Source organism: Lathyrus oleraceus, chromosome 3 (genome assembly GCF_024323335.1).
Source record: "Lathyrus oleraceus cultivar Zhongwan6 chromosome 3, CAAS_Psat_ZW6_1.0, whole genome shotgun sequence".
Lineage (NCBI taxonomy): Eukaryota > Viridiplantae > Streptophyta > Magnoliopsida > Fabales > Fabaceae > Lathyrus > Lathyrus oleraceus.
Genome location: NC_066581.1, coordinates 369,725,839 through 369,797,927, shown reverse-complemented (window position 1 = coordinate 369,797,927; position 72,089 = coordinate 369,725,839). Strand labels below are relative to the sequence as shown.

The window sequence follows — 72,089 nt, the reverse complement described above, 5'->3', positions numbered from 1 at the left end:
CATGCATCATTCCGAATAGAGTCAAATCAATGGTCTATCACTACCCACTACATGTTATCCCATAATACCCATTAATCGACGATAAACCCCCCTTACCTGAGTTAATCCGGCGAATCTTTAAGCTTCAAGCTTTTCCTTCTTCAACCTTCTTCTCTGGCTCTTTGCCTCTTTTCCACTTTTCGGCCGCTTCTCTGCTTTTCACGTAAAACCCTTTCTTTACCAAAAATGGACTTTTTCTTATTTCCAACTTATATATTTTCCAATAATTATTATTCCAATAATAATAATAATAATAATCCAATAATTCCAATTATTTAATTAAATTAATAAATATAATATTAACTTAAATTAAATAATTATCTTATTTTTATCGGGGTGTTACAGTGTGCATTTCCTTAGTGAAATCGTCGTTTTCCTACTTAGCTCGAGTATTTCAGCTTTGTTCTGATCTACTCGCTTCCCCCCGCAGGTGTCCTTATTTCCCCGGCTGAGTCTTTCCATTGATTTATTTTCATGGAATCCCTCTAGTCCTCCATCATTTTTAAGTCGTAGCTTAGCCTACGCACAACCCTTTTTATCCCCCTAGAGTCTATGTCTCCCCAATGATTTTTCCTTATGGAATGCATTATACTCCTATGGATTTTCGGTCGCTCCAAATTCTTTTCCTTTGTGGAAACAGTTCCCCATAAAGATTATTTTAACATTCATATCATATGCATCATGAGGTCTCTTAGGGACAAAAATTTGTTTCTATATGTTGTTATTTAAGCCCATTCTACTGAGTCGATGCAAAGATTTTAACCTTCATCTCCTCAGTTAGAACGTCTTTAAATGGGGGCAGCTGTAAGACCCCAATTTTGACCTTAAGATCCCTCATGCTATCTCATCATATGCATTGGCAATGGGATCACAACTTGGCATCCTCCTTACCCCTCATTCATTGGGTTTGCATTGGGAGAGATCATCAAGCATCATGTGATTGTATCATACTTTGTATTTTATCATTTTTACTGACCAAAATACCAAAAATGTGTCTTTGCATTTTGTCTAACTCTTTTGTAGGTGGTGCACATGCTCGCCTTTGATCTATCAAGCTCATATATAGGGTTTAAGACCCTCATTGCAAGGAGCTCAATCAAGAATTGGTCTATTATGGCTCTAGGCATCATATATGAATCCCCATGAGCTTCACATGTTAGTTTGATCAAAGTAATCATCAAGAGTTTGGAGTTGGTTTACCTTGGAAACCCTAATTCATCTTGGTATCTTGTGTAACTTCTTCAATAAGCTTCTTCAAAAATTGATCAAATATTTCAAGGGATACTTCAAATATCATTATCTTATGCATATATGATCCTCCATGGGTCCCAAAAGTCAAGAGAATTGTAAGTTAGCAAGTTGGTTGATGATGTTTGACCAGAGGAATTCATCTGATCAAAACTGGGTTCCCTAGACCCTATATCCTATAATATTTGTCATATGAAAATGCTTATAAGATAAATGTTACTCTAAATGACATTCCAAACAACTTTTATGTTGATTTCTAGAGCTAGTTTTGCTTGTAAAGTCATTTTTTATGGTGAAAGATTATAGGTCATTTTGTCTAAACCCTAATTTGGAGGTCAACTTCCGAAGGCCATAACTTGTTAAATTTATATGATATGAAATATTTCTAAGTTTCACAATCAAATTCAGTATGTCTACTTAAATTTTTATGTTTGGAGGAAGAGATGATTCAACTTTTATGTGCATGTGATATGAGGATACATTATAGGTCATTTTGGACTAATGCCATTGAACAAGTGATTTTCCTCAACTTCAAAAATGCATAACTCCTTCATATTAAATCCAAATGAGGTCAAATTTATGACCATTTTGAAGGACTTTGAGAGAGATACAACTTTGACGAAGGAACCTTTCTCATTTGAAGCTCACATGAAAAGTTAGCCAAGGTGGAATAAGTGAACATATGGCTTGACACTTAGAAAATTTGTTGACATGTTTGATTTTTCCAACTTCCACCTTAAAATTCATCATGATCCAAGCTTCAAATGAAAACGTGTCCAACATGAAAGTTGTTCCTCTTGATCTAAACTTTCCAAAAAGTCTAGTTTCATCCATTTTGGACAAGATTTGAATGGGTTGCGCATGGCTTGAACATTGGATCACCATTTGGCAAGATTGAACTTGAAACTTCCATACACCATTGCCTAGCATTCTAACATGATCTCAGCATTGCTTGTACTCAATTATGGATCAGAAGAAGTGATTTTACGGCCCTGTACACACCCATGCACCCATGCAATGTACATTGCTATTTTTGGATTTCATTTCAAGTGTGCAAATATCAATCCATTTGGCTATAAATAGAGCCCTTTATGCTCAAAAACAAGAACCCTGTGTGCCAGCTTTGAATCCATACCTTCAAACCCTCCCATTTCAAAGGATAACCTTGATAATTTCCATTCGAAATTGAGTTTGAATCTCACTGTTTTGAGATTCGAAACTCCAAGAGTCCTGAGCTTTTCATCCATTCAACCCTACTCCTTCAAGTGTCCTGAACAAGATCAAGAGCAAGCAAGAGAAAGATCAATCAAGCACAGACCTGCATTGAAGGTATTTTCCAGAAATTTTCATCTCTTCTATTCTCACTCAATTCTCCATAATTCTCTTGGATCCTTGGTTGTCTGAAGTCCTACCAATGTAGGCAACAAGATTGAGTTGCTTAGAGGTCAAATCGAAGTAACTCAGATCGTGCATCTCAAATTTCAACTCCTTGTATCTCTCAATATACTTGGTGATGGTTGTGGATGAACCAGTCTGGTGAAGCTCATCGGAGAAGGAAACCAGAGCTTTGGCTCCGGTGGTGAGTTGCCATTCATTTGAGCCACTTGATCCATTTGAAATGATCTAATCTCGCGCGTTGAAACTGATTACCCCTTGTGTTACGCTTTGACTCGTGACTATGGTGGAATGCACGCTAGCAACCACTTGATTTGCCACCTCAATTAATGAGGGAGATCAAGTGGTCCACATTTTTTCTCATTTTCTGATTTTTATTTTATTTGGTTTATTTTCATTAATTCATATTAATTTTAATATTGATCCAAAAAATATGAGAGTTTCACCAAAAAAAAATTAACTAAATTCCTCTTTCATTTTCTGAATTAAAATTATTTTTTGGATTATTAATATTTTTCATGATTTAATTGATTTCTTGAATATTTTTAATTGTTTAAAAATACTTTTAAGTTTCCAAAAATGATGAATTTTTTTCTCCAAGGTCCTTTGATCTTGTTTGACCTATGATATATCTCATGGCCATTTCTTTAGTGTTTTGATGAGATTTTAGGAATTTGACAAACCATAATTTAATTTAATGCATTATTTAATTAATTTTAATTGTTAAATTGCAAAATAAATTGTGTAGAGCTTTTGATATTGACTTGTTGAGTTTGACTTGTGTTGTTAGGCCTTGGTAAAGGTTGATTTGACTTTGTTGAGTTATAATCATTGGATTTAGGGGATTGATGAAATGTACATTTCATCTTCCAAAATGAATGAATGATTTTAATTTGATAAAATTCCTCCTTTGACCAATTTGTGTTGATTCCATTTCCCCTCCCTCTTTATCTCAATCCCATTCTCTTCTCATTCATTTCATGGACCTATGATATCTCTATATCCTAAGGCTAGTTGATTGTAAAATCAACATAAGTGTGGATGAGATTAGGTTCACCCCTTTTGCATATTCTTTTTAAGTGTGGTATGTTTTAGGAGCATGGTTCATAATACCATGTCTCTAACATGCACTAACACTAAAATTGTTATTGCCCGACCTCAAATAGTTGTGACTTCTACATAAGTCCAATTACGATTGCTTAACATATCGCTAAATTTGTAACACAAAAGGCATAGCATTCTAATAAGTGAGATTGTAAGTCTCCCCTATTTCATGGTATTGTGTGGAAACTTGGCCTTTTTTCCTTCCTTTGGAAGATGTCTTGGTTCAAGGATCCATGTTTGTGACAAGTGGGTTGAGTGTTCTCCAAAGAATGACTTAAACAAAACAAAAGCAAAAGCAATACTAACTTCTAATCAATTAACAACTAACATTTAATTTCAAGCCATTTATTTTTATGCACTTTAATTTTGAGCTCTTATTCATTTGCCATTATTCATACCATTTAACTTGTTTACTTTAATGCCATTTTAACTTTGCTCATTTGAGCCATATCTTGTGATTATTCTGTGATTTTATATACTTGTTTGTGTTCTTTTGACCTTAATGTGCATAATAACAACAAAAACCCTAAAAGACATTTTGTGTGGACTGTTGGTTTGCTCTGAGACATTGGACTTAGAATTAGGCAACATTCCCTATACAAAAAGACTTGGCCAATGCCAACTTTCATGAAACCAAGTGCTTGTAAAGTGAACTTTCATCTAATGCAAGTATTATGATCCCATTTGAGTTCATCTGCAACATGATCTTTTGGAGCTGTTACTTTGAACTTATGTCTAATGCTTATCTTTGAAGTCATCTGATACATGGAAGATTATGAAGAAAATCATGAAGTTGCTAAGCTTGGATGTGGCTATCTTTATTTTATGCATTGCTCTTCATCTTTCTATTTGTGTATTGATATTGCTTGATTCTAAATTCTAAGGGAAATTTGGGTTTCTATATGACATTCTTGTCTATTGGATTGCAGCCCATTAGTCAGATCTTTTCAACTCTTAACTTTTAATTCTTGCTTAGGATTAGTCTCTTCATCTCTTCCCCATTTCTTTAATTTCAAATCTCTCCCTCCTTTTAAAATCTTCTTTGATTGTGTTTGTTTTCTAAACTTAGACCATTTTACAAATTAGAAACTTTGGCCTTATGCCATTGCATTTTAAAAAAAAAATCTTAAACAAACTTGTAAATGAACTTAACTATACTTGACTTAAAATTTCAAAAGTCAAAAAGAACTAACACTCATTCAAACCTTTTTAGGCCTTTTGTGCCTTTGTTAAACTTAAATATTTTTTGTTAAAAGCAATGCACTCATTTTGAAATTGTTACCACGAACTACGAGGTTTTGATCCCTCATTTTTATGTTGGTACGTAGGAACAAGTCTGAAGGTCTTGTCAAACACAAAAATATAATTAATGAATTCTTTTCGCATATCTCCATTCTATTTATTGCAAACATCTTTTGTACAAAAACACATATGCACACAAAAAAGGGCTCCCTATGAGTACCTAGGACACTTTGGGTGCCTAACACCTTCCCTCTGTGTAACCAACCCCCTTACCTGTAATCTCTGGCATTTTATTAGTTTTAATTTGAAAACTTCTTACTTTTTGGGTTTTCTTCGTACTTTTCCCTTTTCCCTTGGAAACAATAAAAGCGGGATGGCGACTCTGGTTTTATTGACGTCTAGCTTATCCATAGCTTAATGGTCACGAATTTACCGCTACACATACCTAGTTAACCTACACGAAACATAGATCAATAAAACAGACAGTTGCAAACCCGAACTTGAAATTTTTCGCTCGCTAATTTACACGTGATTCAAAATTGCTTCAACCGGTCTGTCTGTAAAAATAAAATTTTATTCTGATTTACTTTTAGGAATTAGGCCTAAAGAAATGCATGTCATAATATAAAGATGATGTGGATGTCCTGTGAATGAATCAATTTATTTATCTAGAAGCAAAATTAGGGTATGAGATACACAAGTAGGTGATATCAAACTTAAGAAAAATACCTCAATTAAATATTAAGTTAATTGCTTTCAAAATTTAGCACTCATTAAGACTAGTATCGAATAATGTAGGTTTCGCCTAATGTAGGTGCATATTTTATATTAGTAAGGTGTGATGGGATAAACGTAATATCCAATTGCTAAATTTTTGGGTTTTACTTAACTAACTAATTATAATAAGATTATATATGTTTAGAAGTAAGAGTTGGGAAGACTCCATATGATGGATTAGAATAAGGAGGTAATCACACAACTGATCAAATTACAGAGTTCTATTAGATACAATTGGAAAAAATGTCTACTTAAATAATGAAGTTTTGTGTAATCCGCCTATGCATACTTAAAGAAAAGTGAAATACAGATCTCGACCCACTAGAAAATATTCCAACGGGGTTTTATGAATCAAATGTTAAGGGTTATTTGGTTTTAGTAAAAATAGTGGGAGGATTTTAATAAAAGTCCTTGTTAAAGTGATTTAATTTGATGTAATCGTTTTGCACGTTTTGTAGTTAGAATTTCTTTTGCATTTTATTTTATAAATTACTGTGAAATGTCCTTATGAATGACGTAAGGATTAGAAAACAGGTTTCTGAGTTGGCACAAAAATTGAGAATTATTCTCAAGCATGAGAAAAATTGTATATTCTCAAGCAACTAATTCTTAACAACCGAATACAATTAGATTCGAAGAATGATGCTTATGAGAAGAATAAAGTTGAATGTCTAGATATAACATGTCTCATAATTTTAGTCATTATAGAGAATGAATTCATCATTAATCTCATGAGTTTTCTTTTAATAAGAACTACATGATATGAGAAATGTAAAACTCTCCAAGGTCTTTTTTATACAAGTTATAAATCCAAATGGATCTGAAATAGTTTTGAGATTTAAAAGTTTAGATTATCTTATAGACCAAATAGTTGGTTACAAGTTCTATTTGAGACCGTTTCGGATAGGTCGATTAGGTTCATTATGAATAAATTTTAAATGTATATACAACATCTTATTGAAAAGAAAATGAAGTAGTTTGTGACGCTAAATAGATTATTTGTAAAAGGAATTAGATTCATTTTATATTCCTTTGAATTTGAGAAGACAACCATGGTTTTAAAGGAATGAAATAATTTCATGTGTTGAAAGAAGAATATTGCTAATAGTTATCGAAAGAGTTAAAGTAGAAGAAGGAAGTAAGACTTATTCTTCATAAGTTTTGTTATAGAAAGTCAACTTGTTTACTTCTACATCATGGGTATGTGATACCAGATGTAGACATCACATTTATATGAATTGAAGACTCTTTAATTAAGTAGGACATTGACTATAATTGAATTCAATTTGTGTCTATAATGAAATAATGTGTTTCATTTACTATGCTTAGACCTATATTAGAGCTTGGAATGGAGCCAAATAATTTTTATTAAGCTACATTTAGTAAAATAAACATTACCTTTTAATGTCAACATCCTTACGACTTTCATCTTTGTCCAAGTTTCCATTAGTGGACATTGGAGTGTTGATTAACTTTGCATCTACCATTCCAAAGCGTTTAAGAAACTCTTTAAAGTATTTTGTTTGACACACAAACGTCCCTTCTTTGAGCTGCTTGATTTAAAGTTCGAGAAAGTAAGTCAACTCTCCCATTAGACTCATCTCAAATTCACCCTGCATTACCTTTGAGAACTCTTTAACCAATTGCGTGTTAGTAGAACCAAATATGATATCATGAACATAAATTTGAATGAGGAGAATATGTTTTCCTTGACGTTTGATGAAAATTATTGTATCAACCTTCCCTTAAGAGTATCCTTGATCAAGTAGAAACTTACTTAGTCGCTCATACAAAGCCCTAGGGGCTTGTTTGAAATCATACAAGCTCGTTTTAGTTTTAAAACAAGGTTAGGATACTCATGATTTTCAAAACTAGGAGGTTGTAAAACATACATTTCTTCACTTATATAACCATTAAGGAAAGTACTTTTCATGTCCATCTGAAATCTTTAGAGCATGCAAAATCTATTAAAAGAAATATAGCCTCAAGGCGGGCAACTGGAGCATACGTTTCCTCATAATCTACGCCCTTCTCTTGGTTAAATCCTTGAGCCACTAGTCAGGCCTTGTTCCTTGTTATCACTCTTTTTTCGTCCAATTTATTTCTAAAAACCCACTTAGTTCCTATAACTTGATGATCTCATGGAGGTGGGACGAGGTTCCACACATTATTTCTTTTAACTTGATTTAACTCATCTTGCATGGCCACAAGCCAATGCTCATCAATTAAGGCTTCTTTTGCGGTTTTAGGTTCAATTTGAGACACGAATGCCAAGTGATAATAGAGATCACTTATCTTATAGCGTGTAGTTATGCCTTTGGTGATGTCTTCTAGAATTTTGTCGAATGGATGGTCATTGGAAGTCCTCCAAGCTAAGGGAAAATCATCCACTTTAGTTGGACTTTCCTCATTCTCTTTTTCAAATTCATCATTTTCCTCCTTCTCAGGTTTCACCGCCTCAGGATGATCAATTCCTTCTTTCGTGCCTTTGAGTATGACTTATGAAGATACACCTACATCATGAAAAGAAATACCTTTCTCGACATTTCTCAAATAAGATTCATCAAAAGTGACATGCACTGACTCTTCAACAATAAGTAATCTCTTATTATACACTTTATAGGCTTTGCTTGACTGGGAGTATCCAAGAAAGATACCTTCGTCAGCTTTCGAATCAAACTTTCCAAGGTTATTCTTACCATTATTCAATATAAAACACATACATTTGAACACATGAAGATGTGATAAAATTGGTTTTCAATCTTTGAGACGTTCATAAGGTATTTTATTTAAAATAAGATGTATAAGTATCCTATTTAAAACATGACATGTCGTGCTTATCGCATCGGCCCAAAAATATTTAGTTAGACTACTCTCATTGATCATAGTTCTTGCAAACTCTTTTAAAATTCGATTTTTATGCTCTACAACATTATTTTGTTGTAGAGTCCTTGGAGCGGAAAAATTATGTCCAATACCGTATTTATCATAATAATGTTCAAAGAGGTGGTTTTCAAATTCACCTCCATGATCGCTTCGTATTGAAACTATGTTTAAGCTCATTTTATTTTGGGACAACTTTACAAGCTTTGCGAAAGTTGAAAAAGTCTCGTCTTTACTACGCAAAAAGATGGTCCAACAAAATCTAGAATAATCGTCTAGAATAACATAACCATAGTAATTACCACCTAAGATTTTTGTCCTTGAAGGACCAAAAAGATTCATATGGAGAAGCTCAAGAGGTCTAGAAGTTGAAACAATATTTTTATATTTAAAAGAGACTCTTGTTTTCTTTCCCATTTGGCATGCATCACATAGGTGGTCTTTTGAAAATTTAATTTTAGGTAGACCAATAACTAGATACTTTGAGACCACTTTGTTTAGTAAATCAAAGTTGACATGGGATAAGCGTCTATGCCATAACCAAGAGTATTCACTAATGGTTACTAAACATTTAGTATTTTCCAATGATACATCATTCAAGTTAAGCATATATATACTATTTACCCTCAAGCCCTTAAACGAGTAATCTTTCTTTTCATTATGTTCAATCATGCAACAACTATTTGTGAAAGTTATTTTATAGTCTTTGTCGCATAGTTGACTAATGCTAAGTATATTATGTTTAAGACCTTCAACAAGTATAACATCAAATATAGTAGTAGAAAAGGGATTACCGATACTACCTTTACCAAGTATATCACCCTTATTGTTGTCTTCGTAGGTCACATAACCCTTCTTCTTTGGCATGAAGTCAATGAATAGGGAAATGTCACCTATCATATGCCTTGATCATCCACTATCAAGAAACCACATTCTTTCCTTGGAGCCAAGACATTCAACCTAAAAGATTAAACAAGAGTGATAAGTATACAATTTTCATTGGGTTCTTGAGAGTGAGTGGAAGCATTGTTTCACTTGGGCAACCATTGAAATACACCTTTAGGAACCAAGTATATCCAAAATTTTCATTTTGCAATGATATGATCTTTCTTGAAACAATAGTGACAATTCAATTGATGATGAGAGTGTCTTTCACTATTTGATTCCCTTACAACAAATTTGTACTTTTTGTACGGTACACTCAAAGATCTTTTAAATTTTGTTGAATCAGTGAATGTAACTTTTAGTTCTAAAGCCTTGGTCAATTTGGATTTTAGATTAATAACCTTTTTTTCTCCAAATGTGACAAGTTTCACAACTAAACCAAGAAGACTTATCATCCTCAATTTTAACTTTTGGAGCCTCTAACATGGTTTTCTTAAGAGCTTCCATTCGCTTTCCGTTTCTAAAACTTTGCTTCTAATATGAAAATATTCTTTTATTTGAAGCTAACCTTTTAAAAGATTTAATGGCTTTACCATGTAGATTTTCAAAAGAAATTTGTAAATCAGAATAAGACATTTTATCAACAGGTTCATATTTGGAAGGACTTACATTCTTCTTCTTGTGATTTCACATGAAGCAAACATTTTGGAAAGTATATTCTCTTTTGCATATCGATAATGGTTTCACCATGCTTCATATGAAAGAGTTCAAAATATTGGTTCAAAGTATTGATTCTAGCTTGTTTAACTTCATTTGTGCCCTCATGGTCAACTTGCAATGAGTCCAACATAGCTTTAGCGATAGTACAATGAGAAACATGATAATATTCATCAACTCCTAAAGTGGATATGATAATATTCCTTGCTTTCCAATCACATAACCATTTTTTCTCATCATATGCGTTCCATTGTGCTTCCGATTTAGGTACTAGAGCACCATCTGCATTGGTCATAGTAATTTCAAAAGGACCGTTTTGGATGGCGTTCCACACATTTCTATCAAAAGAACTGATATGGACTACAATCCTTCTAATAACTATATTTTCTCCATTTAAAACAAACGATCTATTATACGCCCTCTTAGGTTCAAGAGCCATAATCTAATAAGCAATTTCGAAGCACAAGATAAATCGGTGCTCGTGATACCACTTGTTAGACAAGGGCAACGATCTAGAGGGGGGGGTGTCAATAGACCGCAAATAAAATTTTGATTAAAAAATTATTTTAAAAATATTTTCTATGACAAGTGAAAGCGATTCTGGATTAACACTCGTCTATTCCAGTCTGTTATCAAAAGAATCAGGTATGTGTATTAAACCGTAAGAATATGAAATTAACGTATCAAAATAATGAGAAAACAAATCAATATGTTTTACAAAATAATGTTTGAACAATTTTACACTTTGTTAATCAATTTCCAATGAAATAAGAAACAAAAATGGACTAAGACAATTTGTCAAACACTTTGTGTGCAATAGACACCAAACTAATTTTTCCTTTGTATTGTTGATATGAAAATCCAATTGCAAGTTTATGGATTGCAATTATATTAACAAAAATAGTTTGTAATATTTCAACACTAAGGAATTATCAATATATGAAATTGCACACTAAATGAGTTCACAAATTTTATATATATATATATATATATATATATATATATATATATATATATAAAGAGAGAGAGAGAGAGAGAGAATTTGTTTAGAAAGTTTCCCGATTGTCCTTACTATGGGTACGTCTGCCCCTAATTCCAAATGGAATTAAGATATTCAATAAGCTTTGCAAATGTTATATACAAGAGAGAAATAAAAATACAAACCCCCAAATCCCAAATTTGATGTTGATTCTATCTTCTTCTCTTCCCCTAATCTTAAGCAAGATCAAGTGTCCCAAAAATTCCAATTGATCCTCCGGTTCTGCTACTTCTTTGATAGAAACTCCTTTCTTTAAAGCTTTCACTCAGCTGAATCAAAATTGAAAAATCTTGTGCCAAAAACTCTTAAATCACCCTTGATCTTGGAGAGAAAACCCCAATTGGTTTTATCAATGAAACCCCTAAAGAAATCTCAACCCAATTTGATTTTACAAATCCTAAATTGGACCTTATCAAGCTTGTATATAGATGGCACCCAACAAAAATGATTATGTGTAGTTGTTGTGTGTATGCGTAGAAAAAAGTTGAAGATGATGAGAAAATTATTTGTATATTCTTGGCTTTAATAATTCGAAAAGGATGCATGAATTCATATATATATATATATATATATATATATATATATATATATATATATATATATATATATATATATATATATATATATATTTGTGTGTGTATGTGTATGTATGTGTGTGTGTATGTGTATGTATCTGTGTGTGTACGTGTGTGTGTGTGTGTGTGTGTGTGTGTGTGTGTGTGTGTGCGTGTGTGTGTGTGTATGTGTGTGTGTGTGTGAGACAGAGAGAGAGAGAGAGAGAGAAATAAAAGAAAAACAGAACTTAGAAAAATTACAAGTTTGGAATTTTCAAAACAGTATGTGTCGACCTAAGATATGAGTGTGTCAACCCATATAAGCATTTTAGCTTATATATGTCGACTGAAGACAACCTAGGCATTGACCTCGAGCAGGAAAAGACTTTGGCTTTGCCAAAGGCTCATCATGCATCGACCTCAAGTGGGCACGTACCTACCTAAACATGTTATGTGTCGACACATATAAGGCAACAACTTTGGTTTAGTAAAAGCTTTAGTATGTGTCGACCTATGGCTTGGATGTGTCGACCTCTAACATAGTTTTTCATATAAACACTTAATTTTAACTTGTAAAAATATTTCTAACCTGATTTTAAGTATCCTAAGATGAAATTGCACATCTATACATAGAGGATAATGTTCAATATACACAAATACTAAGTGTCCTAGTCTTTGACATCATTCAAAACATTTCTAAAAGGATAGTGCCCTCACAAGATATGACTAGCAGGAAAAATCGTGTGATTATTGATGCTCTTGAGGCAATGGCTTATATGATGGTACAAACAAATGAAATAGTGCATGCTAACCAGAAGTAGAATGGTGGAGTTGATGAGTTATGTGGGTTGGGAAAGATCCAAAAGTACAGGGAAGGTACAATCCTAAAGGTTATTAGGCTTGGCTTCAAGAGATTGAGAATATTTTCATAGTTATGACATGCACTGATGTGTAGAAGGTGTTGTTCGGAACGCATATGTTGTTTGAAGAAGTTGAGTATTGGTGGAAGAATACTAGTTAGAGGATGAAAGCTGCTAATGTGAAACCTACTTAGGCTAATTTTAAGAATGAGTTTTTGGACAAGTATTTTCCAGTTGATGTTCGTAGCCATAAAGAGATTGCGTTCTTGGTACTGAAGTAGAGGAATATGATTGTGGCTGATTATGCAGCTAAGTTTGAGGAGATATTAATACTTTGTCATCACTATAATGGTGTGAAATCTAAGGGTTCAAAGTGCATGAAGTTTGAGAGTGGCTTATGTCAGGAGATCAAGCGGTTCATAGGCTATCAGGAGATTATTCGTTTCTCAGTGTTGGTGAACAGAGGAAGAATTTATTATGAGGATAATAAAGTTAGATATGCTCACTAAAAGAGTGTGAGTGAGAAGAAGAGTGGGAGTCAGAATCGTGGTAAGCCATGTGTGACTCCAGTTGCTAAAGGGAATAAGAAGTCCCAGCAGAAGGCTGCAAGTAGAAGTGGAACGATGGGAGAGAAGTTTCTACTTCTCTGAGTTGTTTCGAGTGTGAAGAGTTAGGTCATCATGCTGCTGAGTGCAAGATCACGGGCCTGACATGTTTCAAGTGTGGGAAGCAGGGACATTGCGCCACTGATTGCAAAGGTGCAACTTTTATTTGTTTCAATTATGGATAACCAGGTCATATTAGTACCTAGTTTCATAAGTCGAAGGAAGCGCCAAACGTCGTGTAAGATAGTGGGAAGGTGTTTGCTCTTGGTGGCGAGGAGGTCTCGAGATCAAATAATTTGATTCGAGGGACGTTTTTTATTAATGGTATCTCTTTGGTTGCTATCATTGATACATGTGTGACACATTAGTTCATATTGCATGACAGTATGGTCAAGTTGAATATGGAAGTGTCTCCTACGAATAGAAGTATGGTTATTGATACATCTACCAGTGGTTCGATGACTACTCCGTTGGTTTGTTTGAATTGTCCTTTGACCTTTTAGGGTAAAGACTTTGGAGTTGACTCAATTTTTTTACCTCTGAGTCAAATCGATGTTATTCTAGGAATGAATTGGTTAGAGTTCAACCATGTTCATATCAATTGTTTTGATAAGATCGTGTTGTTTCCCGATCCCAAAGAGAGTGCGAATTTGAGATTCATATCCTCCAATGAAGTAAAGATGTGCTTGAAGTAGGATAATCAAGTGCTCGTGATGTTCGTTTCCTTGAGAGTGGAGAGCCAAGCGGTGCTTGTAGATATTTCTGTTGTGTGTAAGTTCCCTGATGTTTTTCTTGTGGATACTAATGATTTATTATCGGAGCGTGAAGTGGAGTTATCCATAGATTTAGTACCTGATACTAGGCATGTGTCGATGGCACCATATAGAACGTATGTGTCAGAGTTGAGTGAGTTGAAGAAACAGTTAGAAGATCTATTAGAGAATAAGTTTATCAGACATAGTGTATCGTTATGGGGAGCACAAGTGTTATTGGTTAAGAAGAAAGATAGGAGCATGAGGTTATGTGTGGATTATCGATAATTGAACAAGGTTACTATTAATAAAGAATATCCTTTTCCTAGAATTGATGACCTTATGGATCAGTTGGTTGGAGCTTATGTGTTTATACAGATTGATCTACAATCAGATTATTATCAGATTTGAGTAAAGTCAGAAGATATATCGAAGACTGCATTTAGAACTCGTTATAGACATTATGAGTATTCAATTATGTCTTTAGGTTTGTATTCATGGAGTACATGAATAATATTTTTCATCCTTACTTGGATCAGTTTGTTGCGGTGTTCATAGATGATATTTTGGTGTATTCCAAGTCAGATGAAGAGCATGCAGGACACTTGAGGGTTGTGTTTACGACCTTGAAAGAGAAGAATTTGTATTCTAAGTTGTCCAAGTGTGAATTATGATTAAGATAAGAGATTTTAATTTATCATGTGATCTCTAGTGGTGGAATATCAGTTGATCCGTCAAAGGTATACGCAATGTTATAGTGGGAGACTCCTAAGTTGGTTACAGAGATCATAAGTTTTCTGGGTTTTGCTGGTTACTATAAAAGGTTTATAAAAGGCTTTTAAAAGTTGGGTTTTCCTTTTACTCAGTTAACCCGGAAAGGGAAAGCTTATGTGTGGGATGTTCAGTGTGAAAAAATTTTCCAAGAGCTGAAGAAGAGTATTCATCCCAGGGGTCACAAAGATGTATCAAGATCTTAAGAAACTGTTTTGGTAGCCAAGTATGAAGAAGGATATTGCCAAGTTTATGTATTCTTGTTTGACTTGTCAGAAGTCAAAGGTCGAGCATCATAAGCCGTCTGGATTGATGCAACCTTTGAGTATTCCTGAGTAGAAGTGGGATAATATCTCTATTGATTTTGTGGTGGGTTTGCCAAAGACCTCCAAAGGAAATTATTCAATATGGGTTGTTATGGGTAGATTGACTAAGTTGACTCATTTTATTCCAATAAAGACTAGTTACCCATTGCAGAAGCTAGCAGAGATCTACATCAGTGAGATTGTGAAGTTGCATGGTATTCTTTCGAGCATTATTTCATACAGAGATACGAGGTTCATGTCAAGGTTTTAGGAGAGTTTGCAAGAAGCATTGGGAACCAAGTTGAGGATGAGTTATGATAAAAGTGTTGAGTTATGCTTGGATGTTTGGTTCAAAGGGGAACCATTATTGTGGCCTTGTATTGGCGACGTTCATGCTAAGTTTAAGTTTAGTGAGGAACTAGTGAGGAGTATTAAAGTTGGAGGTTTGATACGAGTATTGCATTTGTTTGTTGCATTCATGCATCATGTATATCAGAGATAGGTAGTGAAATTCTAGTTATCAGACTTTGGATGTCACACTGGTTGTTATGACATCCAATTCTGCACAGACAGGGATTATGCAGAACTTAACAGTAAGTGCAGTAAATAACACAAGTAATTGTTCACCCAGTTCAGTCCAACATGACCTACATCTGGGGGCTACCAAGCCAGGGAGGAAATCCACTATTAGTAGTATCAATTCAAAGCTAAACTCACCCGTTTACAACTTATCACTTAATCCCTACCCAATGCAATTTCAATCTTAACCTAAGATCAGAGTTCCTACTCACTCCCCCTCAATCACCTCAGTGATTACTATCTTTAAACAATATTAAAGACAAGTTGAAGTCACACTTCAAACAACTCTTGATTGTGCTTCACAGCTTTAATCAAGATACACAGCACTCACGCTTAAAAGCTTTGAGCGACACAACACTTACAACTCAATGAACACCCTATGCCACAGCAATCATCTACTTGATAATGGCTTGGCTTACAAGATACGTCTAATACAAGACTCACAAAAATACAGCAGTGAAGTATGATGGACACACAAAATCTTCACGCCTCAAAATCCCTGAAACTGAATGAAGGAACGCCTTCCTTTTATATTGCAGTATCCTGGGCTTTTGCACCTGTATTCTCCTGAATTTAAGGTCACGCGAGTTCCCATAAATTCAACATTTAGGTTACTAACAAATAGGCTATTTGTTAGGTTCATTGAATGTAGCTTGGTTGTTGATTTCCTGGATTTTCTCTCAGTAGTTGAATCCCTGAAGAATAGCCTGAGAAAAAGCTGAAACAGAAAACTGAACAACCTACAATATAGCATATGTTGTCAGGCATGAATGTCACGACATTCAGCTTGACATCAAGGTCCATATGCTGAGTCTGTTTTTCCAGAAAACAGAATGTACAATCTGCTGACCTGTACATGATCAAAATGACCATACTACAGTAACAGCTTACATTAATAAATGTCAAAGTGTCCAACTTAACATTTACACATTTGGCCTTAAGTTAGTTCTGTTATTCTCTTGAAGAACAAAACTAAGTTACATGCTGAATTATAACAGAACACCACTCTGTCTAATGTTCAGTAGCTGTTGTTAATGATGAATGTCATAACATCCAGTTTGACATTCAGTCAGTAGGCCTTATGCCAGGTCTGGTCTTTCCTTGATAACCAGACTGGAAATAAATACTAAGTTCTAACAGAACACCTGCTGTTCTATTCCTTAGTATCTGTTGACAGGTATGAATGTCACAGCATCCAGTTTGACATTCAATAAATCCTGTGTTAGCTAGTCCTGCAGTAACTACCATGTAGTCACACATACATGTCATGACATCAGTCAAGACATTAGTACCCATCTAGTGTTTTACCATATAATGCAGCCAATTAAACACCTACAAACTCCCCCTTTGGCAAATTTTTGGCTAAAACACTTTGATCCCCATAACAGAGTTCATAGCAGCGGAATTACACACCTAGCAGGAATTAGTACTAGCTCATACACTCAGAGTGGCAGCACACTCACACACATACAGAAGTTAAATAAAAACTTCACACACAATTGCTGCAGGGGAGGAATCTGTCGTCCTGAGAGTCTGTTGTAGAGACCCTGAGTGTCTGTTGTAGAGACACCCACTCTGTTTGTTCAGGGGTTACTCCCCTTTTTTGTCAAAAATGTTGCCAAAGCCAACAACATAACCAGAGAATAACAACAGAGTTACAGACTTGGTTTTACTTCACAGTTTTAACCAAGTTACCATCCACTTGATCTTGCTTCACAGCTTTGATCAAGTAATCACCCACTTTTGCTTTACAGTAGGTACCACCATATCAGATGCCATGATGTTGTTTCTGACATCCAGAACCACTCCTGCATGAACAGCATCCTTGAACTCCTGCAGATACATTGGCCTTCTCACAGTAGGGTGTCTCCTTACCCTCTTGTATCCACCCTTGTTGCAAGTGGCATAGCTATGATCTGTTGACCAATCATAGCCTAGTACAAATTGTTTAATAGGCAGAGATATTAAACAATTTATCCCAACCATCAGTGGTTGCTATAAGGTCTCAGAGAGACATATTCCCAGTTTGCTCCTTAAGTTTTCAAACTGAGTAGCATCCAGAGCCTTTGTAAATATGTCAGCCAGTTGAAGATCCATGGCTACATGTTCCAAAGTGATCACCTTGTCTTCCACCAGATCTCTGATGAAGTGGTGCCTAATGTCAATATGTTTGGTCCTGCTGTGTTGGATGGGATTCTTGGAGATATTGATGGCACTGAGATTATCACAGAACAATGTCATGACATTTTGAGTGACATTGTACTCAGTGAGCATCTGTTTCATCCAAACCAGTTGGGAACAACTGCTTCCAGCTGCTATGTATTCAGCCTCTGCAGTGGACAGAGAGACACAGTTCTGCTTCTTGCTGAACCAAGATATGAGGTTGTCTCCTAAGAAGAAGCATCCACCTGATGTGCTTTTTCTGTCATCAGCACTCCCAGCCCAGTCTGCATCACAATACCCAGATAGGACAGGCTCAGACCCATGTGAGTACAGCATCCCATAGTCACATGTCCCATTGATGTACTTGAGAATCCGTTTGACTTGATTCAAGTGACTCACCTTAGGCTCTGCTTGATATCTGGCACACACTCCAACTGTATAAGAAATGTCAGGTCTACTTGCAGTTAGGTACAACAGACTACCTATCATGCTTTTATACAGGCATTGATCAACACTAGGCCCTCCATCATCTTTGGTCAACTTCAAATGAGTGGGAGCAGGAGTCCTCTTGTGCCTAGCATTATCCATACCAAACTTCTTAACTATGTTCTTGGCATACTTGCTTTGGGAGAGAAACATAGAGTCCTTCATTTGGTTTACTTGCATTCCAAGGAAATAGGTCAGTTCTCCCACTAGACTCATTTCAAACTCAGACTGCATCTGGTGAACAAATTTTTGAACCATTTGTTCTGACATTCCACCAAAGACTATATCATCAACATAAATTTGAGCTATCATGATTTTGCCTTCTTCATCCTTCACAAACAGGGTTTTATCTATGCCACCCTTTCTGTATCCATTTGAGGTCAGAAATTCGGTTAACCTTTCATACCATGCTTTAGGTGCTTGTTTCAACCCATACAAGGCTTTCCTCAACTTGTATACATGCTCAGGTTGGTTAGGATCACAGAACCCTTTAGGTTGTTCCACATAGACTTCCTCATTCAGGTAGCCATTCAAGAATGCACTCTTCACATCCATTTGGAATAGCTTAAACTTCAGGATGCATGCTACCCCCAACAGCAATCTGATGGACTCAAGCCTAGCCACAGGAGCAAATGTCTCATCAAAATCTACCCCTTCAACTTGAGTATATCCTTGAGCTACTAGTCTTGCTTTATTCCTAGTAATTACTCCTTTCTCATCAGATTTGTTTTTGTAGATCCACTTGGTACCAATGATGTTGGTCCCTTCAGGTCTTGGAACTAGCTCCCAGACTTCATTCCTTTTGAACTGCTCAAGTTCCTCTTGCATGGCAGTGATCCAGTATTCATCAGTCAGGGCTTCCTTCACATTCTTTGGTTCAACCTTGGATACAAAGCAGGAATTTGAGTTTATTCCTCTTGACCTGGTAGTTACACCACTGGTGGGATCCCCTATGATAAGATCCTTAGGGTGGTCTTTCTGAATTCTGATAGATGGCACTTTGGTGGTTGCATCTACTTCACATTCAGGAGGAGGTTCCTGTACTTCTTCAGACTTGACTGGACTGTCAGTTGAACTGTCAAGGAATGTTTCAACATCCTCCATGACATCGGTTCCTTCCTCTTTATCGTCCACAATGACATTTATGGATTCCATCAGGACATTGGTCCTGTAGTTGAACACTCTGTAGGCTCTGCTGTTCGTGGAGTATCCCAGAAATATACCTTCATCACTTTTGGGATCTAGCTTCCTTCTCTGTTCACGATCTGTGAGAATGTAGCATTTATTTCCAAAGATATGAAAGTACTTCACAGTGGGTTTTCTGCCTTTCCATATTTCATATAGAGTGGAGGAGGTTCCTTTTCTCAAGGTGACTCTGTTGTGAACATAGCATGCGGTATTCATTGCTTCAGACCAGAAGTGCATGGGGAGCTTCTTTGCATGAATCATTGCTCTGGAAGATTCTTGAATAGTTCTATTTTTTCTTTCAACTATTCCATTCTGCTGAGGAGTTATAGGGGAGGAGAACTCATGACTTATTCCTTCAGACGAGCAAAACTCATCAAACTTGGAATTCTTGAACTCCGTACCATGATCACTTCTAATCCGGACCACACAACTGTCCTTTTCCCTTTGAAGTCTTATGCACAGGTCTTTGAAGACATCAAATGTATCTGACTTCTCTCTGATGAAGCTTATCCACGTGTATCTGGAATGGTCATCCACCACCACGTATGCATATTTCTTCCCACCAAGACTTTCAACCTGCATAGATCCCATTAGGTCCATGTGCAACAGTTCCAGAACTCTGGAGGTTGTGGGATGTCCCAGCTTCGGATGTGACATCTTGGTTTGCTTGCCCACCTGACATTCTCCACAGACTCTTCCTTCATCAATCAGGAGCCTGTGGTACAAATACCCAGGTAGATGAGCCTTAGTTGATGTTGTATTTTGGAGGATGATGTAGTGGTCTTCTTCGTCATTTATCACTTTTGAATTTATTTTAGTTTCTGCGTGTCGCTCTGATAGTGTAACACCGGGATAGGTTACCTTTATGTTTTGCATTCTGAGAGTTATTGAACTATTTCTTTTATGATTTGAAATGAAATTGATTTTTATTTACGAGATAATTAAAGTTGAGAGTCATGTGTTCTGAGTGGGAGATCATGTATTCTTGAGAGTCACTCTGGTGACTGGTGTTAATCGTGTGTTCGACAACATCACTTAAGGCTTCCCCTGACTCTTTTAGTGTTCGACAAAACCTTGGATTGTGATACAACTGTTCTGTATCGGTCAAATGCTCAAATGACTATGGTCTAATTCATCTCAAATCCACTCCACTTGACTCAAAATATATAATCAACTCACATATAAAGAGTAAAATATATTCTCTAATCTCCATTTTCACTACGCTTATCTTGAATCTTAAAGTGATTTGGGAGTTGGAATACTAATCATGTTCATCCCATGTCGTCGTAAAAAAAAATCAGAATCACTATTTAAGATCATCAATTATTCAACTGCTTCCATTTTAGTACCTAAACGAAACAGTACAAATCAATATATTTTATTTAATATTTATAAATTTTAGGATAATAGTGAATCCATTAATATTTAATAAAAATAATTTTATAAAAAAATTATTATATTTTATTTATACACATTTTTTATTTTGTATAAACTAATCAAATCAATCACCCTTTTTTTAAAACGTATGATATTTATAACTCAAAAACAATCTTTGACTTTTTATTGAAAAATATTCTAGACAACAAACTGTAACTTCTTATATTGTGAATATAAGTATTACAGTATTATGAAAAAACTGTATTATCTAAGTATAATATGAAAAAAAAATTGTTTATACCTCGTTTGCTGTGAATCATTTTACATTCTCAAACATTTATAATACATGTGACTTTTAAAATAAATTACTTATAATTTAATTTAATATATATTTTATTAAACATTTTACAATTCAATTTGTTATCAAAATTTATAAAATAAATTATACTAGTACAGTATTTACTAAAAAGTCCTTAAATAAGATTCAAACTCACTACAATTTTACTAAGGGAACAAACTTGCTTTGTTTACAATTTTATTAAAACACCTCATTTTTATCATAATCACGGTAAAAATGCCCGGATAATTAATTATGGTACTGATAATAATAATAAAAAATTACATAGTTGATAAATTAATGTTAAACTCTTTAATTTGAAATAAATATTTTGTTAGATAGAAATTAAATATTTTCTGCCCGCATAAACACAATTATAAAGATAAATTCTTCAAACTATAAAACACCACAATATACATGTCAAAATTCTCTTTAATTTGCAGAGGTGAGTTCTAATCCGGAAGTTCGGGTTAAGTAAAAAAAAAATTGTAGATTTTATTCTATTGGTAATGTATAAAGAGATTAATTGAAATACACTGTCACTATAAAAGGGTTTTAGATGTTGGATATTAAAAGAAGTTTGACTTTTATTTAAAAAATCTATAAAGTAATACAAACGGATTAATCTCATATATAAAATATTTAGTTATACCACCATTTGGTTCCTAGTATTATAAAACAGAGAAAAAATATTTATTATTTTAATATTTATTTATTGAGATATAAAAGTGGAGAGGTAAAGGGTGGTTTTTCCCTGTTGGCGTATAATTTGCAGCACATATGCATCTCATGCAGTAGCAGCAAAAACACTCGAGTTTTCTCCGTAACAACAGTTATTATTTCTGATCATCACCGCATCTTTCTCTGCACTAGATATGAATTATAACAACAAAGACAAGTATTTTTCTCTACCTTTTCTCTATTTTAATTTTTCATTTTTATTATTATTATTTTTTGGGTCTTGCATTCGTCAAACACACAACGCTCTTTAGGCGGAACTTTTATTGTTTTTCGTACTTTCTCCTTTCCGTTAATTTTGCTTTGATTTTTCTTTCAACTGGTTTTTTTTAAGTTAATTGGTTGATCTTCGGCTTCTGTAGTTTGTTTGTGTGTATTGCTTGGATTTTTATTTTTATTTTCTATAATTCTGCTCTTGAAATTGTTCAATTTACGTCAAATTTTATGGATTTCTGGATAGATAAATGACAGTGATTGTGTTGGCGGTTTTTGTTTTTTCATCCCTTTTTATTTTGTTGTTGATTTTAAGAAATTTCTTTTATTTGTTTTATTAATCGAGTAGTTTTTGTTTTTGTCATTGACTATGAGAGAACACGTCCCTAAAAATATTCTAGAATCTGATGGTTATGTTCTTTTTCTATTTTATGGCTGTTTGTTTGGTAACTAGTGTTGTGGTTTAGCCTATCTAGCACCGACATGATACCGACACTTGTGATTACGTTTAATTTATTCATTTTTCTTTAAATTATTATCGGTGTCGACGTGTCAGTGTGAGTGTCGCGTGCTTAGTAGGTTTAGCTTATGCTCTTTTTCTGATTATGGTGTGTTCTGCAATTCTTGATTTGGGAGTAACTTCATGTTACCTCTTTTGATTCATTCACATTGGTTATAGCTTCGGCTTTTAGGCAATTTTCTTTGTTGCATGACATGAATTTCCTTTTCAATCCATTTTAAATGTATTAGCCTATTAGGGATTAGGAGCGGATCCCCGACTATTGTGAGAAGCGAGAACACATAGTTAGAATCGTCGGATTAAAATTAACGGCTACGATTATTATATTTTTAATTAAAACTTAAAAGAGGCAGGTGACCGAACTCAATCTGTTCCTCTCCTCTAAATTGTCTGCGCGCTGCTCTCCCTCGCACTTGTTGCAACAGGGAGCAGCATTTGAAGGCTACCGTTGAAGACTTTTGATTGAGAGGTAGGTTTCCAGATAGGGTAATCGACAATAAAGATGTCTAGGCAAATCAGCCACATAATCCGCGGCTTTTGACTTCCTGTATACTGATAAGATATAGTAAAGATGCAGACAAAATTCTGACAAAAACATTTGAAATTTGCCAGCTATTTCCCCGCAAAAAACTGGACGGTTGTTACTTGATGCATTGGGTTCCAGCCTACTTGATGCATTGGGTTCCAGCCTCATGCATTGGGTTACAGCCTCGTAAAAGGACACATATCGAAGGGATTTTTAGGAATAGCCTATTTGATGACAGATACTGTGGCGGTGGAGAGGAAGAAAAATACGCTTCTTAGGGGAAGAAGAAGTTGAATTCACATGCCTTTTTTTATTTAAAAATGTAATCTAAGGAATTAATTTTAATCTGATGGTGTTAATTATGTTTGCTCGATTCTCATGACAACTTGTTATTCTCACCTGAGTCGTTCTATATATCATTTGACTACTTTCCTCATTACGTAAAATTTCTTAATGTCTTAATGTTAGGGCTCCTTGGAATTGGCATAAGGAGGATGATTACGGTCTCCAGAGGTCGTCAAATTTTGGTAAGTTCTACTTATGATTGTAAGCTTAGTGTTAATAAATGATGCTTGACAAACCCTACTTGTTTCATAAGACATTTCGCAAGAGCTGTGGAATCAAGTTCCTCGAAATGAAGATCTTCCTATCGTGCTTGATGATGAAACAACCCCTGTGAAGGCTTGCGGGGATTTTGCATACAATATCAATAATGGTGGTAAGTTTTCTTTGGAAGTAAATTTTCTCGACCTTGTCTAATTATTATTGATACGTGCCACTTGACTATATTGCTGTTATTATTATTATTATTATTACCCTTTTATTTTTCGATACAATGTCATCGTTTTTAATTTGAACAAAATGTGGATTTCAGAATCAAATGATATTCAAAAGGAAGAGGTGGAAAGTTCGGAGACTTGTTCACAAGCCAAGAGACGGAGGATGCTGCAGTTCAACAATCAGAACGGGAATCATTCCCTTACTGATGTACAAATGTCTTCGGCATATTTGGAATTAAATGTCAGTGCTTGTAGCTTTCATCTATTTTGACACTTTCATGATACCTCCAAATGTTCATGATTTGCAGTTAGTCACACTTAACGATAATGCGAGTTCTTTTAACATTTGTCTGTCAAGTGTTTGTAGTAGTAATTTGTTGATTTGATTGTGATGTTTGAATTAATAATCGTTCTGGAGGTTTTTGTGTCAATGTATGACTGTGTTTATGCATATAGGGGACGGGCAACTCCAATGCGGATATTTTCCCGGAAGTGTCACAATGGCTATCTGACGTTTCAGGTTTTCCTTATACAAGATTCTGCTTGGATTTTTCTTAATGACTTTTGATAAATTATTTGGACGCTTATTTCGATTCTTTGCAAAATGTAATATGCAATAGATAGTGCTTCTGCTCCCAATTACGAGGACTTACAGTCAGCTGAAAGGTGGCTTGCAGACTGCTTCAAGGATACTGATATGCAAATATGTCCTGTGAATCCGTATGCTTCTAAAAACCACTGCAAATTTACGCCATATATTATTTACTTCATATATTATTTACCTATATAAAATAATCTTATGATTATGTTCTTTCAGGAATTTTTCTGTGGCAAATAATGTTCATGCTGATGTTACTGGTACTGCTTTTCACTGTTCATGCTGATGTTACTAGTAATGAGACATTGTCTGCTTTTCACTAATGTCTTCTAATGTTCGTTTCGTCCTTTGTTTTATACTGCTGGGACGCATCGAACTTAATTGAAAACATCGTATGCTATTGTAGGGCTCTCCAACTTAACACCACCACCAGTTGAGCAGATTGTGGTTCAGCATCAAACTCCAAGAAAAATTGTTTTCAAAGGTTTGATGTTTTTAATCTTCATATCTTTTTTTTTTAACTTGATATCGAATAAGGCGGAGACAAGCCTCCAAATACATATCTTCCGCCTAACTTCTGGCACACATGATTAAGCAATGTAAAATGCAAGGTTCTTATGCCAGAAGTTTTAGTAGATAGCAGTTAATGGTACGAAAACATTTGATATGAAAACTCTGACTTGCATTTACATATGTAGGTCGAAAATCTATGATGCAAACACCGACAAAGTTAGCTTCTACTGTGGCCTATCCATTTGCCTTCATCAAACCCTGCGGTGTCCATGGAGATGTCACTCTGAATGAAATAAATAAGCGCATTCAGGCTCCACCTCCTTCAAAATCAAAGCAAATGAAAGAAGATCCCATAGTTTACCCGAAATCGGCTTTTTCTGGTAAACCTGTAGTTGGAAAGACAAAGATTCGCACCGAAGGGGGAAAAGGTAGCATCACAATTATGAGAACTAGAGGCTAGGTACGTGGCTTAGTACTAGCTTCTGTTTTTCCCCATTTCCTTATGGGGCTGACTTTATTTTATGTAAACTACCAGATTTCAGATCCTTCATACCTTTTTAAGGTTGTTTTCACTGCCATCGGAACTATTTGGTGTTCCGAGGCCATTTTTGTTGAATTTACTTTATTGCTGCTATTACTTGACGCGGTTTAAATGCTCCGTTTTTTGGACATAAATTTAAAGTCAAACGACACTTTAAATTTTGAAAGTACAGTTAAGAACTATATGGTTTATATCCCTTTCATTTTGTTTCTTTGAGCTTCATATCAAACCAAAGTTATTGTTTATGGAAAAAAGAATGAAAGTTCACAAAGGAAAAAAATTGTATTTCTTATAATGACTTATGTTGATGATTAAAGTACATAAATTCACATCGCGGACTTCTTGCTACAGTTAAGAACTTCATTGATCAGTTATCACGGTTCTTGGTCATTTCTGTCAACTTTCCTAGGCCACCTTCTCTTCACTCTAGTATCAGTCTTATTTCTTGTCCTTCTACTCTTAGGAAAGAAGAATTGATTTGTCATCATTCTGATTTAGGTATCGCAACCTTCAAAAATGCTTATAATTTCATTTCACCTCTAGGCAAACCCTCCCTTGGCAAAGCTGGTATGGAATCAGTGCATTCCACATCCTTTTAGCTTTGGAGAATCTTGCATGATAAATGCCAATAGAGAAGAAGCTTAGGGTTAGATGTTGCATGGTGGTTTACATTTTCTCCTCTACGATCACGAAGCTGAGTCTAATCTAACTGTATTTATTGGTTTCTCTTTTGTCCAATCTCTTTGGCTTGGTTAGATGATATCTTCGATATGGTCGATTGCACTAGATACTCTTCCATCTGAGGTTTGTAGTTTATGTTAGGTGCTCAACTTCATGATATGCAATTGTGATCATTGTTTTCTAGATCGTTTGGTTTGGTTTGGTTGGTTTTGTAGAAATATAGGTGTTGGAAAATATATTATTTCCGATTTTATTATTGTCTTTAATACTATCTTTATTTTGCTTTATTTTCCATTAAGGAGAAAATCAATTGTAATAATTGTATCTTCACTATATAAATTAGCCTTAGGCTGACGAATAAAATATTACAATTTTTATCTCTTTTTTCCAATATGGTATCAATAGCGCTGAGTTAGGGGTTACCGTAAAGCTTTCATCAACCTATTGTTGTTGGGTTAGGGGTTACCATAAAGCTTTCCTCAACATATTTTTGTTGGGTTAGGGGTTACTATAAAATTTTCCTCAACATATTTTTGTTCGACCCGATTCACATACCCGCTTAGCCTCCTATGGCGAATAACAACAACAGGTGGTCTTCCTCATTATAGGCCTACACTAGATCCAACCATGGCGACCAACCACGATATGAATCTGAATGCTCAGTTCTGCCTACTAGGAACCTTGACGAGGGAAGAATGTCAGACAAAGTTCCTTGGTGTGATCACTGCAAGCGCGAATGGCATACACGTGAAACTTGTTGGAAGCTCAAAGACAAACCTCCTAACTAGAAGAAGAAAAGTGGTTGTGCATTTCAGGCTAGTAATTCTGATCAAGGGCAGCAACCTCCTCCGTCTCAGTTTCCACTCACTACGGAGCAACTAGACGGACTGTACAAACTCCTCGAGTCTCCAACCCCTTCTTGCTCTATAGCAACAAAAGGTAATTCTGCATTTCTTAGTGTAAGTCCCAGTCATACTTGGATAGTAGATTCAGGAGCATCCGATCACATGACAGGTGAATCTACTATGTTCTCTTCATATGGTCCAGGTGCAGGTAATCAAAAAATAAAAATCGCAAATGGCTCTTTTTCAGCCATTGCAGGTAAAGGGTCAGTTGTGTTGTCTCCAATGTTAACTCTTAAAAATGTCCTTCATGTTCCAAATTTATCTTGTAATTTAATATCCGTCAGTAAATTAGTCCAAGATATACATTGTCAAACTAATTTTTTTCGATCTCACTGTGTCTTTCAGGATTTGAACTCAGGGAAGATAATTGGCAGTGCTAAGGAGAGTGGAGGACTCTACTACCTTGACATTGGATCTGCATCACAACTACCTTCAAAAACAATAAGTTCCTGCTTTGAGTCTTTTTCAGTTTTGAATAACAAAGATGACAACATTATGGTATGGCATTTAAGGTTAGGTCATCCTAGTTTTCGTTTCTTAAAACACTTGTTTCCTAAGATATTTCACAATAAGAAGTTCTTCGTTTAAATGTGAAGCATGTGAATTTGCAAAGCATCATCGTTCCCAATTTTTAATACAGCCTTATAAACCATCAAAACCTTTTTCTATTATACACAGTGATGTTTGGGGCCCTAACCGTACAAGTACACTCTCTCTCAAAAAATGGTTTATCACATTTATAGATGACCATACAAGAGTACGTTGGGTGTACTTGTTAAAAGGGAAATCAGATGTTTGTCGGACTGTAAAGAATTTTGTTTTAATGGTGCAGAACCAATTTCAAACAAATATTCAAGTCTTTAGAAGTGATAATGACAAAAAAAAATTTAACACTATCCTCGGTGATTTTTTAAAAAAAAATGGGATTGTACATCAAAGTTCATGTCCTAATACTTCTCAACAAAATGGAGTGACCGAAAGGAAAAATAGACATTTACTAGAGGTTGCTAGAGCTCTACTTTTTTCAAATAAAGTACCTAATTATTTATGGGGCAAAACAGTTTTAACAGCTGCGTATTTAATTAACAGAATGCCTTCCAAAATTATCAATTTTCAAACTCCTATTAGTCTTCAAAGAATGTTTTCCTAGTACTCGTGTTTTAATTGATTTGATTTTAAAAATCTTTGGTTGCACAGCCTTTGTTCATGAACATAAAAATGTTGGGAAACTTGAGCCACGTGCTATAAAATGTGCCTTTGTTGATACTCCCCAACCCAAAAAGGATATAAATATTTTGATCCAAAAAATAAGAAAATGTTTGTCACTATGGATGTTACATTCTTTGAAAATAAATCTTTTTTTGATGACACTCATCTTCAAGGGGGGAGATAAACGAAGACTCGTTTCAAATTGAGGACATGAGTTTTTTAAATAACTTATCTTTGTCAATATCACAAAATTCTAAGATTTTTACACCTGCACCAATAGAAAATGACCATGTTTCTTTATCTGATCCTACTCCTGTCATGAGTAACGAACCTTGTGAATCCGAGCCTACATTTTCTCTTATAGAAAACAATGAGAATCCTAAAAACAATGATAGTGATGATCTAATTGAAATGCCACAAAATAATGAGTCACTTCAACAAAATAAATTTGAATTAGGAAATGGAACTTGGAAAGGAAAGGTTTTTGTGAAAAAGCACCATAAAGGAAAGGACAAGTCCACATCTCAACACTGCCAGGAATTTGAACTGGGGAATGATCAATTTCCTAACAAAAGAAAAGGTAAGTTTATCTCTGTTTCTGAGAGTCGTATTTTTGCCATTAGAAAACCTGACAGATCTTGCACTAAACATTCCATGTCCAATTTTATATCATATTCAAATTTGTCTTCATCTATGTCTGCCTTCACTTCAAAATTGTCTAGTGTAGAAATTCCAAAAAGTGTACAGGTTGCTCTAAAAATTTCAAAGTGGATGGAAATTGTACTTGAGGAGATGAAAGCTCTTGAAAAGAACAAAACTTGGAGTGTTACGTCACTACCAGATGGCAAGAAGACAATTGGATGCAAATGGGTGTTTACTGTGAAGTATAATTCATATGTGTCAATTGAAAGGTACAAGGCTCGCTTGGTGGCTAAAGGCTTTACTCAGACCTATGGTATAGATTACTCAGAGACATTTGCTCCTGTTGCAAAAATGAACATTGTCAGAATTCTTTTGTCTCTTGCTGCTAACATGGATTGGCCTTTGCATCAGTTAGATGTTAATAACGTCTTTCTTAATGGCGATCTAGAAGAAGAAGTATATATGGACATTCCTCCTGGCTTTGAAAACAAATTTAAGTCTTTGTATGGTTTAAAGCAGTCTCCTAGAGCTTGGTTTGAAAAATTCACCCAGTCCATGAAGAAACAAGGATACATCCAAGGACAGGCTGACCACACCTTGTTCACAAAATTCTCCCACAATGGGAAAGTTGTTGTCCTGATTGTTTATGTTGATGATATTGTCCTTACTAGAGACGATACAGTGGAAATGGCAAGAGTAAAAGAGAAATTGACAGTAGACTTTGAAATCAAGGACTTGGGATTCATGAGATATTTTCTAGGTATGGAGGTTGCTCGGTCAAAAAATGGTATTGTGGTTTCACAGCAGAAATACATTATAGACTTGTTGAAAGAAACAGGAGTGAGTGGATGTCGTCCTGCATATACCCCTATGGATCCTAATGCTAAACTTTGGGGAGAAGGTAATGTTTCTGTTGATACTGGGAGATATCAGAGATTGGTTGGGAAACTGATTTATTTGTCACACACCCGACCTGATATTGCTTTCTCAGTTAGTGTAGTGAGTCAATTTATACATTCTCCTTTTGAGGAACATCTTGAGGCAGTCTATAGGATACTGAGATATTTGAAGGGAAATCCTGAAAAAGGATTATTTTTTAAGAAAACTAGTGAAAAAAATGTGTCTATCTTCACCGATGCCGATTGAGCAGGTTCAGTCACAGATAGAAGATCAACCTCAGGATATTGTACCTATGTTTGGGGTAATCTTGTGACATGGAGGAGCAAGAAACAAGGAGTTGTAGCAAGGAGTAGTGCAGAGGCCGAGTTTAGAGCTATGTCTCAAGGTATTTGTGAAGGACTATGGATCCTTAGAGTCCTAGAAGAACTTAAGATGAAAATTGAGCTTCAATTGAAATTGTACTCTGACAGTAAAGCTGCTATTAGCATAGCTCATAATCCAGTTCAACATGACAGAACCAAGCATATCGAGATTGATCGACACTTCATAAAGGAGAAGTTAGATGCAGGAATCATATGTCTACCCTTCGTGACTTCAAGTCAACAAACTACGGATATCCTGACCAAAAGTTTGGCAAGGCCTACTTTTGAGTATTTGATAGACAAGTTGGGCATGATAAGCATTTATGCACCAATTTGAGGGGGGATGTTGGGAAATATATTATTTTCGGTTTTATTATTGTCTTTAATACTATCTTTATTTTTCTTTATTCTCCATTAAGGAGAAAATCAATTGTAATAATTGTATCTTCACTATATAAACTGGCCTTATGCTGACGAATAAAATATTACAGTTTTTGTCTCTTTTTTCCAATAATAGGTTTTGTAGAAATATAGTTCGCGTTGTTAAAAAAAACATCAACCTCTAGATGACTATTAATACGATCACTTCAAGTTTAAGGTTAGTTAGATGATGTAAAAAGTCATCTCTCAATAATCATGAAAGACCTTTAGCTCAGAAGGAATTTATTTGTTTGAAATTCATGCAAATGCATCAAAAATAATTTTTAGGCAATTTTAGATCAATGATTTGAATCAGGGTTGTTGTGATTTGAATCAGGGTTATTGTGATTCAAATCATAAGTATATGAACCATGTGATTCAAATCAACCTATAAGGTGATTTGAATCATCTTGTTTCAAATCATGCATATAATGATCATAATAACCTAATAAATCTTGGTTATTGAATGTGCTTTTTAATGGTGTAATTCGAATCAACCTTTAGGCAACTCAAATAAATTTGGTAAAAATGTTGATTCAGAAGTTTTAATTGATCTGAACTGACTTTTTTCAAAACCTCTTTTGTATGCTTGTGAGGTTAAGTTGAAAACTGTTCTGCATCCATAATATAGAGTGATTGTAAAAGAGAGGTTTAGATATGTTCATATGTTCTTGAATGTTTCATTAGTATAGATTGAGAAGTGTTCAATCATACTTGGGGGTGAAAGAAAAGAAGAATATGTTTTCAATTAGATAAGGAATTCTAGGGTTTTAGGTGGAGATTTTTCATGTTGTGAGGAAGCTAGTTCAATAAAAGGTTTGAGAATCGTGTGGTGGATGCTTCAAGATTGAGATTGACTAGATTTAAAGAGATGATTAAGATCAATTTATGGAGGTAATTTTAGAAATCAGAGGTTTCTCAAATGCAACAAAAGTTGAAGGTATTTGTTGGTTGCAACGGTCATAAAAAATCTTACAAATGGAAAGAAACTTTATTACATATAGTAAGGATAATGGAGTCACACTATGAGGTCGACAATGAATGAAGTAGGTTACATCGTGTAATAGTGTGGGCGTACGCAATTCAACTCAAATATATCATAGATCACTTATTAAGAAAGGGGGGATTACTCTCCACCACCAATTTTGAAAATGTCACTCCTCTGAGCAACACATTATTTTTATCATAATTTGATCCCGAGATGCATCTCTAAGTTAACCTTATATGCATATTGATTCATAACTGGATCACACTCTCATTTTGTCATGATTTAAATCGGAGATGCATCTCCATAAAAAATTTAGATATGCACTTTCTAAATCACCCTTTATTAGTAATTTTATATTTTTTTAGAAATGCACTGATGTAATTGATCATGTATTATAATTATACTATCATAATAATCTTTTTATAAATTAAACCATACACTGATCAAGGGCGAGTAACTCAGTTTCCATGGCTTGTTTCCAACAATCATACTGAGAGGCTTGTTTATATGTCTTTGGTTCAATGTTAGTGGATATGTAGCAACAAAAGACTTGATAAGGTGTGCAAAGTTGATATGAGATGACATATGATCAGGGATATGCAAAATGATTATGTGCAATATGATTATTATGAAATATAGAATTACAATGAAAATCTTGCAAGTAAGAAGGTTGTCTTAGGTTCTGGTTGATTTTCTCAAAAGTAAGGAAGAGGTAGGAATGTCAGTGGTAGAAGTGTCTAAAGGGGAAAAAGTAGGCATGACAGAAGGAGTGTTATGTGTAGTAGGGTGATTGTGCGGTCAAGGTCGGGAGAGATGGTTGGTCAAGTGAATGGTCAATTGTATGTGCAGAAGGAGGAGCCAGAGGTCCAAGTTCAGGGTTATCATCCAATAAATGAGGGATTTCATAGGAATCTTGTTCAGGAGTAAAAGATGAAATGGTATTTTGAGGTGTCTTAAAAGGAAAACGTGTCTCATAAAAGATTATATGTCTAGAGACAAAAATGTTATGAGAGTTTAAGTCATATATGATGTAGCCCTTTGTGCCATCTTTAAAGTCAAAGAAGATAACTTTTCTAGCTCTAGTATCAAATTTAGTTATATAAGCTTGAAGGGAATAGGCATAGCAGAGGCAACAAAAGACTTCGAGGTGAATAATGAAAGGTGGTTCCGGATAGAACATTTCAAAGAGACTTTTGTATTTAAGGAGAGGGTAGGAAGTTTATTGATAATATGAATGAGATGTGTGTTAAAGGTCCATATGTTAAGAGGAAGATTGGTTTGGAAGGAAAAGGATATGGTCATGTTCAAGATGTGTTGGTGTGTTCTCTCCACCACACGATTTTTGCTGTAGAGTTCTAACACAAGATTTTTGGTGAAGTATACCTTTAGATTGAAAGAAGGAATGCATTAAAAATTCAGAACCATTGTTTGTTCTAAAACGCTTTAAAGTGGCGTGAAAATGATATTCTATGTAGGAAACAAAGTTAAGGATGGTGTTTCTGGTTTCATCCTTAGTTTTTAAGAAAATAATCTAGGTAAATCTACTAAAATCATTTACCAAAGTGAGAAAATATCGATGACCTAAGATGGATACGGTTGAAAAGGGACCCTAAAGATCACCATGCAATAGTTCAAAAGGAGCATGAGAAGTAGAAGTGCTTAAAGGAAAATATAATCTCTTTTGTTTAGCATAATAACAAGAATCACATGGAGATCAAGTATTTTTAGTAGATACAAAGGATTTTTTTTTTGAAAATGACATGCAAGTCAATTTTAGAGGTGTGGCCTAGCCTACAATACCATTCAAGAGAATTTGTAGTAGCAATGAATTACAAGTGAATGCTTTAAACCTAACATGTGTAGAGTCTATGACATATAATCCCTTAATCATTTTAGCTATACCAACCATTACCTTGGTAATGTTCTGCAAAATATGGAAAGAGTCAGAGGTAAATTGCTCAAAACAATTATTAGACAATGCAAGTTTAGGGATGTATATGAGATTGGCCTGAAATGAAGGATATATAAAACACGACGCAATGTGAGTTGAAGAAAGATTAACAGAGCCAGAAATATAAGTTATGACATATGTATCATTAGGCAACAAAACATATATGAGAGTTATGGTATGATAAGACACAAATAAAGTTAGGGTAAAAGTTATGTGATCAGTGACACCAGTGTCCAAAATCCAAAGGTTAGGATGCTTACCATCAGGGGGAGATGACTTGGATGTCAAGGAAAAGGGTGTGTTAGTGATATTATTGGTTGCATAGTTAGGATTGCTTTGAGATTGTAGCAACAAACCAATGAGACTGTGATATTGTTCTTAAGTGAAACCAAAGGACTTGGAATTTGAAGATCATGTAACAAAAGAGTCATTGTTAGCCTCAGATTCATAAAAAATATTGGGTTTAAGTGCTTTGCCTTTTTTCTTGAATTCTTGAGGGTAGTTATGCTTGATAAAGCAAGTATCAATCGTGTGGTTGATTCATCCACAATGTGTGCAGACAAGGTTTGTGCCTCGATGGGGACTAGTCTATTTCCATTTAGGCTTTCCTTGAGAGGCATTAGCCATAAACGATGCAAATGCTAAAGAATTATCAGTTGTTTTAGTAGGAGGCAAATCAAGGATATGAAGAAAAAAATGTTCTTTCTTGTTGAATGATCATAGAGAAAATCGTGTTTATGGTAGGTAAAGAAGTCATGAGCATGATTTGAGACTTTGTGGAATTGAACTTTTCATTGAGCCTTTAAGATAACTGATAAATGATGGACAATTTACTAGTGTTGTCATCGAAGTAATACAAATAAATTCGTCTCCACAAGGATTGCGAATTTAAAACAAGATATCTAGTGCAACATAAATAAAGATAGTAAACGGTGGATTTTAAGATTGTTTTGGTCGAAAACGCAAGAAAAGAGTTTTATTACGATGATGAGATAAGTGGTCAGGTCATATTATAAAAATTCCCTATTTCTAATTGATTGATGAAACACGCATTAACAGACATACACTGACTACATAGTCACACGTCATACTAACTCTACCACTCCATCTAATCCTTTGGTGTGTAGCTCACTAATCTAGGCGTTAACTCCCCGACCCCTCAGGCCAATTGTCCCGTCATATTAGAAAACATAGCACGTTAACCCCTAAGTTACAATTTCTAATCATACTATCCCTAGTCAATTACTGAATTCAACAGTTAAAGTAGTTCATATATATAGCCCTAGGGTCAGTAGTCACTATTTATCAAGATCGATTCAAATGTCGTAACAATAAAAAACAATAGCACGATCAATAATTAAATAATAACAATAAGTCAAAAGAATAACATTAACACGTTTAATCATATATCTCAATCAAGTAAAAACGAGTTCATCTTTAAATTTGACCTAACCTAGAGGAATCTAGCTAGTAATGTTGAAACTAATTAATAACAATAGTTTAGATTCGAAGAGCATAAATAATCACTGAAGAAGAAGCTTTTTAATCGCTTCAATGGCCTCCAAAGGCTCCAAAATCGCTCTTAAATGTTACTTTCATGTCTTGGTAATCGAACCCATTATTTTTGCTCTTTCTTCCCTTTTAAAGTAGTCATAAGATGTCTCAATAAAAAGCTGCAATGCAGGCACGCTTCTTTTTAAAGCTGACGTGTTAGAGGAAACGTGGGTGCATTATGGGCACATAAAATCCAAGGGCTTCAGTGTGTTTTTGTTCCTTTTTCACCAGTTTTTTCACTAGGTCATTTTCTTCATCCAAAAGCGCTTTTTCCAGCTTTTTTCACTTAAATGTTTCTAACTTGCTCAATTCTTGTCATAATTCACCAATTTTTCTTGCTAAATGACGTACACTAATAGTCCATCATCACAACTCTAAACTTGAACTATTGCTTGACCTGAAGTAACCTGTCTGCACACTGAAACCTTGTCATAAATAAATTACAAACCTTACCAAATGAATGTCATTTGCTTTTGCTGATTGAGATGTTCGTTCCCTGCCTTACTTTAACTAATTCAGATTAGTTCTTACATCACCAGTACTCAATATATCTCTCTACTCACCATTATGAACTCAATTTCAAGAGTGTTCACTCAATCACATACAAGAGTAAAAATCAGTGAACTTGTAAGTTATCTTGAAAATCAGTCAGATCATATTTAAACACACATATTTGAGGATGTTTTGGTTGTAACGTGACTTATGCCAGGGTAGGATAATTTTTTAATAATCGGCTTAAACCTTAGATTTAGGTACCTCTTTGTCCTTCCTTGTATTTCCACTTTCATATCACTCTTTCTTTCATATTAGGTACCAGAGATTTTCAATTTTTTGGTCCTTTTCTTTTCTTTTCATCATTTTTTTTTTGAAAATGCCATGTTTTGACATCTTATTTTTATTTCTTTTTCTTTTTCTTAGACTAAATTCTTTAGTATCCATAACCCCAAACTTAAAGGTTGCTAACTTTCAAGAGCAACCCCAAACTTAGTGATTAGTTTATACTGAAAATACAATTTATCCACCTAACTCCAAGGAGGGTGTAAAGATTTTTTATCTTTCAAGTCAAAGGCATACAATAGGCTAAGTCACCGAAGGAAAGACTAAGGCTCAAATTGGTTAACAAAGGATATTAATTATAATGCAAGGGTGTTTACAAGGCCACACATTTTTCACAAACAACTACCTCTATGTGTGTTTATCATATCAACTAATTATAGCATATAAAATGCAAATTCTAGATATTACAAATGCATGGATATGCTCATAAAAAGAAATAAGTACACACTAGACATATTTAGCTCAACCCTCACTTGTTTAGATATCTGAAGGTTGAGTATCAGTGTGTCCCTTCTCTTTATCAATCATCACTCAACTTGGTCACTTCAATCTCGATCACTTTATTTATTTTTCATTGTGAATGATTTTCTATTCAATGGTAAGGAAGTAACTTAACTGAAAAAGAAACAGGCACACACATAATTTAATAATCAAAGAGAGCTAAGCATTACAAAATTTGGGGTAGAGCAATTTTAGTAGCTTCCCATCTTCACTGATTGGTACAAAAGGACATAAACAAAAGGAAATAAAAATAAAAGTAGCATGTTGAATTAGAAACTATCATCTGGGCGGAAGAAGTCACAAATCCTAGTTGTGTCAACTTGGTGCTGCTGATCTTGCCTCGTCCAAGTGGTCCTCATCTTTGTTCGGCGGTTGGCCAAGGCTTGATCCTGCTCAGAAAAGTAGGTCTCCATGACAACTGAAGTAGAAAACTAGTCCCTTAGGTTTTGGACCGACATATAACCTTTGTGATCATCATAAGAACTTAATAACCAGCTCCAAACCTATGTGGGTCAATGTAAAAATTAGGTGAAGCTTGGTTGTCCAAGTCATCGTGCTCAAGGCAAACTCTTCCCACTGTTGCATTTGCTCTAACTTCTGCTGATAATGATGGACACCTTCAGGTGTTTGCTGCATCTCAGGACGGTCGATATCATTCTCTCCCTGCTCCTTTTGGTCGCTGACTAGATGAGGTAGGTGGAGGGTCTTATGAATGGAACTTGCTATGATTGGAATCATAAAGCTGATCATCACATCTTCTAGTGCGTCTGGACTCATGCCAACATGTATAATTCGTTAATAACACAAAAGTTCCCCTACTTCTTTGGGCGGCATCAACCATAAATTTGATATTCCGAGCAATTAACATCCCCGCATTAATAGGCTCCTCATGCCAGATTTCCATGAGAGATTTTCATCTTCTCACTATTAACTCGAATTAGGTTGGAACTGCTTCCAAGGTTTGGATTAAAAATGAAGCCTAAGCTTTTGGTATCGGGAAAATCTCTCTAATGTTAAACTTAATGTACCTATCCTAAGGCATTACCCACTCAAATCCTAGACGATAAAACTCTTCCAACATCTTCTGACTCATCTCATCAGACATACGTGACTTCCTACTATCTTGAACTCTACAACTTGTAGATGCTTGAAGATGAAAAAGTGCATTAATAGGTTGTGGAGAATATTCAATAATTTTACATCGAACATATGATATATACTCATAAAACTCTCGGTTAGAGGCGTTCACGTAAAAATCGAACCCAATGGTTTCATTTGTCTCATTAATCAACTTATTCGGGTAAGTCCATCCTCTTGTCTCCAACATTTTTCTCAACACTTCAAAATTAGTGAGATGCTCCAGATCAAAAGCACGTTCCCTCACAACTGTGTATTTCTGTATCTTCATGAATTTGTCTGTGCTTGCTTCCATTGCGAACAAATAAGTGGGGTATGCTGGAGCAATTTGAGATGGTCGTGGGGAAGATGATGGTGATGGACCAAAGATACGACTTCTCTTGGATGGTGCCATAATTTTTGTAAAAAGAGTGAAAACAAAAAGAGTTTGCAAGAAAAATAGAGAATAATTAGTGAGAAGAAGAGAGTTTTCAAGTTGGAATGAGAAAATAATGGCTGAAAAGCTACTTTTATAGGCCTGCCTCGCGCCTAACGCGTTTGTGTTAGCCAACGGTAGGGCCAACAATCATTAATCCAACAGCCAAAATCAAACGGTCAAAAAGCCCAACAATCAAAAATTTCAACGCGCCTGCATGAACAGGTAGCACGCCCACGTTTTTTCCAAGGGTAAATTCTATTTTTTCTACATAGAATTTTGCTTCCTCTCACTTTCTTCTTGCTACTTGCTACATCCAACGCCCTTTTAGTATTCTAGATATTCAACAAACAATTAACAACACCAATACAAAAACATTGCAAAACACGCAGAAATTTAAAATTAACGAAAATGAAATTTAATTGAACTGAATTTAAAATAATTTACTGAATCGTGGGTTTCCTCTCACGCGTCACTTGTTTAAGGTCACATGTCGGACTATAGAGCCTAAGGCTCCGTGAGCACCAGAGACACAATCTTCGATGTTTGTCATTAACTGGCAAGGCCTTGAGCTACTTTCATTTAACATTGGAGTCCATCGAGTTTCCAGGATCTTTCACTGTAACACTTCCATTTTCATAGATTTTCTGAATTATGTTAGGTCCGACTACTTTACTCATAAACACGCCTAACAACCTTTTTAGTCTAGACTTCTGCCATCGGACCCTCTGTCCCACTTTTAATTTTTCTTTTGTCGGTATCTGCTTCTTAAGTGATTGTAGTAATTTTCTCACCTTGTAGCATTGAGTCTGCTTTGTGGCTTTGAACAAATTTAAAACCACTTGTTCATTCTTGAACTTTAATGCTAACTCCCCTAACTCTACATCAATCAAAGCTCTTCCTGTTTCCAAGAACGGTCTTCCTAAAATTAAAGGGGTTTCAGTGTCTTGAGAGAACTTAGTCTTGAGATTCAACTAAACACCCGATGCCGGTTCAATCTAAAGAATCGATCTTGCAATAGATTCGCAAATGGAATGTTAAAGTCATGCAAAAACCATAGTGTTTCACCTTACCCATGGAGCATACAAAGGATCAGTGACATTAGCTTTTGGAAGAGTTCCATCGATGAATTTTTTCTTGTTCTTGGAGATCAAAACAATATACATAGATCTAGCTCAAGAATGGTAATTCTTGTTGTCTAAGGGTCGGGAAACAAGAATGAGAGTCAAACATTCATTAGGATGGAGATAATAAGGATCAAAGGAGTTTGTAGAGAAATCTCCATAATTGACAAGAGCTATTCGAGAAGAAGAAAAGAAGAAGAAAGAATCAGAGTAAAAGAAGGAGAAGGAATGTAAGAGAAGCGGAACTTGTTCGTTATACCATGTTAATGTGGTAACTTATGATACAAGCTACTCATTCTCATTATTCTCATTATGAAAGGCAAAGTGAAAACATGCATGAATAAATACAATAATGGATCACTTTATATATAGAGTCCAACAAAAAGTTGATTAGTTACAAACTTAATAGTCAGTCAAATAACCAACTATCTAACAAACTACTTGAAAAAAAAAACAATCTAGCACTTCTACATAATCACCTTATGTATCACTTATGTATCACTCTACCAACTTTAGTATTCTCGCTCAAGAGTTACAAATAATACAATGAAAAGAGACTCACTCCACAAGCGACCCACACACTCTTCTCTTATTCTTAGATTGCCATGCTCTATCATTGGATCCACTACTTTTACGAAAGAATATAAACTGACATCACTGACATAATGTATATTAATTATCCACATTTTACGGAAATTTCATTCTCCTAGTAAATTCATTCTCATCGAAATGTGGACTTTGGGATATTGAATTAAATAGTTTTTTGATGTCTACAAAAAAAAAACACTCTTATAAAGTTTAGTCTCAGAAATTAATTTCATCCATTATAGATATAGTTTTTTTGGTGACGTGGCGCTCCAGCGGAAAATGATAAGACTGACTAGTAACAACTAACAATTCAAGAAACGCCATTTACCACTAACTTGATATTCTCTCTGTTCCGCACTAACTATTTTTTCTCCCTCCTACACACGCGGAATATCCACTCTTTATTCCACACTATAAATAGAGTAACCGAAAACTTCATGCTCTGGATTTTCATTTCCATTTTCCAACAATGAAGTCACTTCTCTCGTTCCAACGATCTTTCATTCTCCTCCTCAATCTTCTTCCTCTCTTTCTCTCTTCCTGTAACTGCCACATTCCAACCACACTCGAAGGTCCATTTCTTCCCGTAACCGTTCCGTTCGACGTCTCCACGCGCGGCAACACCTTCGACTTGCCAGACACCGATCCTCGTGTGCGACGGCAAGTCGTGGGATTCGAGCCGGAGCAGATTTCTCTGTCTCTCTCTTCCACTCATGACTCCGTTTGGGTCTCGTGGATTACTGGTACGTACGAGTAACTCCTCTAACGGTATTTATCTCGTTTTAATTTTCCGGTGAGAGTTCCGTTATGGTTTCAACATTTTTTAATCGAATTATGGTTAATTGTAATTGATTATGGTAGATTCTTTTAGCGAAATTTTCTAGATAGATTTTTTCAAGATTACGGTTAATCAAATTACGTCGTTGTAGTCATAACGTTGGTTATGGACCTCTGTTAATGCTTTTACGTTCTTAATTTGATAGCGTTTACTAATTTATTCAATTATATAAAAAAAACTAAAATAAGAAAAATAGTAACAGTACTAGTTAAACGTGCATCTGCATCAGAAAAAGATCGTTGATGTTTTAGATAATTCAATAAAGATCAAGAAAAATAGTAACGTACTAGTTAAAATAGTAACTGTATTTGCCAAGTTTCTGCTCTGTATAGCCTTGTTGATGGACGTAGTTGATGATTTGAATATGCATTAACATGGATTTTGTTTTTATTTTTATTGGAACGGTGTTACTCATGTTGCGTTGTTGATGATGTGATATTATGATAAGATTAGGGGAATTTGAAATTGGTTACAACATCAAGCCATTAGACCTCAAAACCGTCTCAATTTATGATTAATAGTAATTGATTATGGCAGATTCTTTTAGCAAAATTTTCTAGATGGATTTTTTTAAGATCCTTGATGTTGTGGTCATAGTGTTGGTTATGGACCTCTTTTAATGCTTTTGTGTTCTTAATTTGATAGCATTTACTAATTATTCATTTATCAAATAAAAATTAAAATAAGAAAAATATTAACTGTATTTGCCAAGTTTCTGCTCTGTATAGCCTTGTTGATGGATTTACTTGATGATTTGAACATTAATTAATATGGATTTTATTTTTATTTTTAATGGAATGGTGTTATTAATGTTGTGTTGTTGGTACTACAATTTTATGATAATATTAGGGGAATTTCAAATTGGTTACAACATCAAGCCATTAGACCCCAAAACAGTCGCAAGTGTTGTTCATTATGGAACTTCAAGATTTGAATTAGGGAATGAAGCAGAGGGCCAGTCGCTAATATACAATCAACTTTATCCTTTTGAAGGCCTTCAGAATTACACTTCTGGAATCATTCATCATGTTCGACTCACAGGTGAACAATGCTTTTTGTTTCCTAGTTAGATGAATGGAACAAAGTAACACAGATAATTGTTTCTATTATTCTGTTTTAGGTTTTCTGATTTTTTTTTTGGCTAGTTTACTTTTTGATTAGAGAAGCATAGCATTTTACATGTCTAAAGTGAGGGGTGCACTATAGAAGGTTAATACCGTCATTAAATTTTTCAATCAATGATAAGATCCTAACAATTTCATAGTTTGTGACGCGCGCGCAGACACACACATTATCTAAAGTGCACCACTTATTTTAGAAAATCCACAGGTGTGAGGACGGAGGAGTACCTACCCTGCTACCCATCTTTAGCATTCAGATTATAATGTGTGTGTTAATCAGAGAAAATCATAAGAGATTTCATTATCTATGCAGTTTCTTTAATAAGTTATCAAAATAATTTTACTAGTCACAACTGTTTAACACTTATATACAGGTCTTCCATTGCCGAGAGAAGTTAATAATTTTAATTAACCTGTTGTACACTTATCATGTATTGGTATGGCAGGTCTATAGTTTAAATTATCTTCAGAGGAAAATTAGATGCTAGATAGATGAGCCCAGTGATTCAGAATGCTCCATGCAACTGATTCCACCATAATAAGCTAGTTGTAACTGTATGAAACTTTCACGTTTTAGTTTTTAACTAGCCTACATGGTATATGTAGGATTGGAACCAAGCACACTATACTATTATCAATGTGGAGATCCTTCATTACATGCCATGAGTGATATATACTATTTCAGAACCATGCCAATTTCTGGTCCACAAAGCTACCCAGGAAGAATTGCTATAGTAGGAGATCTTGGTCTCACGTATAATACGACTACTACCATCAGTCACATGACCAGTAACGAACCTGATCTTATCCTATTGATTGGTGATGTAAGCTATGCAAATCTGTACCTCACAAATGGAACTGGCTCAGACTGTTATAGTTGCTCATTTCCAGACACTCCTATACATGAAACCTACCAGCCTCGATGGGATTATTGGGGAAGGTACATGAAAAATTATATCATAACTAATAGTTTGTGGATGGCGAAAAAGTACCATGATATGATATTTTTATATTGCATCTTCTTATGCTTCTATAACTAAATGTTTCCAGGTTCATGCAGAGTCTAGTGTCTAGAGTTCCAATAATGGTGGTAGAAGGAAATCACGAAATTGAATTACAGGCTGGAAACAAGACATTTGAGGCTTACAGTTCTAGGTTTGCGTTCCCCTCCGAAGAAAGTGGATCGCCATCCACATTCTACTATTCTTTCAATGCTGGTGGTGTTCATTTTATTATGCTTGGTGGTTACATTAACTATGATAAAACAGGTATTTTCCTGTTTTACCCTTATTCACCATTCAGTTATATGCCTTGCATTGATTTATTTATTTTTGGCTTATTACTCATAAGTATTGTTTTTGTTGGCAATGGTTTTGTATCCTTGGTTTGAAAGATAGGCCAGAGGGAAAAGAAATTAAAAGTAGAAAATGAATTTTCTTGCTTTGAATTTGCGGTTATTGTCCACTGATGGATAGCAGATGAAAAAAAAGTAAAATAGAATATTGGAGTTGACTGTATTTATGGAAATACTCTGGCCTGTCTCTAAGTGATAGCAGGATTTATATTCTGGAATACAAGATAGGAAACGTAAAAACAATAAAAGATCAACTCTTTCTCATAGACTGATTTGTTTGGGGCCCTCTTAGATAATGTTTGGCTCATGTAGCCAATAGGTATTTCTTCGTGCATTAATACTGACCCTGCCCCTTTTCCTAATTATCTATATCAAAGTTTTTAAAAAAATTGGAACTGCAACACTAGAGTTGTTGGTATTTCAGTTTTAAGCTACTCCAAGGAATCTTGAGCTTTCCTTTCTTGTTTACAATCGTCGAACTTAATTTTTGTGTAAGGGGACAGACAATTTTCCCATAATTCTGCATAAACTTCTGTTAATAAATTGTTAGCCCCAAGAACCTATCAATTCTTTATATCCACCGAGGTAGGCCAATTTATCATATCCTTAGTCTTCTTTGGGGACAGACAATTTTCCCATAATTCTGCATAAACTTCTGTTAATAAATTGTTAGCCCCAAGAACCTGTCAATCCTTTATATCCACCGAGGTAGGCCAATTTATCATATCCTTAGTCTTCTTTGGGTCTGCAGAAGTTCTTTCTCGCAAATCAAATGCCCCAAGTACTCCAGCTGCCTTTATAATATCTCCTAGCTGTTGCATTCACTTTTAAGTAATAACCCAAAGGGTACCAAATCATTGACTTTATAATATTTTCCATTTCCCTGCCTTGTTATATGAGAAGCTTACCACCTTGGCAGGTGAACAATACAGGTGGTTGGAGAGAGATCTAGCTAATGTTGATAGATCAACGACTCCCTGGCTTGTCGCTACCTGGCATCCACCATGGTATAGCACTTATGTAGCTCATTACAGAGAAGCGGAGTGTATGCGGGTGGAGATGGAAGAGCTGCTATACTCGTATAGTGTGGATATAGTATTTAATGGACATGTGAGTTATCCTAAATCTAAATAAATAAAAGGATTACAATCCACTTAAGTTTGTTATCTTACAGATAATGAACTATAATAGGCATAGCCATGAAAAAAAATTGAAAAAGAAAAGTTTTATACGAATGGTGAAGGGCCATTTTATTGGGTCTGAAGCTGATTAGAACATTCATTTTAGTTAATTCGGGTTTAATTACTAATTTTGTCTGATGTGCTTCTCACCTATGTTCACTACAAGCATGTTATAAAGAGGTTAGCAATAAAGCATATAGACACTGGTAGTCAAATATTTATATGATTTAGGACTAAGCCCTTGCTTTTGATTTTTTCTTAAACTGATCACCAGGTTCATGCTTATGAGAGGTCCAATCGAGTTTATAATTATAAATTAGATTCGTGTGGTCCTGTACATATTGCTGTTGGGGATGGAGGTAACCGAGAGAAGATGTCAATTCCATTTGTAGACGAGCCTGGACATTGTCCTGATCCAGAAACTACTCCTGGCTCTTATATGGGTGACTTTTGTGCAACAAATTTTACATCTGGCCCTGCAGCAGGAAAGTTTTGTTGGGATCGCCAGGCAGATTACAGTGCTTTCAGAGAAAGTAGCTTTGGCTATGGAATTTTCGAGGTACTATTCCCTGCGAACCCATCCCTTTGTGCATTACAACATAGCATAGTAGTAGAGAAGTTACATTCAATAAATTGTTTCACAAGTTATGTCCCAGTGTATATTACCTGGAAAACAGGTAAGCATTCAAACCTCTGCTATATCATTTTAGGTTCTGATGCTATAAAACAATACTCATCAGCAACTTACATTATACCATACTTGGATTTATCACAAAATAGAACTTTGATTTTCACTTAGGCATTGTATACAGTAGGGGAAGAGAATGGAAGATTTTCATAAAGGAATGAAAACGCACACTTCTTACCAAACAATCCAAAAAATCATTTCCTTTTTTACTCTCTTTGTTTTCACTCTCCTTTCATTTGGAGACCAAACTAGGCTAGGTATATCATTTTCCAGCAAAGGCATTCCTGGCTCTTAAATAGTTGCAAAATCCAATTTTGATTTTTGAAATATAACCTCAAAGTCATTTGAGCCTTTAGCTTATAGAACCTTTAATTGACTGAACATGCATAGAAACTCATCTCTTACTCATATCTGACAGTGTGTTTATTGTGTTATACACAGGTAAAAAATGAAACATGGGCTTTGTGGACTTGGTATCGCAATCAGGACTCTTACAAGGAAGTTGGAGATCAAATTTACATAGTAAGACAGCCTGATATATGTCCTGTTGGCCAGAGGGTGTATAGCAATTGCGTTGCTTCATTTTAAGAAACATGAATAGTACATTAGCAGTCATTGATGAAAATGTCATTGTAGTTAAATAGGTAAATGTAAACATCTCTGGAAGGAGACTTAAAAGTTAGCAATCTACATACAGATTGTTAAATGAAAGTCCGTGTGACAGGACACTAAGGTCCAATACGTGCAATGACCCAATCATACATGCATAGATTCTAGAAGGTTGTAGAAGCTGTAGGAATAATAGATAGTTGGATATTTCCTGAATATAAGGGAATTTTCTGTTGTAAAAGAGAGGGAAGGGTAATGTGTAACTCATTCAAAAAATATTGTTAGAAGAAGTTCTCTCCTTAGGAGCATTAGCGAGTTCTAGTAACTCTGGTTTATCATTTTCTCTCTGCATTTCCATCATTGTAAGGGCTTTAAGTTCAACTATTTGCTATTAATCATACACTTTGTTACTTGTAAATTCTTTTTCCTATCGTATGATTAAAATTTGATCAAAATGGGAATGAAAAATGTGCACTTACATTAATGCAGCCTCACTCTATCTTGTTGCTTACACATACGCACTCGTTATTTGCATACTAAAGACAAGTATAGTTTTTTAACATTTGAATGATAACCTAAGCTCTTGAATATGTTTTGTTGGAAGCACACGTTCAGCTATTTGATTATCTGGAGCTCTGATAGTGATGATGTATATAATCTAATTAGAACATTCATGCTTTTCACTATCTCAGAACTTCAATTGTGCAGCTCAAACAAAAGAGATCCCGGAACATGAAAACAAAAAAACAAAAAATCAGAATATCTCAAGAATCTCTGTAATGAAATTATTGCAGAGTGGACAATTTCCCTTAGCCACCATAAGCTCCCTTGAACACATCCTGCAGAAACTGTGGCCACAAGGTGCGAAAGCAGCACCCTTGTGCTTCACCATGCAAATACAACAAGTGCCTTCCATAGCACCTTCTCCATGCTCATCATCATCTTCACCTTCATCATCGTCATCAAAGTCTTCATCATCACTCAATACATACCTTGACCCTTCTAATCCCATCTCTCTATCAGTCTCCTCCAGTAAGTCCATTAGCGACATCATCGTTGGATGCCCTCCTGAAGCTTCTGCATCTGCCACTGCTGCAGCTTCTGCCGCCTCCTGTGCTGCCACAGCCTCCCTCGCTGAAAGTGTCCTCCCTATGTCTAGGTTCTTGTCGTCATCGTCAGGTTCATCATCATCGAAGCTGTCCCGAAAAGTCACCACACGTCCTCGGTGAAACGGCTCCGACGACACATTGGTGGAATTTCGTCGTGAGAGTTGTTGCCGGAGATTTGCCCCACTAGGAAAATTGTCTGGGGAGTTGGCGGAGAAACGGGTGGAGCTTCGGCGACTGAACTGAGGTTTAGTGGCCGGAGCATGGTTGCCCTCCGATGGGTCAAGGTCGTCCACTTGGTGAGTCATGGGCTGGGTTGACATGTCTGAATCGTGGTGAGATTGTATTCGAACCGAGTCGCGACGTCCTAATTGGGAAAAACTTCTACTGTTTGGATTTTGGACAGGGATGTCTGAAGTTGGAATATGAATTGATGATGTCCAAGCAGAGCCAGCGCGCTTGAGTCGAAGCTTGTCCTTGAAGGCTTTCCAAGATCTTCCAACAAAAGAGAAATTGTTACCAACACAACTTTTAAAAAAGAACAAAACAATATAATCTTAAAACTAAAGTGTTGCTAAAAGATGATTTTAGTACCTACGGTCTTTTCTGTTGGTATCATCTTCTCTGATAATGTCAAATAAGGTTCCACTCTTGGATGGAGGTGGTTGGTTAGGTGTTGTTGCCGGATTGTCTAATGGAGGTGGTTGGTTAGGTGTTGTTGCCGGATTGTCTAATCTCCTTTTGGCCAATACGTCTTCAAGAGTCAAGCCGGTAAACTTCTCTCGACGATTCTCTGATGCTGACATTTCCTCATAAAAACATTATCTTCTGGCTACCTTCAATGTTCAAAACACAGACACAAACTACAACATCAAATTATAAGGGTTCCAAGGTGCACAAAGCTTGGTTTTGTTGTGTTTTTCTCATTGGGAGGATTTTGTTTTGTTTTTCTTACTTGGCTAGAAGTTTTTGACCGTACAAGAAGAAGCAAAACGTAAGACATTCAATGCACGCACATTTTTCCCGGGGAAAACTGTCTTCAGAGAAAATGTAAAGGCTATTAATTTGGAGAGAGACACAAATGCGTAAAATTTCATGATTTTCAAAGAAAGCTATATATAGTACGATTTTAATCTAATGGAGGGACCTCACCCTCTCTACTATGAAAGTTACAGTGTCAAAATGGACAGCGGTCCATCGGCTGACCTCTGCACCTGAAAAAAAAATGGTCGATCGGCTGGCCTCTGCACCTGAAAAAAAAATGATGGATTAGGTTGGAATTTTGTGTCCGCCTACCTGCTCAGCCCTCCCCGCTTTAAGTTCGCCCCGCCTTAAGTCTGTTAAAAAAATGGGTGGGTTGGTCCGCCAACCCGTCAACCTAATTATAAGCACTCAAAATATTTATTTTGATGGTTGACGGTTAAATTTGAACTATAATTTTAAAATACTCGTTGATGATTTTATTTTATATATTTATTTGTGAATATATGCGCGATATTTAAAATTTGTTAAAAAGATGTTTTACAAACAATTGTTCTAAAAAATAAGTGAAAAATCTAATTGAAATGTAAAAATAAGTTTATTAATCTATTAAAAAAATGAAAAATAAAAAAATAGACGGTTAAGTTTGTCGTCCGCCAGCCCACCATCTTGACGGGACATACTAGATTTTTAAACTCAATTTCACTTGGCAGGCTTGCCCGTCCCCGCCATCTTTTTTGGCAGACTTAAGGTGGGTCGGGGCAGATCACTCATTTTGCCACCCTTAATGAAAGTGGCTTTTAATCTAATCACCTTTGTTGCGGCTTTTGTTACTATTGAAATTTGTTATTTTTTCTTAAATGCATTTTTGTCCCCTATTTTAAACTTTTTAAAATTTAGTCCCCATATCTTAAAAATTAGCTTTTTGGTCCCTAAAATTTACCTCCCTTGCGATTTCCATGGATCCCGTCTATATGACCGTCTTATTAATGACATAACACATGTGTTGTACATCCACATCATATTTAATGAAAAATTTTAATTCACATTAATTAATTTTAATATTAATAAACAATTTTAATTTAAATAATAATTTTAACTAAATTTTTATTAATGTCTTTATTAATGGAAACCCATTCATCGTTTCCAACTTGCCCTAACCGTCTTCATCTTCTAGCTTGATTTCAATCACGAATTTTATTTTCCATTTTCAATCCTCCATTTTTGTTTCCTTCCCAAGTCGTCTTCCTCCCTTAAGATGTCTAAGAAATCTGTTTCAAAAAATAGTTACAGAAATCGTTCGTTGAGATACGAATGTCATTGTGGTATGGATGTTATATTGATGACAGCATGATCTGATGCAATCCAAGATGTCGTTTCTATGATTGTGGAATGTATAAGGTGTGATTTCCTTTATGCTATTTTTGATGTTCTTCTCTTTTATGTTATATCGCTACTGATGCATCTTCATTTTACTCCATTGATTTCTCTAGATGTAAGAATACACGAAATGTAGCCACTTTGTTTGGTTGGATGAAGAAATGCACCCAAGGACAAAGAAATTTATTTCGTCATTACTATATAATTTGAATGATGAGAAGCAAAAGGTGAAAGATGCCATCAGGAAAGATGAAGAAATGAAGATGAAGATGAAATTATTGAAGAATCATTTGAAGCTCAACTAGATGATTACCATGGTTGTGTTAATTATATATGTTGTTTCAACAATAATGAAATAGTATCTTAGTTGAATTGGTGTTGTATGCTTAGGTTATTTTTTGTAACATTGTTGGTTTAAGTTGAAAGGTCCAACATGTTTATGTTATGTGTTGTAACATGTTTAGATTATGTGTTGTAACATGTTCTATGTTAAAAGATACAATATTGTATAACTTGACTTGATAATGAAATAAAATTATAATATTGTGTATCAATTTGTAACATTTGATGCCATGACTTGTTGATTTACTTATAACAGACCATAAAATTTACTTGATTATGAAATGAAATAATCATAACAGTTGAATAATCAGTTGCATAACAAATCATAACTTGTTGACTTACTTATAACAGATCATACAGTTTACTTGATTTAGAAATGAAATAACCATAACAGTTGAATAACCAGTTGCATAATAGATCAAAACTTGTTGATTTACTTATAACAGACCCTAAAGTTCACTTGATTTTGAAATGAAATAACCATAATAGTTGAATAACCAGTTGCATAACAATTGCATAACAGGACCTAACTTGTTGATTTACTTATAACAGGCCAAAAAATTTACTTGATTTTGAAATGAAATAACCATAATAGTTTAATAACCAGTTGCATAACAAATCATAACTTGTTGACTTACTTATAACAGACCATACAGTTTACTTGATTTTGAAATGAAATAACCATAACAGTTGAATAACCAATTGCATAATAGATCAAAACTTGTTGATTTACTTATAACAGACCATAAAGTTCACTTGATTTTGAAATTAAATAACCATAATAGTTGAATAACCAGTTGCATAACAATTGCATAACAGATCCTAACTTGTTGATTTACTTATAACAGACCAAAAAATTTACTTGATTTTGAAATGAAATAACCATAATAGTTTAATAATCAGTTGTATAACAAATCATAACTTGTTGATTTACTTATAGTAGATCATAAAGTTTACTTGACTTTGAAATGAAATAACCATAACAGTTAAATAACCAGTTGCATACTGGTTGATATTAGATCAAAATATCATAACAGATCATATTACAACTGGTTTATACCATTTCATGAGCAAACTACAACTTGTTCATAACAGACCACATTGGTTCATAACATACCACATTACATCAAAAAGATAATGGTTCAAAAACATACCATATTGGTTTATAACATACCACATTACATCAAAAAAAGTCATGGTCACTACAATAAATAATGCTTTTTATGAGAGAGCTTTCACCACGAACAATATAAAATTGATGATATATGTAACGGGAGCGCCTTGTTTCCTACAGTTTTATTTTTTATATGGAACAAAAAATACGCCTTTAATTTTTATAGACTTTACGTCGGGTATGTTACCTCGATTTTCATTAAATCCGAGATAAATAATCTAATTTTTTATTCTTTTTGGAACCAAAAAGACGCCTTTATTTTTTATAGATTTTACGTCGGATATGTTACCTCGGCCTTTAGTATAACCGCGATAAATACTTTTTATATTTTTTATTCACTCAGTGTCTACCTCATTCACTTCTCGAGCCTTAGCGAAAGAACACTTCTTCTCCATCCAACGAAAGAACACTTATTCTCCAAGGTGCCCTAGCGAACCAAAAAACTCTCTCACCATTATTCTCCGATATATTATTGTTGTTGTTGTTGTTCTTGTTATTGCTTTGGTCCATTACCGTTGTTCTTGTTATTCTCCATTACTGTTGTTCTTGTTATTCTTTTTATATTTTTTATTCCCTCAGTGTCTATCTCATTCACTTTTCGAGCCATAGCGAAAGAACACTTCTTCTCCATCCAACAATAGAACACTTATTCTCCAAGGAGCCCTAGCGAACGAAAAAACTCTCTCGCTATTATCCTCTGGTATATTATTATTTTTGTTGTTCTTCTTCTTCTTGTTGTTGCTTTGGTCCATTACTGTTGTTCTTGTTATTCTCCATTACTATTGTTGTTGTTAAGAAGCTTTAATTTTGTCGATTATGTACTATTTTTATTTTTTTCCAGAAGCTTTATGTGATTATGGATCGTAGTTGGATGAAAGTCAATGGATTAAATAAAGAGTATGAGAATGGAGTGAAACACTAGATAGTCAATTGTTCTTCAAGTTAAACATCTTCCCGATAGTACGGATGAAAATCAAGATTTTAACTATGAGATGCCTTGTTTAGCAACACATGTACGTCAAGCATCTGAAGAAAATGATTCAGATGATGTGCATGCTATTCTTCGTGATCATGAAGAGGGGATATGAAAAAACTAGTAAGTAAATGTTTTATATCCTTTTGAAATATATAATTAATTATTTTACTCCTTTTTAATCATTATACTATATATTTAAAGTTGTTGTTGATTGACCTAATTAATTTTAAATGTTGTTCAAACTACAGATGCTTAAGGACCAGTGACAAATCCTATTGGACAACCTATAAAACATTCCATTTTGGTTATTGCTTTTGTTTCATAATCCTCTGTTTTAGTTTTGATGTAAAACTATAAAGTGTGTGCCATTTTGGGTTTGCATTTGGTTTAATAAATTAATATTTATGGTACAATGTTTTAGATTGAGAAATTGGCAAAATGTACAATGTTTATGTTTCAGGAATCTGCAAAATATGTTTCCATAAAATAGATGATGTGCATGTTATTCGTCGTGATCATGAAGAAGAGATATGAGAAAACTAGTAAGTAAATGTTTTATATCCCTTTGAAGTTTATAATTAATCATTTTACTCCTTTTTAATCATTGTACTATATATTTAAAGTTATTTTTTATTGACCTAATTAGTTTCAAATGTTGTTCCAACTATAGGTGCTTAAAGACCATTGACAAATCCTATTGGACAACCTACAAAACTTTCCATTTTAGTTATTGCTTTTATTTCATAATCTTTTGTTTTAAGTTTGACGTAAAATTATAAAGTGTGTGCCATTTTGGTTTTCCATTTGGTTTAACCAATGAATATTTACGGTACAACGTTTCAGATTGAGAAATTGACAAAATGTAAAATGTTTCTGTTTCAGGAATCTGCAAAATATGTTTATATAAAATAGATGATGTGCATGTTATTCGTCGTGATCATGAAAAATGAAATGGAAAACTAGTAAGTAAATGTTTTGTATCCTTTAAAATTTATGATTAATCATTTTACTCCATTCTAATCATTGTACTATATATTTAAAGTTGTTGTTGATTGACCTAATTAGTTTCAAATGTTGTTCAAACTATAGGTGCTTAAGGACCATTGACAATTCCTATTGGACAACCTACAAAACTTTCCATTTTGGTTATTGCTTTTGTTTCATAATCCTTTGTTTTAGTTTTGATGTAAAATTATAAAGTGTGTGGCATTTTGGATTTAAATTTGGTTTAATCAATGAATATTTGTGGTACAATGTTTCAGATTGAGAAATTGGAAAAATGTATAATGTTTCTGTTTTAGGAATCTGCAAAATATGGTTCTATATTTGTCGCATTACGCGAAAAACCGGCGGGAAAACGAAAACAACAGAGCCGCCACCGTGCGTTATTTATCCCAAAAGAGGGAAAGGAAACGCTCGAAGTAAACCTGGAAAAGACATGGTCTCGCGACCAGAGAGAGATGGGATCGGGAGTCGGTTATGCGAAGGGAAGGTATTAGCACCCCTACGCATCCGTCGTACTCGACGGGATCCACGCACAAAAGGAAGGATAAGGTTGCTAAAAAACTGCTCAGACAAACTGCACAAGGCTGAAAGGAACACACAGAAAGACAAAAGAAACTAACTCGGCAGGATATCGCATCCTGGGCCTACGTAGTCTGTCAAGCACAGACATCAGAGTCAACGTAGTTCGGGACAGGGGGAACGTGCTCGCTAGGATGTCGCATCCTATGCATACGTATCTTCTCGGACGAGAGAAGAATCAGAGCACTCGTAGCTCGGCTAACGCACGCCAAATAAAACCACACAGGAAACCGACTGTCAATCGCTGGGCTTACGCCAGACTCCACACAAACAGGCAAACATGGAGGTTGAATGTCAATCGCTGGACTTACATCATACTCCGAACCCACAAACACACACTGGAAACCAACTGCCAATCGCTGCACTTATATCAGACTCCAAACAAAACAAACCAGACACAGGAAACCAACTGCCAATCGCTGGACTTATGTCAGTCTCCAAACACACACAAAGGGGTTGAAAACAAAAAGGGCGCCCGGAGAGATCAGCTCATCTCCTGCCTACGTACCTCATCTGGTATGAGGATCAGGGCGACGTAGTTCCCCTACACAGGGAAGGAACTTCTAACCTAACCAGAGACTGGGAAATGACAAACTAGAAGGGAGACTAACTCGAGCCTAATAGTTATCATGCAAATTCACCATGGTCCTAGGTTGAAGTTTCTAGCTAACTTGCACAGGGAGCAAGCTAAACCTAAACAGCACAGGCAAAGCACAAGAGCAAGCATACACACAAATAGCACACACTATATACAAACAAAGTGGGCTCACACAGGGTTAGGCTTTAGTCAAGGGGTCATGTCAACCTCGACAAACAAGCCACTGTATCAGGGTGAAGTTAGCTCTTAACCCTAACATTGAGAGTTAGGGTGAAGCAGATGAAATAGGAAGTGAGGGGTGTGCCTCACAGCTCTTATCCCTGGTCAGGGAGAGCTTTGAATAATAGAAGGTGTGGGAGTTCAGAAAGTAGGAACTCTTCTCCACAAGAATTAGACTCTATAGATCTTGGGTTAAGATCCACAAGGCATCAACATGTAATGTGAGCCAAGGGATGACACACTGAATAGCAGGAGATGGACTACACATCTCTTGTGTCTTCCAATTGCCTTATCAAAGGACTTTTCCTGCTTAGCACAAAAATAAACACACAAAGACATTGCCTCTTAAGGAGGACTTCAGACAGGTGCCTGGCCACATAACAGGCCAGGTCTTCCAGACTACATGAAGAAGAGAGATTATACCTCAATGCTCAAGCAATCAAGCAAAGCAAAAGCAAGTTCACAATGAACTTAAGCAACTAATGTACCTGAAAACAATCTAACTTAGTCAGTATACAACTCAAAAGTCAAACAGAATAGTCAACAGTCAACAGTCAACAATAGTCAAACAAACAAAGCAACAAGGTGCAAGGCACAAGCTCAACTCAAAGGAGCTAAAAGCAACCTACAAAACAAGTCAAGATTAGTCAACATTCAACAATCAACCAACTTTAAGCAAATGAATCAATCTCCTCAAGGCCATATGCTTCTTATCCTGAAAACAAAGCTCAAACATAAGCACCAACCACTAGGACAAGGCCTAGGGTCAAAGAGGGAGAAATAATTCAAAACAGAACATGAAAATTGACAAGAATCAAGCTCAATCAAATAAGAACAATATCCAAGTGGTCTCATGTCCATAGCATTCACCAAAGTAATTTCACAAATCAAATAAGGCAAAGCATACAAATTGAAAGCTCATTGAAGCAACAGAATGAACAAATCCACATTAATTCAAAAATGGCTCAATAAATTTCAAGAAAAATCATGGCTAAACAGCACACATCACATGATCATCCCCCCAAAAATTCATGGCATTTGGAATAGTAGAAGCATGGTAATCAAATTCATCAAGTCATGGTAAGCACAAACAAGCTCAAATAAGGCATCAAATGGTGCATCAAGTTCACACAAGCCTAAAACAGAATTGACAAATGATAAATGTCCCAAACCAAAGCCACAATAAACTTCAAAGTGCCTAGAATCCATGTACCAAATTTCAAGTTCATATGATAAACATCAAGCATTTCACAAATCATTGAAGTTCATGACTATCCAAAAGTCCATAAATGGTAATCCAGAAAGAAAAATACCAAACAAATCAAACATCATTCCAAAAAATCCACAAAAACTCATGAGCAATCCTAACATCCAGAAGAAGCATCATGCAAAAAATCACGTCATTTAGCATTTATTTGGCATGGCAAAGAAAATCAACAAGTTGAGCAAGAAATGGTGTGACACACATTGTCACACCTTCATTAACCAGATCATATCTCAACAACCAGAAATGAGAAAAATACAAACTCTATACCAAAATGTCCCTAAGGATGTCTAGTTTCAGCATGTCAATTTTCACATTCATTGGATCAACCATCATTATTTCACAAAGAAAATGGCAAGCAAGGTACAAGATAGCATATGCATACACAAACCCTAGGCTAAAACATTTTTCAACCGAGCACAAATTCTGGAAAAATAGCCAAAAAATAGTAGACATCATGAGGAACAAAGTGCAAAAAATCTCACATCAATTGGATCATTATTCATGGAGTTATGATTTTTTGAATGAATGAAAAAATAAAAAAAGCATGAAACCATGGTACATGAATGGCATGGAACATATGAAATAAAATGCAAAAGGATTATTTGGATTTGGCTGAGCCAGGGATCGAAGCCTGGGCGCTTTCAAAATGTGGTGCCTGGTGCTAAACGCACCGTTTCACTTAAGATTGGCTCTGGCCAATCAGAGCGCTGCATGCACCAATCAGAATGCACGATTCTCACAAACACATGCACAAATCTGGAAATGCGCTAGGAAGGATCAAACACAGTTCTGGAAACGAAAACCCTAGGTGTTCATCAATGTTCATCGTGTTCATCATCCTCAAGAACAAACATCCACAGAAATTCACAATGAGCATACCAATAGACTCGTCATTCATCATACATCACATATCCACAACTAATTTAACCTAATTCAGCACATGTTCAAAGAATCGAGCAAGAAAAGTTTCATCCATCAAACTTTAAACTACAATAACTATGTCATTTCTCCACGAAAATCATGGATCTAAAGCTCAGCATACTCTATGTTCAAAGATCTACCAAAAGCATACAATAATTTCATGAATCATGAGCATCGAATTCTAACCTTGCTGGAGCAACAGAAGTGGAATCGTGCAATTCAAGTCCTGGAAAGCTGAAACAGATGTTCTTCCAAGCTTAGATGAATGAATGGATCAGGAAGAATAGCTCAATTGTGCTTGCTTTGTCCAGAAACTTCAACTGCCATGAAAGGATGCAATGTTCAACAGTCTCGATTCTTGAAGAATTCTTCTGGATCTTGCTTCCAAAACCTTCAATGATGCTTGTGGATGATGAACAAATCAAGAACAATGCAATGTTTATGCAGAAACTTGATGAAAAAGTGAGAGAAAAAGTTTGAAGAGATTTTTCAAAATGGATCTAGATCTGAGATTTTGATGTGTTAATCAAGTTTCTGTTATGATTAGGCTATATATATGTTCTGTTAATGATGCATGCTAATCATGATTAAGCAAATGCCAAGGATTAGTGAGATTGAGGTGTTATGCCAAATTGGAAATTCACCCTCATGTGCATGAAAAGGATGCTACAGTGCACGGATTATGCTTCAATTCACTTGCAAAACCTGTTTTGAGCCAAATGCACATGATTGGAAGTGAAAACAATGCATATTTTTCAAATTGTAATTTTCCCTCCAAATTCCAAATGAAAATGTCAAAAATTTTGTAATGGAAATGCATGATATGTGATGCATGTTTTGGATAGTTCATGTTAAAACAAGAATTTTGCAAGAATAACCACTTCATTTGGCCTTTTGGTTCAAAAGTTATGCACTTGTGAAGTTCAAATTTGCTTGACAATGATTGATCCATAACTTGCCAACCACACATGGGAAATGGATGTTCTTGGACTTTTTGGAAAGGTGAGAGCAAGATCTTCAACTTTCATGTTGGACAAAATTCCATTTGAAGCTTTCTTGATGATGTAAACTTGAGGAGAATACCTTTCCATTTTTGGCAATTCCAAATTACAGGTCACTTATTATTTTTAGAAACTTTTCATCTGACCTCAAATTCTTCATTGTTGATGTTTGCAATGTCAAATGAGACTTGTATGGACATGAATGAGGCCTCTCTAACCATCTCCCACCTTCAAATCCATGGTTGAATTGACAGTTGACTTTGGTTGACTTTCTAGGGTTTCAGATGAATTGCATCTTGACTGATGAACTCTGAACATCCAACCTTTGGCCAAACCACTTAAAAATGATCCCTAGGTCACATGAACTCATTGAATTAACCCTAGGGCTTTGGTCTCATGGAAAATGCACTTGCTTGCTTTCACAACTAAATCTCCTGACCAGTTGACTGATGACTGTTGTACTATGCAATGGACAATGCAAATGTTAATGACCTAAAATGAAAATGAATGTACAAAAATGGGAGGTGCAAATTTGAGGTGCTACAATATTCAAGAATATGGTTCTATAATATATGTGTAAACGACAGTACAAAGAAAATGCATCCCCTCGATGTTTACATAAAACCGTGGTAATAACATTGAGATATTACCTTGGTGTTTACATAAAACCGAGGTAATAACATTGGGCACGCCATCCAATTCTAAAAATAATAAAAATGTTGATACTGGGGACCGAACTCACAACCTTTTAATTTCTAACCTTGATTTTAAAAACACCAAGGTAACAAGTGATTGCTTTTCATGTCGCCCTTCGTTACCTCGCCTGTGTAGTCGAGGTTAAATGCACTTCGCGGTCGATGTTAAATGCTTTTCATGACTCATCATTTTCCTTGTTTCTCAGCTTCTTTGGATGACCAATGGCTCGTCTCATAATAGGAGGATAAATTGGCACATGATAAACTATAGGCCACAACTATGGTCCATTTGTTGGAAATACAATATTTGAGTAGGTCTTCTCAAAAGTTAATTTCCTGGAAAAAAACCATAAACATAATCAATGATACAAATCATACAAACCAAAACATAATCAAAGAATTTAAAATCTGAATTATCCCTGTAATACTCAGCCACATAATTTTCAAGTTGTTTTTTTATGTTCCAAATGCATGTGATTACATGACATCAAGATATCTCAGACAAATCCCATTTTCTACATGAACATGTTTCATTTTGAAGATAGATACAATATGTATCAATCTTATTGGTCACACCGAAAATTGAAAGATCATCATCTCCATGCCATGTTGGAGTCCATCCATTTACATGTTTTTAATTCTTCTCGATGACCAGCTAGATTCTAGGACAAATAACTCCATCATACCCTTGCAACAACTCCTTCTGTTTTGTGATCCTCTTTATTATATAATGTTTGATTCCCTCCAATAAAGTGATCATTGACTTGTCTCTATATTCCAATATTGCCATGTTAAAAGCCTTGCACATGTTGTTTACTTGCATATCACACTTTGTATATGTCTTGAGATGTGATATGGTCCAAAGTTGTGCATGGGTATCCATCATGTCCTTCTATGCACCTTCATTCAATTTTTTCATTTTATGCATTTCTCTTTCCCATAATGGTTCTGTAGTTCCCCTAAATGATTCCCACATCACCTCTTTTAACTCCAAACCAGGGTATTTATTCTTCCAATTACCATGTAGATGCTTGACATAAAGTCTTTGCTCCACACGGGAAATAATGCCCTGAATTGCATGTAAATGTTTTTTTATGTTCCAAATGCATGTGATTACATGAAATCAAGATATCTCAGACAAATCCCATTTTCTACATGAACATGTTTCATTTTGAAGATATACACAATATGTATCAATCTTATTGGTCACACCAAAAATTGAAAGATCATCATCTTCATGCCATGTTGGAGTCCACCCATTTACATGTTTTAATTCTTCTGGATGACCAGCTAGATTCTAGGACAAATAACTCCATCATACCCTTGCAATAACTCCTTCTGTTTTGTGATCCTCTTTATTATATAATGTTTGATTCCCTCCAATAAAGTGATTATTGGCTTGTCTCAATATTCCAATATTGCCATGTTAAAAGCCTTTCACATGTTGTTTACTTGCATATCACACTTTGTATATGTCTTGAGATGTGATATGGTCCAAAGTTATGCAGGGGTATCCATCATGTCCTTCCATGCACATTCATTTAATTTTTTCATTTTATGCATTTCTCTTTCCCATAATGGTTCTGTAGTTCCCCTAAATGATTCCCACATCACCTCTTTTAACTCCAAACCAGGGTATTTATTCTTTCAATTACCATGTAGATGCTTGACATAAAGTCTTTGCTCCATACGGGAAATAATGCCCTGAATTGCATGAAGCAACCCCTGTCACATATAAGAAGGCAAAGAAAATGATATAAGACAACATAAGATATTATACATGACATAAGAAGGCAAAGGAAATAACATAAGACAACATACCTTATGTTGGTCAGAAATAAATCCATATGCTCTTTGATTGAATGCACTTAAATCTTCCAATAGAAGATGTAAGAATCATTCCCATGAATCTTTGGTCTCAGCTTCAACAACTGCACATGCAATTTGAAATATTTGGTTGTTACCATCCATGCCTATTGCATAATAACTATCCTTTTGCTTCCACTAGCCTCACCTAAAGTTTCAAGAGTTAATAATTTGGTTCAATCTATCTAATCGGAATCTTCACTGGCCCCATCAACTTCATCATCATCACTATACTCACTTACAACATAATCATCATCATCATTCAATTCAACTTGTTTATTGTTGACTTCAACATTAGACTCATTGATTTCAGCTTGTTCATTATAAACTTCAGCATTACCCTCACTAACTTCAGGATCACCCTCACTAACCTCATCTTGTTCATTATTAACTTAAACATTTCCCTCATTGACTTCAACTTGTTCATCACTCAAATCAACATTAGGCTCATTCACTTCAACATTTGGATGACTAAAACCAGTATATTATACATCATCCTCATTAATGTAGTTATCTAATTCACTTGGATCCACAATCACATGGGGGTGGGGTCAGATACTTTGTGCTCCATATATACATCTATCACCTCATGTCCTACAATATCTTTGGAAAACTACAACACTTCCTTATCATTATTCAATGGTCTAAGACCACGTGCAAAGCTGAAGACAGGGTTCCAATACCACAAATACTTTATGTGTACATAACCCTCACTTTTAATCAATCTCTCCACATCCATGTATGAGATGAAATCCATATCCCACTGCAAATTCATCTCAGTTACCTCTCCACCAACATACCACTTAATAGGTTCAGAAACTAATTTCCCCCTATGGTGTATTCTTAACCTAACCTTATTAATTTGACTTGGCCTGAAAATTTATTGAATACATTTGGAATAAGTTAACATTCGATAGGATCACAAAAAAACATTAAACAAACATAGTGGACCACAACATTATAATAATACACGTTACCAAGAAACAACTACGGGACCACTACAAGTTAACATGAATGAAAAGGACAGTGGACCACAACTAAACATATAACACAAAAAACAAAACAACTGGGACATGGTGACACTCTAAAGGGTACAAGAAAATATACCTTAAATAGAACTTCACTTGTCCACTAGTCATATTTGCGAATCCTAGAACTTTGTGTTTTGTGTTTGAATCAGTGTGATTGAGTGGAATTAGAGTTCTTCGTGTTCTTCTTCAGAGAGAGAGAAAGGGAAATGTAATTAGGATTCAAAAGGAATTGTGACTCTTGGAAATGTAACATTGTCATTTTACAAAGTTTAAAGTTAAATTAAAATTATTTACATAAATTATAAATATTTTATAAATTGAAATATAAGTAAAAATCATTTAAATATTCAAAAAATGTGACATGGATCCACAGTGGCATTGCCACATCATTAATGAGCTTGCCAAGTGTTCAAAAGTGGATGGGGACCATGGAAATCTCAAGGGAAGTAAACTTTAGAGACCAAAAAGCTAGTTTTCAAAATGAGTTCATGAATTTACCACTACATAAACATTTGAGTTTATCCATAGCTTGATGGTCATGAATTTACCACTACATAAACATTTGAGTATAGGTGTGCACCAAGCATGCGTTTACTCAGAATTCACATGAATGTGCTTCTACTGTCTTTTTATTCTAAATTTAGTTAACATGTTTTTGATTTGAAAGACTAATAGTCGTTTCGAACCTGATGTGCTTCAAACACTCGACTATTAAGGGGTGTAAAGAGATGTGCATCTCTCGATCCTTTGTCTTTCAATTTGTATTTAAAAAAAGATTTTTGCATATAAACGACTTGACATTGGATCAAGCGTCTCAAAAATGATTATGAAAAAGAGTTTGAATGAATGGTCGATGATGAAATGGATTTGAAGTTGGAATGGTGGAAATGGTGTTTACCAAGTGTTTTTGAAAATGGAATTTGGTGTTGACCAAGTATTTTTATTACTTTAAAAGATTGATTTTATTCTTTGTTTTTGTCTATGATTTAATTACTTATTTTATTCTAACTAATAAAAGCAATAAAGATAATTAACAAATACAAATAAAGAGTGGAGAATACACTTGTTAATTGAAGAATATGAGAAAAATGCAACAAGACAAATAAATAATAAAAGTGATATCAAACAATCAACATAAATAAACGAAATAAGAGAAAATAAATTCCAAACACAAATATAAAAGAAAGTTCATTCTTTTAAAAGAATTTTTTTTGTTATTTTTAAAGGTAAAATAATAATAACTATTTTTATTTTTTTAGACAGTAATATATATATATATATATATATATATATATATATATTATTTTTGATAAAAATAAGTCTAAGTATAAACAAATCTAAACATAAGAATAAAAATAAATATTAAATTAATATCTCTCTCCTTTTTTTTAAAGATTTTTTAGAAACTTAATCTTTTTTATTTAATAAATATATTTTTATTATTTTACTACTAATAAAAAGAGACAAACTAACATAATAATTAAAAAAGAGAAACTAAAAAAAAGTCTTAGGGGGAAGTATTTTTGTGTAGAAAGTCGAAAGGGACCGTTACCCAATCCAAACATCTATATCTATATAATATATTAAATTGGAATAACATATTATCTTAAGGATATTTCAACTATTTTTGTGTCACATCATCTAAATTCTTAAGTGACACATTCTAAAACTCTTCTTTATTTTTCAAAAAGAAAATGCAAATCCTTATTCTCTATGAAAGATTGTGGGTTAGAATCCTAACAAACACAAAAAATATAATATTTTCATAAATATTTGTATCAACTATTTCTTTCTCACTATAATTTTATTATTATAGTTTTATAGAAAAAGAAAAAAATTAAAATTCTACTTTAACAATTTTAAAACTTAGCTACTAAAATATAAAAATAATGTGCATCACATGATCCATATGTAAACAACTTAAAATAAATATCTAAATAAGATACATGTATAAAAAAGAAATGATATGAAAATAAAAAATAAACCATCGATTATATCTTTTATAATTACTTAAATTTGTAAAAATAAATTTTATATGTCACTCTCAATTTATGGACATATATTTTCCTTTTTATATTACATTAATTCATATTGTTGTTCAAAAAAATATATTGACTATATTTGTCAAAAGAAATTCACAATACATTATTATAATATAAAAGTAGTAACTATATCGGTAAAAAAAACTCTAAAAATAATTAAAACTCACATATTAAATCTTTAAAAAAATCTATCTATCTATATAATATATTAAATGGAATCATGTATTATCTCAACCATACTTCAACTATTTTTGTGCCACATCATCTAAATTTCTACGTAACACAATCCAAAATATTTTTTTACTTTTCAAAAAGAAAATGCACATATTTATTCTCTATGAAAGGTCTTGGGTTTGAATCCTAACAAATACAAATATTTATTATTTTCATAAATTATTGTATCAATTATTTCTTTCTCACTATAATTTTTTTATTGTAGTTCTATATAAAAATATTTAAAGTTTTACTTGAACAATTTCAAATTTTAACAACTAAAATATAAAAATATTGTGCATCACATAATACATATGTAACAACTTAAAATAAATATCTAAATAAGATACATTTAGTAAAAATAAATCACCGATTATATCTTTAATAATTACTTAAATTTATAAAAATAAATTTTATATGTCACTCTCAATTTACGGGCATATATTTTCCATTTTACTTTACATTAATTCATATTGTTGTTCAAAAAAAAAATATTGACTTATTTGTCAAAAGAAATTCACAATACATTATTATAATATAAAACTATTAACTATATCTGCAAAAAAAAGTTTTAAAATAATTAAAACGCACGTATTAAATCCTTAAAAAATCTATCTATCTATATAATTTGTTAAATGGAATCACTTATTATCTCAGTGACGCTTCAACAATATTTGTATCACGTCATCTAAATTCTTATGTGACACAATCCAAACATTTCTTTAATTTTCAAAAAGAAAATGGACATACTTATTCTCTATGAAAGATTGTGGATTCGAATCCTAACAAACACAAAAATATATTATTTTTATAAATTTTTGTATCAACTATTTATTTCTCACTATAAAATTTTTATTGTAGTTCTGTATAAAAAAAATTAAGTTTTACTTGAACAATTTCAAAACTTAACAATTAAAATATAAAAATATTGTGCATCACATAATACATATGTAAACAAATTAAATTAAATATTTAAATAAGATACATGTATAAAAAATAAATGCGAATGAAAATACAAAACAAACCACCGAGTATATCTTTTATAATTACTTAAATTTGTAAAAACAAATTTTATATGCCACTCTCAATTTACCGGCTTATATTTCTCTTTTTATATGTCATTAATTTATATTGTTGTTAAAAACAATATTGATTATATTTTTCAAAAGAAATTTACAATAAATTATTATAATATAAAAGTATAAACTATATATGAAAAAAAAGTCTTAAAATAATAAAACTCAATATAAAAAAAAAAAAATTAACATCCGCGCATCACGCAGATCTCAATCTAGTTAACCATAATTATGCAATTGGGTCCTATTCGGTGCCATATCAATATTGTATTTGTAGTGTTTCACAAACACTTCCACTAAATCCCTCCAGTTTCTGATGTACGTTCTCTCCAAGTGCATATACCATTACAAAGATGCCCCAACTAGGCTTTCTTGGAAAAAAGTGCATTAGTAGTCTCTCGTATTCAGAATAAGTTGACATCTTGCGATAGTAAGCTCTAACATGCGTCTTGGATAAGTTGTGCCAGTATACTTGTCAAAGACAGGAACCTTGAATTTAGGTGGAACCCTTACCCATGGCATCATTCCTAGGTCCATTCTTAAAACACCTTGTCCTTCCACAACTTTCAATCTTTCCTCCAAAAGATGGTACTTTTTATCATCAGCATGAACACTCAAGTCACTGTTAAGCATCGAAGACATATCTTCGTTATGATCTACTTCCAGCTCTTGCACTTGAGGGTTCCCCCTTGCATTGGGATGCCCCAGCATATCCCTAACAATAAGATGCGGTCCTCTATGATTGTACAGTGGTGATGGAGGTAGTGGAAAGTTTCCATGCAGACCCTGGTTATGGACATGATTACCATATTAAAATTTATCCCAGCAAAATTCACAACAATATTGGGACGAGGTTGCCCCACGGAAACATCTTCGAACATCAACTCAGGTCGTTCATTCTCAACACGAGGTCTCTCCACAAGAGCCCTAAATTCTTCCTAATTACGAGTCACATTAGTAATGGCATCCACAAACCGTGACATCCTAGCATCCATCTGGTTCCTCATTTCATCTATGTTAGCCTGAATTTGATCCATATGACGTCTTTAGTTGCTTCTTGTGGCGTAACGGTGAATGACTGGATTTGCAATCTCTGCTAAGAAAAGCATAATCAATATTAGAGGGTCGGCTAGAAAACCTATTAAGAATGTGGTATGAATGCATGAACAAATGTAATGCATGTCATGACATGTTTGTGTATTTCCAAGGTTCTAAAATTTTGATTTGAGTTACATAAGTGAAAGAAAATAGAAGATAGATAATGAGCACTGGATAGGCCAAACATCAAATTCATTAGACTAAAAATCCCAAGTAATAATAAATAGTTCTTACAAGATAACAAACAAAAATTAAAAACAACAGTGCACATCAAAAGACCCCATCAACAATCCTGGTGGTGGTCACTACATGGAAAAAGACAAATTCAATCTTTCCAATCCACATAGGTCAAAGGCCCCCCCACTCTTGAGATAATCCAGGCTCCAAGCTTTGGACTCTTTGAACAACTTCTTTGTCTCCTCTTGGTTGCTATTCTGGACAAGATTTCGGATAACCATATCTTTTCAAAAAATCATGCCATCCAGATATTGACATTGATCAATCAACTTCTCACACTCGTTGCACTCTAGAAGTGGAATCTGCAGGGGAGCATCATCTTTCTCTTTCAATTGAGATTTGAGGCTTGCAATCTCCTCTACAGCTTTCGCCAAATGAATGTGGTTTCCTTTGAGTTGAATTTCCACTCCTAGCCTCTGGGTATTTTCCTCCTCGAATTGGACATTCTTCACCAGAAGCTGCTTCTCCAACTCCTTAATCTTGGCCTTGTATTTCCTCTCCATTTTGGTTTTGGAGACTTTGATAGATTTATAGTCTCGGTGCTTCTATTTCATCTCTTCTTCAACCTCTTCAAGAGCTTTCCTTTGTTCTTCAACAACTGTAGAAGTACTCCCTCCAAATCTATCGGCGTTTGGCTTCTTTCTGATCCTTCCATCCACAACAAGACCATATTCACTAAGCAACTCATATCTTTCTTTAAGCTTGTGAGCCAAAATCATCTTTTCTTGCCTGAATCTAAAAACTTGCATGCTCAACTCCTCTTTATCCTATTTCAACTTCTTGTTCAAAAGCAAAGTTTTATTAAAATACTCTCTAGCACAAAATCAGGATGATATGGCTCTTGGAGATACAATGGCTTCTCTATTGGAAAAGGAAACAAGACATTTTGAACTCTATCTTTGATCCAGTCTAGGTAAAGAGGATAAGCAATATAATCCTTCTTGCCAATTTTTTTCCCTTTACATAAAATATGATTCCAGGCTTTGGAAGCTTTCATCATCATCTCAACACCATCAACCACATTGTAGAACAAAGACTCTTGTATGCTCCTATCCTCTAGGGGGCCTTTCAAAGCATAGCCCAATTGTCTTTGAGAAAGTACGGGATTATAGTTTATACCTCCCTTAATTCCCATGAGAGGCACATTAGGAAACTCTCCACAACTCATAATTACTTCATATTTTTCCATCCTATCCAATCTCAAATTATACCACACCGAATCTTTGTAAGTAAGCCCCATTAATCTCTCGGACCACTTCAGGGTTTCCTTGTTATCCACGAATGCTCCTTTGCACAGGAGATGACTTCGGAACCAATGATACAAATAGGAGCACAAAACCACACTAATCCACCTCTCCTCTTGTGATTTCTAGAATGAATAGAATGATACATATCTCCCAAAAGTATTGGTACTGGGTTCCCCGCCCTGAAGATACGAATGGAGTTCATATCGACAAAATCAACCTCGTTGGGAAACAAAACAATGCTATAGATATTGCAAGAAAGCACAATCTTGAAAACCTTCCAATTATCTTCCTTAGATAAATCACCCAAAGTCTCTAAAAGAAAACTCTGATGAAAACCAGAGAGTCCTCCTTTTGTTTTGAGATTAGCATCCACCACGGATTTGCCCAAATAAAGGGTAGCAATAATACGTTCAAAGTCGGGAACCTCCATAGACACATGAAAAGGAACTTGAAGCTTGATGGGAATTCCCAGAATATATGAATACTCTTCCAAGGTTGGTGCCAACTGATAGTCTGGGAAAGTGAAGCATCGCAAGGGAGGATCATAGAACTGCAGCAGAGTATGAAGTGCAATATGTTTATATGTGTTGAAAGGAGCTTTGAGGTACTCTACAATCTTCCCATAGTCTCTTTTTAAAACTTCCAAATTTCCAGTATGGGACCTCTCATCCTTCTTGTGAAGGGAGTCTAGATTAACCTCAGGAAACTTATAAGAAGTATGTCCGCCTATACTGGTATCCATCTTCAGAGAAGGCTTCAATAACAAGAATCGAGAATTAAAAATACCTAGAAATACAAAAACATGTGTGTTAAGAAAATGAATATAACGATGCTTATGAATGCAAGTATGGTTTCCATATCAGTGGATAGTTGATGTGTTTGGTAACAACTGAATGTCGTAAGTTCAAAGGTCCGATGTAATTCTGAGAAAATTGGGTATGATAGAGGTTTGTTTTGTAACACCCATCCCAACTCTCAGGTGGGTTCTAGTCAGAATAGAACATGCTTCTAAATGGCAACCATAGTCGATGGTTCTCATGATAACACTTTGTATAGTGCATAAGGAATGCAAGATAAGAGCACTCCCATTAGAACCTCATATGGGCGTGGTTTATCATGTAAACTCTTATGTGGAAGGTGCCACGAGAGTTAACATGACTCTCCACTCTAACCTATGTGTCACTGGCCTGGGCAGTGGATCTTTTACCTCATAGTAACATCCCACCCAACCTGCAAATAGAAGATCCAACAACCAACATAGCAACAATATCCAGAATGTGGAAAGCAATAAAATTTAATGAATGTAATAAGCAATTAATGCATAAAGAAATAAACACCTAATGAAAAGAAAACAAATAAGAGTTAGGTCTGACTCGCTTGGGGTTTCCCCAGCAGAATCGCCAGTTGTCGCATCTCGAAAACACACACACATAAAACAGAGTCGCCACCAATGACATTTATATCAAGATTAGGGAAATGAATCACTGAATAAACCTACAAAAGGATGAATCTAATGGTCTCGCAACCAAGAGATGGGTAAGGAATTTGATTACGCAAAGGGAATGTATTAGCACCCCTCACGTCTGTAGTACTCTACAGGATCCACTCTTGTTGTTCTAATCAAAATGTTATGTATATTCTAAAGCTTACAAACTAAAAGGGAATGCATGTAGAAATATTGAATTGTTTACAAACAAAAAGATAATTTTTATTATTACGCTCGCTTAGGCTTTGCAACCCAATGCCTACGTATCTCGAAAGAATCAGAGCACCATAGTTCTTCTCAAAAGTTTTGGTTTGTTAGTGCTTTTATTGGGTAACCACCCTTATTGAAAATTTTCATAAGAAATGCCAAGCAGAAAAATAAGTTTGATTGGTTGAGTATTTTGTTGAGAGAATACATAAAATGATCCATCCAAGGCATGAGGTATCTGAGTACTTCTATCTTATTGTTGAAAGAATTCAAATATCATTAGCGTGTTTTTGGATTTTGATTAAGAAAAAGGGTTTTGTTTTAGAATGAATGCAAAAGAGAAAAGAAAAATCTAGGGGAATTCTAAAGATAACCCTAATGTTGGCATGCAATGGTGATCCTGAAGTTAAGATAAAAAGGAAACATCTACCTAAGTTAGCATGTAAATATTGACCTAAGGTTAAGGATCAAGGGGTCTACCGGATGTTGTCATGCTTGGCTAACAAACCTAAGGTCTACCTTAGTTCAATCTTAACCAAGAATGAACCAAAGAACTTATGGGGAACATGTCATCCACACAAGGAAAAGAGATAGAAGAAGATGACAATCTATATCAAGTCATGGAACAATAAACAACACAATACCATATCAAGTCATGGAAGAAAAGAAAAACAATACCATATCAAGTCATGGAAGATAAAAGATAAACAATTCCATATCAAGTCATGGAAGAAAAGACGAAAGAGTAGTAATCCATATCAAGTCATGTAAGAGATAAAGTAATAGCAATCCATATCAAGTCATGGGAGAAAAGGTGAAAGAATCAAAAGATAAAGTAATCCATATTAAGTCATGGAATAATAACTGGAACAATAACCGATAAACAATCCATATCGAGTCATGGAAGAAGGATTGAGAGAATCCATATTAAGTTATGGAAGAGAAGGTAAAATAATGGAAATCCATATCAAGTCATGGTGAGAGAATCAAAAGACAAAGCAATCCATATCAAGTCATGGAAAAAATTGAAACAATCCATATCAAGTCATGGAAGAGAAGATGAAAGAAAAACAAGCATGCAAGAGATAAAAGGTGGATTCTCAAGTCTAAACATGCTTTAGGATATCATAAATTACCACCAAGAGGTCACATATTAACAAATGGAAAATATTCATTCCAACTAGTCATGAAAGAGGGATACAAAGCTCATACAAGTTAATGGAATTACTAAAGCAAGCAACATGTTATCAAACCAAAATGAGAAGAAACCACATAACCATAAATGGACATACGTTCCCATGCAATACTAACAAGTAAGACAAGTAAAAAGAAAGAATTTATGGAGGAAGTAAGAGACAAACATAGACATGTTATTCAATTAACAAAAGTTTTAATATCAAGAAGGAGTTCACATAGGCATTGAATCCATGATATAAACACCAAAGTACACAAACATCATGCAAAGTTGTAAAGGAAAATGAACACAAGTGTGTGAACAATTAGACATGCAAAATTACACAGTAAGTGAATGAGATCAAAAGCAAAGACGTGGGGTTAATTCAGATAAGAAAAACTCAAAACATCTCAAAGGCACACTCAAAGATTGAGGTAAGTAAATGATCAAAATCAAACCCTAGTCATGCTCCTAATGGCTAATGAATTTCAAACAAATATAATTGAAATAATATTATGGGAAAATGGTATCAAATTACACTAGTCAGAAGTATAGGACATTTAAATTCACTTACAAATCACTCAAACATCAAGAATGAACCAAACAAGTTATGCTCCAAGATAGGCCAAAAGATAGGCAAACAATCACACAAGCTCAAAGAAGCTTAGACAAGAAGTAAACAAACTATGAAGCAAACACGTGACATAAAATGATGTATGACTTGTGCAATAAGTTAACTCAAGATGAGGTTCAAGAGTAACAAGGGAAGTCATTCAAACTTCACACATACATCAAAGTCAAATAACTTGACAAACAAGTAAAGATATCATCCTAGAAAAGGAATCCTTTATCAAAATGCAATAGGATAAACAAGGGTCAAGATAGGTGTGCTTAGGTCATGGTACATTAACAAAAGCTCTCCAAAGCACCAAATACAACCATCAAACTTCAAGAGGTATCACCTAAGAGCTTCACCATCTACTAAATTCAAAATTAGGTCAAGAAAAGAAGAATGTAGCTATTAATGTGTCATCATGATGAAGTGGCAGTGGAATACCATTCAAATAATCATAAGAGAAAGGTATAAAGGTACCAATACCAAGGAAGTTAGAAGCAAAATCAATGAGGATTAAAAACAATTGGACCCATAATACTCAAGTTGGAATGCACAAGACATAATCCAAACCATGATCTCAAAGGCAAGCAAATATGATTCAAGATAATCAAGCAAATAGGTATCAATTGGAGATACCTAAAATGGTCCACATGAGTGAATTTAGGACTCATAATTATTATGAAGTAGTCAATCAAGGAGGGGAAAGAGATCCCACATGGATGCACAAGTGCATACCAAAATAAATCATCTAGGTGCAAAATGTATCACAAGAAAACAAGCATGCTTGAATAATTCAAGAAAAATAGTTATAAGCATGGAAAAATTATGAAACATTAAACATGGAAATGTGAAGTCAGAAACTCAATGTGTCCCAAATATGTTTTTAAAATCATGTGCAAAAGATGTTCAAACAAATCATATTCAAACAATGCACCATTAATTGATCATCCCAAGTAATCTTCAAAAATAAGTTCAAAAACAATCCAAAATTGATAATCCAAACACCAAATGAAAACCCAAATGACCTATATTCATGTGTCTATATGTGTATAAAATATTGGATCAAAATTCAAATGGGAAGATCCAAAATCAAACCCTAACAAATAAAACTAGGTTAAATAAACATAATTAAATATAAAAATCAAAACAGATATTAAAATAAATCAAAAATAAAAATAAAAAAATTTAAAATCAAATAATATCCAAAGTATCATTCATGAATTATTTGGGGATTTTTGGATGAAAGGAAGTATATTAAATAAAATTAAAAACAAAATAATCAAATAATAAAGGAAATAAAATATGGGGGTATGCATTAGTAAAATGGATGAAGGGCAAATAGTTGGCCACGGAAATGGGCCAAAAAGGGGGGTGGGAAAAACAATCTGGACACAGCCCGGTCCGCAAATAAATCAGAAAATAAAAAAGAAAATGATATGGACGTCTCACGCTTCATGTGGAGCCTTCCCTCAATCGGTCACCCCAATCACTTAAACACTAAAAGACAAAACCATGCCATGGCCAATCAAAACACACCACGCACTCGTCTTCAACCTTTGCCATGCACCAGAACAAGGTTACAAATTCTAAAATCGATTTCAACATGCCATCTTCTTCCTCACATAACTTCCTCATCTCTCCACCAAATCACACGAAGTTTGAATAAAAAATATAGTACGCAAATGGTAGAACATCATGGCATACTTAGTTTTTAAAAATGGACAAAGGAGCGTGGAGATAAATGAGCATGAACATACGAGTTCAAACAAAATCGTACATCATTCAAACAAAGCTATACATAAAATTATGAGCC

The 72,089-nt window shown here is 34.6% G+C and overlaps 3 protein-coding genes across 4 annotated transcripts; 2 read left to right on the top strand and 1 right to left on the bottom strand.

Annotated features, from left to right (window-relative positions):
- Nucleotides 1-22,041: 22,041 nt before the first annotated feature.
- On the top strand, nucleotides 22,042-27,941 carry LOC127127766 (protein XRI1). 2 transcript variants are annotated; one of them, XM_051057040.1, is made up of 10 exons: nucleotides 22,042-22,204; nucleotides 23,772-23,830; nucleotides 23,902-24,021; nucleotides 24,178-24,323; nucleotides 24,539-24,602; nucleotides 24,703-24,802; nucleotides 24,900-24,940; nucleotides 25,087-25,164; nucleotides 25,379-25,653; nucleotides 27,666-27,941. In XM_051057040.1, the coding sequence occupies exons 1-9, from the start codon at nucleotides 22,182-22,184 to the stop codon at nucleotides 25,651-25,653; spliced, it is 906 nt and encodes a 301-aa protein (XP_050912997.1). In that variant the 5' UTR covers nucleotides 22,042-22,181; the 3' UTR covers nucleotides 27,666-27,941. The 2 variants fall into 2 exon arrangements, with proteins under 2 accessions (XP_050912997.1, XP_050912996.1); XM_051057039.1 differs by lacking the exon at nucleotides 27,666-27,941 and having other exon boundaries at nucleotides 22,043-22,204; nucleotides 25,379-25,916.
- A 12,344-nt stretch (nucleotides 27,942-40,285) lies between these two features.
- On the top strand, nucleotides 40,286-46,157 carry LOC127127764 (purple acid phosphatase 15). Its single transcript, XM_051057037.1, has 7 exons — nucleotides 40,286-40,691; nucleotides 41,636-41,827; nucleotides 42,514-42,847; nucleotides 42,958-43,175; nucleotides 44,181-44,371; nucleotides 44,717-45,001; nucleotides 45,572-46,157. The coding sequence occupies exons 1-7, from the start codon at nucleotides 40,418-40,420 to the stop codon at nucleotides 45,716-45,718; spliced, it is 1,641 nt and encodes a 546-aa protein (XP_050912994.1). The 5' UTR covers nucleotides 40,286-40,417; the 3' UTR covers nucleotides 45,719-46,157.
- Nucleotides 46,158-46,332: 175 nt separating this feature from the next.
- LOC127127765 (uncharacterized) lies at nucleotides 46,333-47,924 on the bottom strand. Its single transcript, XM_051057038.1, has 2 exons — nucleotides 47,440-47,924; nucleotides 46,333-47,340 (listed from the first exon to the last, which is right to left on the bottom strand). The coding sequence occupies exons 1-2, from the start codon at nucleotides 47,649-47,651 to the stop codon at nucleotides 46,494-46,496; spliced, it is 1,059 nt and encodes a 352-aa protein (XP_050912995.1). The 5' UTR covers nucleotides 47,652-47,924; the 3' UTR covers nucleotides 46,333-46,493.
- Between the last annotated feature and the right edge of the window lie 24,165 nt (nucleotides 47,925-72,089).

Excerpts from the sequence above, each read along its gene's own strand:
- LOC127127766 (XM_051057040.1), top strand. The coding sequence starts at position 22,182 with ATGAATTATAACAACAAAGACAA. Across the intron at positions 24,022-24,177 it reads ATACAATATCAATAATGGTG|AATCAAATGATATTCAAAAG; the intron begins GTAAGTTTTCTT and ends TGTGGATTTCAG. Across the intron at positions 24,803-24,899 it reads CAAATATGTCCTGTGAATCC|GAATTTTTCTGTGGCAAATA; the intron begins GTATGCTTCTAA and ends ATGTTCTTTCAG.
- LOC127127765 (XM_051057038.1), bottom strand. The coding sequence starts at position 47,651 with ATGTCAGCATCAGAGAATCGTCGAGAGAAGTTTACCGGCTTGACTCTT. Across the intron at positions 47,341-47,439 it reads ACCAACAGAAAAGACCGTAG|ATCTTGGAAAGCCTTCAAGG; the intron begins GTACTAAAATCA and ends TTTTGTTGGAAG.
- LOC127127764 (XM_051057037.1), top strand. The coding sequence starts at position 40,418 with ATGAAGTCACTTCTCTCGTTCCAACGATCTTTCATTCTCCTCCTCAAT. Across the intron at positions 43,176-44,180 it reads CATTAACTATGATAAAACAG|GTGAACAATACAGGTGGTTG; the intron begins GTATTTTCCTGT and ends CCACCTTGGCAG. Across the intron at positions 45,002-45,571 it reads TTGGCTATGGAATTTTCGAG|GTAAAAAATGAAACATGGGC; the intron begins GTACTATTCCCT and ends TGTTATACACAG.